This window comes from Hibiscus syriacus, unplaced genomic scaffold, assembly GCF_006381635.1.
Source record: "Hibiscus syriacus cultivar Baekdansim isolate YM2019G1 unplaced genomic scaffold, ASM638163v2 tig00010263_pilon, whole genome shotgun sequence".
Lineage (NCBI taxonomy): Eukaryota > Viridiplantae > Streptophyta > Magnoliopsida > Malvales > Malvaceae > Hibiscus > Hibiscus syriacus.
Genome location: NW_024062210.1, coordinates 644,550 through 716,638, shown reverse-complemented (window position 1 = coordinate 716,638; position 72,089 = coordinate 644,550). Strand labels below are relative to the sequence as shown.

Sequence of the window (72,089 nt, the reverse complement as noted above, 5' to 3'; positions counted from 1 at the left end):
TAATTTATAATTTTAATATTATATATATAACATATAATTTAACCAAATATTAAGGATATTTAGTCTTTAATCTAGTCTTTAATTAGGGAAATATTCGGCTCTTTGATTAAACCCATAATCCCACTAACAACTTCACTTTCCATGTTCTTTAGCCTATGCTGCCCATCCAAACACAAATTAGCCGTACTATATGCATTAACATCAAAAGTAGCAGTTTCCATGTTCTTTAGCCCCTCAAAACCCATATTAGGCGCACTATGAGCATTAACATCGAAAGCAACTCAACAATCCATCTCTACGACTACATGCTCCCTACAATCTGTCTCCATAACATTCGTAGAGTCACTCCTCTGACAAATTGAAGCATGCGTTGCTACCCCATCACGAACTGTCTGGGAACCAACTCCAACATCACATTAGTTTGCTGTCAGGCGGGTCTATATGGGTATGTCGCTAGAAGGTAGTGGGTGTGGGGATGGATTTGAAAATGTACCCGCGTGGGCGGGTGTGGATTTGAAAATTTGTACCCATCATGGGTGGTGGGCGGGTGGTGGATTGAAAAATATTAGGTGGGTATGGGGATGGGGGATGAGGTATCCGCACCCGATTGATGGTAATTATTTGTTTCGACATGATTATATGATTGTTTGAGACTTTGATTAAATTTGTAGATCAAGTATGAACTGAAATTATGTTATGAATTGTATAAACGGGCTCTACGTTACCTAAATGTATAGAAAACTTTACATTTATCCCTAATGTAAATGACATGCATAAATTATCTTTGTAAAATGGTTAGATTACTTAAAACTTCGATTGTGTTTTATGAATGAGAAACTTTCGAAATTGATATACAATTTTAGTTTGAAACTAAACCACACGTGATAAATGAGCAAAGACTTACTCAAATATACCTGAAATATTTATAAATTCATTTTCATATTTAATTAGTAGTTTAGATATGATTAAATGCTTAAGCGTAGTTATCTCATTAAATCAATTTATTGTTCGTATAAAATATTTTTATTAAACTATAATTACATTTTTGACTATTATATATATATATTGTGCCAAAAGCTTGGTTTCCAAGACTCGATCCCACTCCATGATCACCTATAGTAATTACCACTTAATCTTGTCTTACACGTTATAGTTAAGTGTTATATTGTAAATATTAGTTCATGTTAATATTTGCTAATATTTATATATATATTAATTATTTTATGTACTAATGACATAATTAAAAAAAAGATTTACGTGTGAGATTATAATGTTGTTTTATGTCGTTTTTATTTTGAGATTTTATTTTTATATATTTATAAATCATATTTCTATATATTTAAAAGTTTCATGATAATGTTATAATTTTAGGAAAAAATATTTTACAACAAAATAATAATCCGTGTTTATATAGTAGCGATTAAAAATTGAGACAATTGTATTAAACGTGCATGCATACATAAATATTCAAATTTATTTTTGAACCTATCAAGTGACATCAGTAATAAAAGATAATGTTATTCTTTTTAGAGAGTTTGAGTTCAAGTAGCTGCGTCTTCAGGGTGTATGTACATTGTTAATAGATTAAGAACATTCTAAACAAATATTACATGGTAATCATTTCAAATTATTAAAAAATTAAATTATTTTTGCAATGAGTACATTATCAAGAAAAAATATGAATAAGATCTCTAAATCAAAAGAGATAATATCTCAGAAATTACTTAAAAAGGCATTGATTTGTTTTGTTGTTGTGGGTGGGAACTTAGTTTCCCTCTATTCATAAAAGGATTGGCCCATTATTGCGAAAATGGTAAAAAAGTTTAAAGATAATATTGTTGCATATTCAAAAATATTTCTGAGGGTGTATATACATATATTAACAATGTAAAATTCCTTTAATAAAATAAGTAAATAATTGAATAAAATTCGATTGAATAAAAATTGAGTTTTAAAATAAATACGTATCCACTCTAAAAAATACATAGATCCGTCACTGGATAGCATGAAAGTTGCTGGCAGAGGTTCAAAACGTGTAAACTTTCCAACTTTTGTCATCATTGTTCCAAGCCATTTCTTTAATTGAATACTTGCATTATATACCTCTTCTACGCAAGGGAATTAAAATATATTTAAGTTTAATTAGATTACAGATAATGAAAAGAAGTATATTCCTAACTTTAGATTGAATTTACAAGAATAGGTCGTAAAAGTTAAAAATGCATCATCATTGGGTTTGTATCATCAATAGGGTTTGTTCAAGTGGTAAGTAACTTGATATCGCTTAAGTAAGATCATAATTCGAGTCATTGTGTATGCAGAAAATTCATGCTAGGAGACTCACTCGCCAAACCTAAGTATATAACGAGAGTCAGTCCAGATTAGTCAAGAGAAAGTCTTGAAACCGGGAGGGCAACAAAAAATATTAACAATGAATCGTATCTCTTTTGGATTATCTTGTTAGTTTTATGGTTGGAATCACTAAAGTAGAGCAATTAATACTCTTTTCGGTTATCAAAATCAAATCTTTTCTCAAATCACATAGAATAATCTCTCGTGTTGACAATCAACTCAAACTCGATGTTCACCGGAATCAAATCAAATTCACATTAAGGTCATTCCATTAAATTAATTGCGAATTCAATCTGTTAAAATTTCAATGAACATCTCTTGCACACTTGACTTCTAATAATACAATCTCTTAAAAGATTGATAGTTATAATCTCAATTTCAGTTGGTTGCAAGGTAGATAACAATCTTGGACTGATTGAAAACAGAAAAATGAATGTGTGGATCCACTAATGTAAACACATACTTAGTAACTTAAATATTATGCAATCACATCTAGGGCATCTTGCTCCTCTTGGGTACAGACGTGATACATCTGAGCTGGAAAATTAAAGTTTTAATGAATCATGACTATACAGTACTAACGTATAGATGAGCCAGAATTCCAAGATTGAGCCTGACTAGAGCCTCGTGGACGGAGATGTGACAAATATTTTGAGATGGAATTGAAGTAGGTTATTCGGATACTCTTTGATAAAATACCTTTTATTATCATATAAAACAGTAAGGTTTGGCCATCTTTTTACTCTTGACAAGATATTTCTAACAATGCTCATATAGTCGAATTATCGACTCCCTCCCAGAGCCATACTTTCAACAAATTGAGCACGAATCACTTAGTGAGTTACAAGATCTACTTTATCAAAATGACTTGGCTTAAAGGTTTGGCTAGAGAGTTGTTGCGATGGTCCATGAAAATAAATGTGCCCTTTTTAAGGTAAAAATAGACATGAGGAGGATTCCAAACCTCGTTTAATAGATTTTTCAAAGTCACTTTTCTTTTTCCACTAGTTCCTATGTAGATTAGATTGCAATTACTTGATTCAACAACTCTAAAAAATTAGACATTTCTAGAGCCGTGAACAAAGATAAGACGTTGCTCCTTTCGTTCTATTATTTTTGTTTCATATTGATCATATAAATAATTTTAGGAGATAAGTTCATCATGTGTTAAGTTATATGAAATGAGGAAATGAAAAAATTATGCCTAAAAAGTGATTGAATATAGATTTGATAGATTTATTTTAATATGTGTAAAAGAATGAGAAATATAATGATAAAAAAAAGAAATATAAGTATTGTTTTTTGTTGACCTTCCTAATAAAATATTTTAAGTGAGACGTTTTTAAAAATTAAAAGGGATAAATTTAATAGTTCGAAGGGAGTATAATTTAAATCATTATCACACATGATACCCGAATGAGATAATTTGATTTGGATAATGAAGGTCGCATTATTCACTAAAGTGACTTGGTACAAATTTATTATAAGGATTGTATTTAAGCATAAATAAAGTTAAAAATTATCATACATAAGCATATTTTTTTGAAAGGTTTATATTATAAATACGTATCTAAATTTTTTTATTTAAGTAATTAAAGTATTTTTTTGTCTAAATAAATATCTAAAGTATTCTTTTTGGTCAAAATAGGTATCTAAAGTATTCAATTTTTTTATCTAAGTACATAAAGTATTCTTAATTAATATCACAAGTCAACTTTTTTAGAATTGAGATGAAAAGGATCGAATACTTTAGGTATCTTTTTTGACAAAAAATACTTTATGTACCTATTTTGACCAAAATATTTTAAGTATGATACATTTTAAGTAATAATTTTTTATATAAGCCTATTTAAAATATTTACATTTAACAATTTTTTTGTTTGAATTCACAAAAGTAACCTATTAATTATATTTGATTGGCATTTACCTCTTATAAAATTGAAACAAATATAATAATAAGAATTTGTGATTTATTTCCTAAACATCAAACATATTGATGAGTAATATTAATATTGAGTTTTAAATTAATTAGAGCCTTAAATCCTAATTAATTATAATAATTATCATCCTCCCAAATATTATTACAGCCACATCAAATCATAAAAGTAATTACTAATAAGTAGCTTAGCTGTCAATAATTTAAAGAATGAAATCTGTCATTCAAATCAAATGAAATTTTGAGATTTCTATTCAATTGTTAATACGATAGTCTTACTTTGTAGCGGTTTAATTTAAGTTTAATTTAAAATATTTTTTAATTTAAAATATTTTTTATTTAACTTAAAAATTTATACAATTTGTAATAATTTTGATTATAATCGAAAATATTACGAAGAATAAAATATTTTTTGTTTTAACCTAAAATATTACTCTGTCTAACTTAAAAGAATTACACTCTTGATAAGATTTTCGATTACAATTGATTTATATCATTTTTAGTGTTGTATTAACAAATTGTATTTTAGACTCTCCTAATTAATAGTGATAATTTTGAGTTATACTTTTAATTTAATTAAAATATTAATAAATAAATAAATTTAAAAATAAACCTTCCATGGAATATGAATTATGGATGAGATAATTTCTTAACAAATTAGATAACAATTTGTCTTATTCAAGACTTTAAAGTCACCTCTTTCAATTTGTTATATAATCTTTCCTCACCACATTAATTCTCTATCTCATACTTTCAAAATATCTTATGCTTTATTTTTGACAATCTGATTACTGTTTTTATATTTTTTTAAATTTGTCACATTTTTTACGTGAGTGGTTTTTTTTTTAAATTTTTCAAAAATAATGTATTAAAATATACTTTTAAATTAAAAATAATAACTTTTTAAAATTAAAAGTAAAAATTAAAACATGAATTATAAATTATTAGACAAAATGTTAATCCGAGAAATAAAATAATAATAAATAAATATTATTATATATTCGAACAAAACAAATAAATAAAGAATTAAAATAGAGGAACGTGATTTTTTTACTCGTATGTAGACACTGAATCGGATGAGTAAAGTAAGATAACCCGAAGAAGAATTTTTATTGAGGCCAGTATGAATAATTTGCTTAAGACGTATTCTTCATCTCCTACGTGCTTTGAGTAACGTTAGACGTCGGTCTCTCAAGATACAACAACAAACAATCACAATAGTAAACACAACTGTAATGATCAATCGAACACAATCTTGTCTTTCTCTATCACCGGAAAGAACGAATTTAAAATGAATTTTCTAAGTGTTTTCCTAATCCAACATTGTGAATTGTGTCTTAAAGTTATCTCTAAGATATGTGCCTTAACTAGTCTATTTATAAGGGAGAAAATGGAGTGAAGGGTTAAGACCTTTCAATAAAAGGACTTAACCTTTCTATTAAATGACTTATCCTTTTGATTAAAGGGTTTAACCTTTTCACGAAAGCATTTAATCTTTTTATGAAGAGAATTGTTAAATATATATGATTGAATGGATGCGACTTTATACCAAAAATTAAGTTCATTCACCAAGTGATATAACTTATTATTAATTAGTTATAAATAATATCAATTCATTTAATAATTTTTTCAATACAAATAATATAAATATAAATTTACAAAAATTATAAATACTTATCATAAAATACAATTAATAGTCATAATGTATCCGGAATCAAATTTGGAAATTTTATAAATGTCCCATACATAATAAAATTAAATAGAACAAAACTTTGGACAATTCACATATAATTTATGTCAAAGTAAATTGAACATGAATGCTCAAAACTCCAACATCTCAACCTATACGGATTCTATTAAAATTCCATTAACAAATATAAATAATTATTTTTAAAGTTTTACAAAAAAATTAAGTTAAAAGACGCTTTGTTAATTTTTGTAAAATTTCAATGTCACTTAAATCATTTTATTTTATTTATGAGATGTGGGTTGGATTAGGCCTTTCCATTTTTTTCTTAATTTTTTAAAATCTCCCAATTTTTTAATAAAATGATAGAAATACCTTTTTAATTTCTTGATGTGACATCATGGTCCCTATTTTATCAAACAAATTCGGAACCAAAACATGATTTAAGCAGAATCTATGGGAGAGACTGGAAAGTCTAGTTCAACCGTTTATGCTTATAAAAGCAAGAGTTAATTGTTCAAACAGCTCCTGAAATTGCTCATTTTTATCACTTTGACACCATGTTTTTAAATTAAGAATTTCTGATTTTTTTAATTATTTCATATCTACCCACATAGTGTTTTCCATCACACCATGTTATGGATAAATTAACGGTATTAATCAATCCCCTAATGGTGATAAAAGTGGACAATTTCTTGTACCGTTTTGTGATAAAAAAATTATGTACATATCAAAATGATTTAAGTAAATATTTTAAGGGATCACGGATATATTTAACCCTGAAAACAACAGCAACATTATCTCTTCAGTTTCACGAGCTTAGCTTCACCTAGTGATAAAAAATTATTGTTGTTCTTTGAGAACTCAGATTCTAGCATCATAAAATATTATAGATATATATGTTAAATGTCAAATAATTGAGAATTATCTTTAAATAGATACTACCTTATACTTATTATATGAGAACTCAAGTTTAAACATTATAAATATAATTTGGTGAACATAATATAATTCCACAAGAATAATTGAACACACTACAGCAAAAGTGGCTTGTTGCGGAGTTTTTTTTACTTATAGCGGCGTTTATAAGCGCCGCTAAAAATACTTACGGCGTTATGACAAATGCCGCTAAAAACGCCACTGAAAATAGCGCCGCTAAAGTTCGTGGCGTTTTTCAACAAAAAACGCCGCAATATGTCACAACATATAGCAAACGCCGCCAAAGTTGTTGATATTTAGCGACGTTTTTAGCTAAAACGCCGCAATATGTGTTGAGATTTAGCGATGTTTTTAGCTAGAACGCCACAATAGGCGTTGAGGTTTAGCGGCGTTTTTAATACAAACGCCGCTAAAAATTGGTATATAGTGGCATTTTTATGATACAAACGCCGCTAAATGTATGGTATATTACGGCGTTTTTGTTACAAACGCCGCTAAATAACACAGAATTTAACAATTCTAAAAATTATGCTTAATACCCCAAATCTATTTTTTCAACCTGTTCCATTATCCAACAAACAAAACAGTATTAACATCAAACTCTATATCTATAACAAGCAACATCAAATCCAATATAATAAATAAAAGTTTTCATTAACGTAATATAAGTTAAGTTAAACACGGTTCAGTAACATTAACATAATGCTCATAACATAAATGAGGCTACGATGGTGGATTCTAAGGTTGCGTTTTTTGTATCATCAACATCATATCATTGAGTCGTTTTTCAAATTCTTCACATCTCTGCTGATATGTTGATTCTCTCTGTGCTGCCACTGCTTCTCTCTCTACTTCCGCTGCTGCTCTCTCGGCTTCCCTTGCTTCATTTTCCGCTTTCAAGTTAGCCATTTGTTGATCCATCTCAGCCAACTTTTCTTTTAAACGACCAACTTCTAATTGGGAAGATCGAGACTGTGATGACATGTATTGTGATGAACTGGATCCAAAATATTTGGTGGGAGTAATGAATGATCCTTGACAGCGCACCCGACCATATCTTTCAGGACCCAAAACGTCATTAATAGCTTGGTTTTCAATGTCATCATCATTAACAATACCTTGACTCGAAGCAGTAGCATGATACTCCGCCCTTTTCTCCCTCAATTTTTCCTAATAATACAGTAAATAATTAATTAAAATAAAAAATGTCATGGTACAAATATAAATAAAGTCAGGTAAATTTAAAACATCTACCCAATAAACGTACAATAATTTCTGCAGCGTCAGCAGTCATAGGAATGCCATCCTTCTTCGTATGTGTCATGTCGAAGAGTTGGATTCGACCAACTTTAGAACCGGATGTATTTTCCTACAATGTACCATAATGTCATTACTATGAGTTAGTATGTACATGAAATACAAAAAAACTATTTCAATAATCTATAATACCTCCTCATGAGCTATACAAGCAAAGCTCTTCGATCCAGCCGTGTGCGTAAACTTTTATTGTTGCCTGCTAGCAACACCAACATGCTCTCGGTCCTACAATGTCAAACAACCACTTATAATGATGATTTAAATTTCGTTACAAGTATTTATGAAAAATATATCATACCTGGCCTTTTTGAGAACTCCAAAATCTGACTGCATATTCCCATTGGTACCTGAGCATTCCTGGTGGGACTGTTTGCAACTTCTCTTCAAGGCTGAGATCATTCTTGAAGTATTTCTTCTTTAAGGAGCTCTTGCGGTCCCTCCATCTCTTCCCTAACGCTTGCTTCACATAATCGTCAGAGACCTCTAAAACAAATTTCTCCTATACAGCAAATAAGTGTGCACCGTAAGTATAAATTAGTATTGAATTTCTATAGAGTATCTATTATAATGACATTATTACCTTAACAAAATCCAACGCTTGATTTTTGTTACTATTAGGCATTTCGCGCCATGACTCATAATTGATCGGTAACAGATTCGCATTACATCCAACTATGCCTAAGTAACCTGTTAGAAGACGTGATTCTGGGCCAATAGGTTGACCGGCATCGTTTCTTGAAACTTTGACACGATGCCCAGGAGGAAGTTGGTATAATTCCTTCAAAGTTGGTATAATATTAAGATGAATATAGAAATAATCACTCATACATTATGAAATTTTAAATTGCTAAAATTGTATGGGAGCAAGTGTATCTATGTTATTTTATAAAAAATATAAGGGTGAATATATAAAACTGCATAGTATAGAACTAATCATTTTCACAGATGTTTCATCGAAATCAAGCATTTATATCTAAACAAACTCATGTTTCAATGGTAAAAATAGAGGCATGAAGAACTTACAAATGAGTTCATTACCTTTGTTCCATATCAGAAAGGTTCAAGAAAAATAGAAAAATAGTAACCCAAAGAGGCCTGCCAGAAATGTAACTTCAACAAAAAGAAATAGGCCTGCCAGAAATGTAACTTCAAAGAAATAGGCCTGCCAGAAATGTAACTTCAACAAAAAGAAAATAGATTGAAGTGCCATATACTTTTTAAATTTGCTCATGGTGTTATATTGGAGCACAATAAATAATAAACCTAAAGAGGGCCACAATGAAATTCACGAACCATGTTATTTACTACATAAATGAGAAATTGTATGTTCTTTCCCAATAATAACAAAATCTTCACTTAAATGCATTAAATCATTTGTCAACATTTGCAAAACAACATGTATGTTTTAATTATCAGGGAACCAAATAAAACCAAAGTGGTGAGAAACAAAAGTAATTGAGAAAGAAAACACCAAGAGCTATTTACGAGTTTTACGCATCTCATTTTCAACCAAATCAGAGAGAAAAGCTTAACACTTTATGAGTAAACATGTAAATCAATTGCAGTCACTATAGGACTGGTAAATATACATCAAATAAAATTAACTTAGATCAGATCTGGGAGTTCTTATGAAATACAAGAAAATATGGCACTAATAAATAAGATCATATTGGATAACGACCTCAAAGGAAGCTCCCTTCTGAAAAAGAGATTTACATAAGCACCCAACCCTCTCCAGATTGATGCAAACTCAATAACAATGTACCTAGACGAGTATAAGTCATCTTGGGATTTTAGAAAACTAAACATATGAAAGAACGAACACGGAAATAGAAAATCTATCGTACCCTCCTCCAAATACAACAACACGCTTAGGTAAGTCCTCCAAACTCAATGCTTCATCAGAAGTTATACCCAACTCCTAAAACATAAAACAAGGAGAGTTAAGAAACAAAAAAGGAGAATGATAACCATTCTGCTTTAAAAACATAACCAATGTGGTGTAACTATTTGTTATTTGTCCATGAACTAAGTTTGAACATATTTCTAACACAAATTACAAACAAAAAACGATGAAGCGGAAGAAGCCAGCAAGAGAAACTAAAACCCAATATTCTTGTAACAATAGAAAGATTCTAAACAAAAGGCTAAAGTTCATAAATAATGGAGTGAAAATCGCAATATGCACAATGAACAAAATTTGCATACCTGCAACGATATACAAACCATAAACAAATTAAATCGTTGGTTTTGATAAGAGAAAAAAAAAACATAATTAGGACACACACTCCACTAATTTTAATCATACTACCTTTAAAGGTACGCACTCCATAAATTTAAATATTGCCTCTATGGCATATCTTGCTACCAACTTAACCATCAAGTTAATTGGCTTCCAGTAAAAAAACACAACTTAAAAGCAATTAAAATAGATTTTCAATCTGGAATCACAGGTCTATCAGTTACGAAAGGTTTGTTTACACAAGCCTTTGCTGCAATAAATGAAATGCTAATCGTAAGGCTACGTAGAGCTATAGACTACACATTACAAAATTCATCACATTGAATCAACTACTAAGAGAAAGAAAGCCTAACCTGGGTATCGCGAAAATCTTCTCATTTTCGTCGCGTAATTTTTTATCCGAGTCTGAAATCAGAGAGAAATCGAAGGGAAACAAGGGAAGAATGGTTAAGAAATGCTGGGTTAGATTTGGGATTTTACTTATCGACCGAAGAATGGTGTACTACTTGCGACGACGTTGGAGGCGAAGGAAGCTGGGCGCAGTGAAGGAGATGGCTTCTGTAATTGGCGTGAGGGAACGAATAATAGTGATGGAAAAGAGGGCTAGGGCTAGAGGAGAATTAAAACGGACTTTGCGGCATTTAAATATACAAACGCCACTGAAGGGTAACCAATTGCGGCGTTTTTAATTAAAAACACAACTAATGTTTAAAACATTTGCGGCGTTTTTGTCAAAACGCCACTAAAGTACGAATCATTTGCGGCGTTTGTTAGAAAAACGCCGCTATATGTGGAATCTATTGAGGCGTTTTTGTAAAAACGCTGCTAAATTACTAATATTTTGCGGCGTTTCTATGAAAACGCCACTATAGTCCAACTCTTTTGTGGCGTTTCTATGAAAACGTCGCTAATTACCTTTATTTAGATAAAATTAAATGATTTTACATATTTCATTTGTACTCTACATTTTTATACAAACGCTGCAAAAGGTGGGTTATATAGCGTGGTTTTTTATACAAACGCTGCTAAATACATTGATTTATATAAAATCAAATATTTTATAAATATTTAATTTATGCTCTACATAAGTACATAAATTTACTCCTCTTTTTGTTTAACCTAATTACTAACAACCATACATTTCAATTAAGCCATAAGTTACGCATAAATATACTTAACACTAGAGGCAATACAATAAAATTTAGAAACATTAAAGTTATGCATAAACTGTTTTTTCATCATATTGTTCACTAGAATATATTTAGTTGTGCTCCTTCTTGGGGAAAAGACGTAGGAAAGTTATTTTCCTTGTTTGACGATGCATCGTTAAGTTTTTCCTCCCTGTAAACTCTATATGGAGAAACTCTTCATCCATTTCACCAAATAAATCCCCAACCTCCGGTTCACCAAAAAGACTCTTTGCGCGCTTCAGTGCTTCACTTGAAACAGATAACGACCTTCCACCTACACTATGAAACTTGATTGGAGGTTGCTTGGGAACTAAATCAAACATTAAATTAAATTTAAATAGATGATATAAGTGTTTACTTGGAGTAACAGTTGAGGCAACGTCTCTTCATTGAGGCAACGTCGGTTCTAAACATCGGGTATTTATCCACTCCTCTATCATCGTTCTCAATAAGCTTCGAAGATCCTACATGCATACGATCTATGAAATTTTACTGACCTTAGAAAAATAGTATATATAGCATAGCGACTTAAAGATTTATAGATTATTACCTTCAACTAGGAGATCGACCATGGAAGGGTATGGAGCAATAGAAGTTCCTTTCGGCTCATCATCGAGTTTCGACGGCGAGACTGGACCGATAGTCTCCCAATGATAATTTGATCCATTGTCAGAGCAAATACGCCACATAGACATTCCTACGATAATTTCTCTTACTCAACGCAACACCTGCTCCTTTTTTTCTCCAATACATTAGCTTTCTAGGTTTTCCCCATTTTCAGAATACCAACAAAAACAAAAATATCATTACTGATAAGAGGAATCAAACCGTGCAATTGTTTTATAGTTCCTCGGTTAGAGGGCCGATTTGATCGTCGGGAGATTCAAAAGACGACGTCGCTTGGAATCGTACTCAGCATGTTGTTGTACCAGAGAAGAAGATTTAAGGGAAGAAGAGTTGAAATGATTTTAGGGTTCAGGTAGGAGAAAAGGGAGGACCATATATTTAACATTTTGCGGCGTTTAAAAAAAACGCCACTATATCACATATTTTTTGCGGCGTTTATACAAAAAAAGGCCAATATTGAGTAACACTATTGTGGCATTTGTCTAAAAACGATGCTAAAGCATTATTTATTGCGACATTTGAGATATAAATATCGCTAATTTATCATTCTATTACTGCGTTTGTGGTATAAACGTCGCTAAATTACCACTATATTGCGGCGTTTGGCGTAAAACGCTAAAAAATTCTTCTCTATTGTGGCGTTTTTTGGAAAAACGCCACTATATGTATATTATATTGTAGCATTTGTACAAAAAACGCAGCTAAAGTATCACATATTGATGAAGCATATTGCAGCGTTTTTTAAAATCGCCACTATAAACAACCATATTGCGGCGTTAATCAAAAAACGATGCACTATTACTACTATATAGCGGCGTTTTTATAAAAACGTCGCTCAATGACTAATCTTTTACGGCTTTTGTTGATAAAACGCCACTATAAATAACTCTATACCAACGTTTGTGCCATAAACGCCGCTAAATTACCATTCTATTACGGCGTTTTTGCAACAAACACCTCTAAAGTATCATTTGGCGGCGTTCGAAATATAAACGCCGCTATATTCTAAAATATTGTAGCGTTTACTCTCCAAATGCCGCTAAAAACGCCGCTTAAAAACACTTTTGCTGTAGTGACAATTAAATATGTAATTTACATATTCTAATTTTTCATTAATTTTTGTTATAGAAATTAATTTTTTTTTAAACTATATATATATATATATATATATATGGTTCTAACAGTGGAGTGCTGAGTCGGGGGAAAGGGTGATATTAGCAAGTTTGTCTGCAAGTGAGTGTAGGAAAATGCTACGAAAATAGAGAAGAGGACTTCATGCTGCTCTTACGCGCTATACTATGTCGTTTTATAAAGCTAATGGATTGGGTCCACCGACCCTCTCCTTCTTCATCTCTCTCATTTAATTTTGATTTCAAAACAAACTAACCAAAACCAATCAGCTAAAAGTTAAAAGAAGAAAAAAAAATATGGTTGAGATGATGACGATGATATATATGTATGTGTTAGTGTCTCTGCAAGACACCAAATAAGAGAAAATAAAAGAAAAAATATTCACAATTTGGCATTTAAAAGCAGCAAAATGTCCATAGCTTAGATTTTCTCTTATTTTTTTGCTTTTCTTCTTCTCTCATCAAACTTTCTTCTGATTTCAACAAACTTTTATGGCCTTTTCAGATTAGGTTTCAATGTGGGTTTGTTGTTAGATTACTGGGTTTTTCGAGGAGATATTATATCTGAGAAGTTAAATAACTGCAACCGAAGAAGGTGAGGTTTTTGTTTGAAGATGGCGGCTGAACCTTCTTCTTCCTCAGGTCATTTCTTTGGAATTACAGAAGAAAATCAGAACCAGATGAAAATACTTCATTCTTCAACACCGACTTCATCGACTAGACCGCCGGTTGATCCATCCCCGCTGCCTCAAAAGAAAAAGAGAAACCAACCTGGAACTCCAAGCAAGTATCTAATTTCCCAAACCCTAAATTCTGATAGTTTGTTTTTGTGATGACAAGGGATTAATTCTATATATGATGACAGATCCAGATGCGGAGGTGGTAGCACTATCTCCCAAGACTTTAATGGCGACAAACAGGTTCATCTGTGAGGTGTGCAACAAAGGGTTCCAAAGGGAACAAAATTTACAGCTTCACAGAAGGGGACACAATTTGCCATGGAAGCTAAAGCAGAAGACAACGAAAGAAGTGAAGAAGAAGGTTTATGTGTGCCCCGAGCCCACATGCGTCCACCACGACCCCTCGAGGCCACTCGGCGACCTCACGGGCATCAAAAAGCATTACTCGAGAAAACACGGCGAGAAGAAATGGAAGTGCGACAAGTGTTCGAAGCGGTACGCCGTGCAATCCGATTGGAAAGCTCATTCAAAGACCTGTGGCACCAAAGAGTACAGATGTGACTGTGGCACTCTCTTCTCAAGGTATTCAACTTTAATTTCTTTTCTTTTTCCCTTCCAGTTTAAGTTGTCTCGGTTTAGATTCATCAATCGAATTTAAAGCTTAAACCCATCTTCAAGAAACAAGAAGAAAATTGAAACAGTTCAGCTTTTGTTTGTACATGGAAGTTGGAACCACCGTTTCTTTTTTTTTTCTTTCTATTCACGTGATTGTTTGCCATGTATAGTTCTTACCACATTTGTTCTTTTGTGGGTTGGCTAGACATGTTCAGGTCTGTGCTCTTGCAGGTATCCATTCTCATGTATAGGTTCGGTGTCGATTATGGTTATTATCGAACCGCTATTGACAGAGCCGAAACAGTTAAATAGCCATCGTAATTTAGAAAACGAGATTTTCATAACTGGGAAATTTAGATATATTCCTCAGTTTTTTGCATTAATTGAAAGACAAAAAGTCCCGGATTGGGGTTGTTGATTCATCACTTTTCACCTGCTTCAATACATTCTCTTGCTGCATTTATTGAACACCCAGTTCTTGAAATGGTAGTTTAGGGTCAAAATTGATTGAATCATTTTCATAGTTCTCCAGTGATTAGTTCAAAAATTATTTGTTTTTCCCACTGCTTATCTAATGGATTGCTTGTTCACTGTGTTGCAGACGTGACAGCTTTATCACTCACAGGGCATTTTGTGAAGCATTGGCTCAAGAAACTGCAAGGCAGCCTCCTTTAAACTCCATTGGCAGCTATTTATATGGAAGTAGCAATTATATGAGCCTAGGGTTATCTCAAGTTGGAACCCAAATTTCATCGATTCTAGACCACAATAATAATCAAAGCGCTGAGATTTTGAAACTTGGTGGTGGTTCGAGGAGTTCGCAATTCGATCATCTTCTTCAGCCGTCGATGGGTTCTCCATCGTTCTCGTTTAGACCTCAAGAACAGCAACAGTCGATGGTTACTTCACCAGGTTTCGTCATGCAAGAATCGAATAAGATTTTCAACAAAGAGCATCAACCCCAACATGGGTTGTTGGGAAACAACAAATCATTCCAAGGATTAATGCAGTTTCCTGAAACCAATAACAACAACACAAGTAACACTCCATCGGCGGCCGGTTTCTTCAACCTCAGCTTCCAGTCGAACAGCGGCAGCAACAATGGTGGTGCAGATTATTATTTAGCGTATTCGGGTTTGCTGATGTCGGATAATTTCAACAACGACAATGGCAGCAACGGTGGTGGTGGCGTAAACAAAGCATCGAATCTCTTCTCGAACAACTTGATGAGTGATCAAATCACTTCCAACAACATTCCTTCTTTGTTTAGTTCATCGGTTCAAAACAATAACATGGTGCCTCAAATGTCCGCCACCGCATTGCTTCAGAAAGCTGATCAAATGGGCTCCAATTCGAGCAACAATAACAACGACGACGAAGATTCTCTTCTAAGAAGCTTCGGAACATCGTCTTCAGCCGGAACCAAAACCTCAAACTTGGGAAGGATTTTCGGGGTAACTACCGCCAGCAACAATCTACATGAACTAATGAACTCCATAGCCAGTGGTAATTCCCCCATTTTCGGAAGCTCCGGTGTAGTCAATACATTTAACACTTATGCAAACAGAACTAGCTTGGAACATGACAAACTACCGCAGCTTCCGCCGCCTCATCAGCAAAGTTTGAATGTTAGCGGTGGCGGGTCAGACAGATTGACTCGGGACTTTCTCGGAGTCGGACAAATAGTTAGAAGCATGAGCGGAGGAGCTACACAACAACAACAACAACAAGGGATCGGAAACACAAATATTACGGCGCCGACGAGCCACCAATCTTTCGGAGGACGTGGGAATTTCCAGTGACGAAAGAAATCCAAAAACAAGAAAAATGGAGAAAAGATATGAAGAAAGTACAAAGGTATGTAATGTAAAAAAAAAATTAAAAGTTTTACTTTTGGATTTCATCGCTAAATATGACTTTAATTTAACTTTTAAATTACTTTTTCTTGCTTCTATGAATTCTCTGACACACTGTCTTGCCTGAAACAGTCATGAACCGTGTGGTACATATGGGTTTTGTTTCTTTTCTTGTCTGTCTGTTTTTTTTTTAAAAATAAATAAACATTTTTTTGGGCTGACAATGTTGCCCTCATCATATAGATTCCCTAAGCAAACATATCTATCTTTTCTTCTTTGACCATACATCAATCATCTTCATTCCCTCTTCTTTTACCAGTATTAATTATTGGAATAAATTACTAGTTTAATATATAAATTATCAATTTTAGTATTTAAATTTTTAATTTTTTAAAATCATATTTAATGTTTAAAATCATGTTTTTATAGGTAAATTACATCATTCATCCCTCAACTATCTTCACACTCCTATTTTGGTACTAAATTTTTTAAAATTTCAATTTAACTACTCAACTTTCAAATTGCTCCTATTTCAATCACTTTGATTTATTTATTAATATTTTTTGTGACATAACATTTTTTTATTATTATTTTATTAATATATAATTAAAAATAAAAAATAAGTTTTAAAGTTTGAGTGATTAAATTAGGAGAAAATTGAAAGTTGAGTAATTAAATTAAAAAAATAAACTTTAGTGACAAAAAAAGGAGTGAGAAGATAGTTGAGTGATGATTGATGTAATTTACCCATAAAAAGGTACCACATGCAAATGATCCGTTAAGTTTTTAACGACGAGGTGTTAAAACGAAACAAAAACTAAACGTTAGGTATACTTTTGAATTTTTAAAAAAAAATTTAGGTATTAAAACGGACCAAAACTGATCGTTTATATACTAAACGTGTAATTTACCCTAATTTTTACTACTATGATTTTTTCCCATCTTAAACTATATTAATTTCATTGGCATTTGATCCGTGAAAACATTCGAGTTTTTTAATAATTGTACCGTATATGTTATTTTTAGAGTAAACTACTTATTTAATCACTTAATTATTATTATGATTTTATTTTGATTATTTAACTATTTTTTAAATCATATCTAACGTTATATTTTGTTTCATTTTGATCACTCGTTAAAAATTTCACATGTCAACATCACCGTTAATTGTTTAATAACATATGATTAGAACATAATCAAAACATAATTTTAGATAAGATTTTGAAAAAAAATAATTAAGTGACCCAAACGAAATCAAAGTAATAGTCGGGTGACTAAATATGCAGTTCACTCATATTTATAATTATATTTATATATTTTATTCGATAATTGTATAGATTTTATTACATTTATATCTTCATTATTTTTGTATCTAAAACTTTCAATATTTTGTATGAATATGTTGTAAAAAAAAAAACTCACTGTTTCTCGTTAATTTTTAGCTTGAAATCCAAATTGTAAACTGGGTTCATGCCTCCACGGCAATGGTTATACAATAAAATAGCAGTAAATAGTAAATTTTGACAGTAAAACCGTGGCTTGTTCTTTATACTCCTAATAACGGTCCTTTTTGTAAATAAATAAATAAATAAAATATTTATTTATAAGTATCACCCTATGAAGGAGTAATAATTTTTGCTGTTACGTACGAGGTTCTTTACTGTGCAGAAAAAGCTAATGTAGAAAACAAAAATACTTTTCTTTCTTTTTGTTGAGTAAAATACTTTACCCTTTTATCACCTTTCACGTCAACGTGGATAATTCCATCACTGTACACTGAATTTGATTCTCATTTAATATTATATATATCTGATATAAACAAAAATATTGCTTGCATGCTAGATTTTTGGAAGTTGATTGTTTTTCACCACGACTAACTTCTAGACATAATAACAAATAATTAAAATAAGATACAACATACGAATTATTTAATTAAGACTTAAGATATTCTATTAGCATGTCGCATGTACTTGAAGCATCATATCTCTTGCTATGATATTAATTATCAAATTTAGCTTCTTCTTTTTTTAAGGTAGACATTGTTCGAAGGCAAACGACTCGGGAAAAACGAAGGTTGGAGGGGTGAGGTTTTCAAAACAGAAACGGTCATCACTCGACAGAAAAATGCAGGTAATGAAACCTAAAATCCAAGCTATATTTTGTATGAAACCTTTACTTGTTTGTTTTCTTTTCTCTTCAACTGTTAATGTGAGTTTCCAATCTTTTTTTTTTCTTACATTGGAGGGTGAGTTTAGTTCATCCTTTTCAGCTACTTTTTATTGCATTAGTTATATAATTAGGCAGCCGCCATTATAGAATATATAAGGATCCAGTGTCGTTTCTTTTTTGCCTTCGGATGCATGTGCTCTCCAAATGTATATTGTCCTACACTTAACACTTGTTGGCATCTTCAAACCAATATAATTCTCTTATTTTAAACCAATATCTATTTTGTAATTTGACCGTATTTTATCCTGACCTAATAGAGCAACGCATAGGCAAAATATGCAACAAGTGAATGGTAAAAAAATTTCCTGGTAAACTAACATGTGACCTCTATAACTGTATAAGGTGACCAAATCCTCATTTGATGCGATTCTTTCAATTTTTAAAGGGCCCTAGCTTGTACAATTTCCAGGATACCATGTCCCCTTGTAGTTGTAAATATTCCATGGGGGAATGTTATACTTTTCTTGTTTTTTTAATATTATTTGGATTAATGTGCCTGCAATGAATGCATTCTACCAAGTATTATGTCAATTTTTTATAGATACATTTTTAAATTATATATAAATTTTAATTTAATATGTAATGTAAAATATTCTTTTTATTTGATTTAACTATATACATAGAACTTTGATATTCAATTTATATCATCCTAAAATAACTTAGTATACGTTAGAAATAATACTATTGCAAAATAGATCATTTATATTGACTAGTAATTAAATCGAATAAAAATAATAATCCACACGTTAATTATATCGTTACAAATTATTATTTTAGAATTGCCGTCGTCAATTATGAAACTTTCTAATATATATATATATATATATATATATATATATATATATGATCTACTTACATAATGTAAAACTTTTAATTTTATATAGATTTAAAACCATTTGATGAGTGAAAATAAATAGTTAAGATTGACTGCTTGTTTTTTCTTCTTCTAGTGAATATATATATATTAGAAATTTTCATAACTGACTACAACAAATCTAAAATAATAATTTGTAAAACAAAGAGTCAAACTCACCATTTATTTTCACTCATCAAACGATTTTAAATATGTGTAAAACTAAAGAGTTTTACATTGTGCAAGTGGATCCTACCCATATATATATTAAATTAGATTTTGTCTCTATCTCCAAATATTTTAGGCATAATGCATAGAAATGTTTCTAAAGTTTAACTAAAAGTCATTTTTTTAATTCTATTTTTTGAAGTATTTTGACACTTAACGTTTTATTTTAAGATAAAATGCTTTTGACATTTGACTAAATAGTCACTTTATCTCTTTCTTTGTTTTTTTTAGCATTTTGACCTCTAACGCTTCATTTTAAGGTAAATTTGACCATATATTAGAGCATTAACTATTTGTTGACTATTTCTTAAGAAAAAAAAATTGTTGACTAGTGGTTTCCATTCAATGATGTATCTTTTTATCTCAAAATAAAACGTTGAAGGTCTAAATACTTTAAAAAATAAAACTAACATAACTATTTAATCAAATGTTCAAAACTTTTTATCATTATTTTTTTTAATTTAAATACTATTTAAACTATTAAATTATTTACCTCTAACATCCTATCCTATTTGAGTCCCTGCACTTGTCAATAACACCAGTCGTCGGGTTGACAATTGGACAAGCTTGGATTGACTTTTATTGACATGTTCAACTTGAAACCATTAGTGTTGTTTTAGTTTGGGGAACTTTTGGTGCTCTATCTTTATATTACCCCAACTGTGATAAATAAAGTTAACCAATTTTGCTTAGTTTTATGTATTTGGTGCTCTATATTTGTTTGGGATTTTTTTCAATAAAATATCAATTACTAGAAAATATGTTTTTTTTTTAATTATTAAAAAGACGTATCACTTCATCATTAAATATTATTATGCCATGTTATATTAAATATGTATTTTGATTTTAATGATAACATGATTTGTTTATAACTTTTGGAAAAGAATATTTATTATAAATTTATAATTTATGAAATATTATGTATAATTTATCCTTAAAAATTTAAAAGAAAAAAGGTTCAAATATGTTGTAAATAAGTACTGTGAAACAGATTGGCAGTCACGGACTCATTGATTCCATAAAGAGAAAAAGGACATCAATTGCGACAAAAGTGCCACATTATCCGACAGTTTCCCAATAATTACTATAAAGAATAATTCCTGATTCTTTCTTTGCCTCTGTCTGAATTTCAGACCCAACGTTATTATTTATATATACTTTGTATTTCTTCAATCTCATAAATAATTTTTAATAGATTCATCATTAAATTTGTATCACCTTTTTCAATAATACTAAAATAAAAAAAAAATAGGATAATATGTATAATTGTCACACCTATTACATTAAATTTATTTAAAGTTTAAAAATAAAATATGTCCAATACTCACCCCAAATAAAAATCTCTAAATCATAAAATACTTAAGTTTTATTTCACATTTTTAAATGTTATTATAACAATCTTATCAGTGAAATTAGCATTTAATTAATAATTTTTATTTTTAATTTAATAATATTATGAGAAACTAATGGACTCTTTTATGCAAGTACAATTAAACGTTATAAAGAAAGGGAAAGAAAAGGAATGGAGAAAATGTCCAAAGAATGTCAACAATAGACCTGAGGAGCAATAAAATAATTTTCTGTCTGTATTAATTAATCAGTTAATTTCAAATGTATTAATTAATTAGTATTGGGTTAGGTATTAGGTGGCCAAATAAATTCTCCATCGGAATGATATATAAAAAATACATTTAAGAGAATAATCACCTGCATCGAAATAATTAATGGGGTTTATTAAGTGAATAAAAGAAATGATAAAATTTAAAAATAGTTAAAAGAAATTAAAATAATCATTCACTTGTCCACTCCGTTGGAATGTAGTAAGCATCTCAAGATTCTCGATGTCATCACTGATCTGTTGACCCATTCTTCACATTTTAAGCAATCAATTGAATTATAAATAATTTGTATTAATTTTTTAATTAACTTGAATGCCCTGATAATCACGTTAATTTCCACGATTATGGATCTTATGAATCTAAAGGCCTAAACATTGAATCACAGCGGGCATAAACAAATTCTGAGAATCTTTGTTTTATGGCAAAAATCAGCCAAAGTAACCCTTAAAAACACTTTTAGTTTTAAGAAGGAAAACCCTAATTCATAAAGTTCGATTCAAAAGAAGAAGAACAAGAAGAAACCATAAGCTTTTCGTTTTTCCCGCTACTTATTAACCCTACAAAAAGCTTTGCTTGGCTTTTTTAGACAAGTTTTCCACTACCAAATTGCTGAGTCGACGTTGCCTGAGCCGATGACTTCATCTCGGGGTTCAAAGACCCTATGTTGATCCCATGTTGACTACCAGCTCCACCGATGTTTCTCACCATTTCTCCCACACCCAGAAAATCCAATGTTAATTTGTCAGTCCCACCGATGCTTCCCGCCAGATTTTGATGCAACTTATTACCTTCATTAACGTTGGAGAAGTTGTTGTTTCCATGATGTTCGACTTGCGTCCCCCCACTTCCGGCGAATCCTCCGACGAAGTTGCTTTGATCTTGTCCATGGCCGGCCCCGAAAATGGAAGAGTTAGCAGTGGCAAGAGAGTTCATTAGTCCTTGAAGATTGTTGTCATCGTTCTCCATCTGTGATCTCAGCGTTTCTCCTCCTCCACCTCCACCGCCTCTGCTACTTCCGCCACCACCAAAATTGCCGCCGAAGTTAGCGGCTAAAACTTGTCTTTCGGGTTTCATCCCACTCGACGAAGAGCTCCCAAGTCCTCTTAGCAAAGAGGAAGTGTGGTTGCTTGTAGTTGAACCCATTTGAGCAGCTTTCTGAAGCAATGCGGTTGCCGACATGTTTGGAGAAATGCTCTCATGTTGCATTGAGGTAGTAGTGCTGTAAAGAGAGGACAGCCCCGAACCAACCTGATCACCCATGTTGAACTGATTACCACTTAAAAACCCGGAATTCAATAAGTTGACGGCTGATGAACCGCCGCTTTCGCCGGCACTCATGCTGCTCGAACCACCATTGTTGGGGAAGAAGCCTAAATTGAAAAGATTGGTAGAGTTGGCACCGGAATTGTTAGTATTGCCTTGAAGGTACGGAAGTTGCAATAGACCATGTAATGCTTTGTTCATGTATGTGTTGGAAATAAAACACTCACACAAACAACTTTTATTGAAACTCAAACAAATATTACAAGAGTACTCTCACTCAAAAACAAGAACTACAACTCACTCTTATAAGACTTTGCTTCTTCACTCACTTAGAAGCTCTTAATTTTTCTTGATGCTTAAAACTAAAATGGGAAGGGGTATTTATACTACTCAAGAACAATCCTACACCACACAAATAAACTAATTTAAACCATTACAAATTCAACAAATATCTAACTCTCACCTAACTAAATTGATGTAAGCAATGACATCATTAATTAAATGATGTAAGCAATGACATCTTTAATTAAATGATGTAAGTAATGACATCAATTTAGTTTGGGTTTGGGTTTAGGCTCCCATAATGGATCAAGTTTATGATCCAACACCCTCCCTTAAACTTGATCTCGTGACCCCTAGTAGGTTCCTTAATCTTAAGAAGTCTTCGCTGGTCAGTGGCTTGGTAAAAATATCAGCAACTTGATCTTGTGACTTCACATATTCAACTTCCACATCTTTTCTTGCAACACACTCCCTTATATAGTGGTAGCGAATATCAATGTGCTTGCTTCGATCATGGAATACTGGATTCTTCGCTAAGGCAATGGCTGACTTGTTGTCGACACAAACCTTGGTAGGCTCTTCTTGTATCAAACCAATCTCCTTCAATAGATTTCTAAGCCAAATTGCATGACAAACACATGAGGTAGCAGCAACATATTCCGCTTCACAAGTGGATAATGTGACAATCGGTTGTTTCTTTGACATCCATGTGAATGCAATATCTCCCATGAAAAATACGAATCCAGTAGTGCTCCTTCGATTATCTATGTCTCCACCCCAATCACTGTCGCTATATCCAACAAGCTTGTAATCATTAGAAACTGAATAGAACAAGCCAAAGTCAATTGTACCTTTCAGATAGCGAAGAATTCTCTTTGCGGCTTTAAAATGGGTGGTTGTTGGGGATTCCATGTAGCGACTAACCAATCCAACTGCGTGAAGAATATCGGGTCTCGTGCAAGTTAGATAGCGTAGACTTCCTACCAAACTTTTGAAGAATGTTGGATCTACACTTTCTCCTTCTTCATGTTTGGTCATCTTGATCCCGTATTCTGCCGGTGTGCTTATTGGCTTACAGTTCTCCATCTTGAACTTCTTCAGTATCTCCTTTGCATAGCTTTCCTGTGAAATGAAAATTCCATCATTTTGTTGCTTAACTTCAATGCCAAGGTAGTACGCCATGAGCCCCATGTCTGTCATCTCGAATTCTTTCATCATCACATCCTTGAATTCATTAAACATGCTTGGGTTGCTTCCAGTGAAGATCAAATCGTCCACGTAGAGGCACACGATCAAATATCTTCATCTTTGATCTTGATATATAGAGCATGCTCGTAGGGACATTTGTTGAAGCCATTCTCTTGGAAGTACTTGTCGATTCGGCTATTCCATGCCCTTGGTGCTTGTTTTAGCCCGTAAAGAGCCTTCTTCAACTTCAACACCTTGTCTTCATGCCCTTTGACTTCATAGCCTGATGGTTGCTGAATGTAAAGTTCCTCTTCAAGAACTCCATTTAGGAAGGCGGACTTTACATCCATCTGTTGTATCTTCCACTTGTTTTGAGCTGCCAAAGAAATGATTAGTCTGATAGTCTCCAATCGAGCAACAGGAGCAAATACCTCATCATAGTCAATTCCAGCCTTTTGACTATAGCCTTTAGCAACTAGCCTCGCCTTGTGCCTTTCAATCTCTCCTTTGGCGTTTTGCTTTGTTTTGTACACCCATTTGACACCTATCGCCTTATGTCCCTTGGGAAGTGAGGTAAGTTCCCATGTGTCATTCTTCTCGATGGCCTTGATTTCTTCGTCCATCGCATCTCTCCATTTCTTTTCTTGTACCGCTTCTTGAAAGCTCACTGGTTCACAATCGACAAACAAACAAAATAATGTAAGATTATCTTGTCGTTCAGTTACCTCATAGAGATCTCTAAGGCTTCTTGTGCGTTGCACAACTCTTTCACTTTGACTCCCACTTGACGATGATGAAGGTGATGAGTCTCCTTGAGTGGTTGATGTTGGTGAAGTGGGTGGAGTTGCAAGCTCTTGTTGAGATTCATCTAGTTGCTCCCTCATTGTCTGCTCATCTTCTTCAAACTGAGGAAAGAAATTGAAGTCATCTGTATGGGAGTTAAAATCCCATTCTCCTTCTTCGTTGAAGACCACATCTCGACTAATCACAAACTTCTTATTGTCTGGATTGTACAACTTGTAGCCCTTCGAATTAGCATCATAGCCGATGAAGATAAAACTCTCGCTTTTATCATCAAGCTTCGTTCTTCTCTCGTCTGGTACGTGAACATGGGCTATACTTCCAAAGGTTCTCAAGTGGGAAATGCCAGGCTTTCTTCCACTCCATGCCTCTTGCGGTGTCTTTCCCCATACACTTCTTGTTGGAGATCGATTTGACAAGTAGACTGCACACGATACTGCTTCCGCCCAAAATTCTTTGGGTAGTTTCTTGCTTTTGAGCATGCTTCGTGCCATGTCGAGGATTGTTCTATTCTTTCTTTCTGCCACACCATTTTGCTGGGGGGATCTAGGAACTGTCATTGGTCGACGAATTCCATTTGCTTCACAGAACTCTTGAAACTCCCTGGAAGTAAATTCTCCACCTCGATCGGATCTCATGGCTTTGATCTTTCTACCGCTTCTCTCTCCACTGCTGCTTTGAACTTCTTGAATACTTCAAAAACTTCTGACTTCTGTTTCAAGAAATATACCCAGGTTTTTCTTGAAAAATCATCAATGAAGAGAAGAAAATAGTTATTTTACCGAGAGAACTTGGCTTGATCGGTCCACACACATCGGTATGGATGAGCTCAAGTGGCTTCTTAGCTCTTGTCTCTGACTCCTTTGGAAAGCTTTTCCTGAATTGTTTCCCGACTAGACACCCTTCACAGAGTTGGTCAGGATGGTTGATGTGAGGTAGTCCTTTCACCATCTCCTTCTTAGATAATAGCTCTAGACCTCCAAAATTGAGATGCCCAAATCGAAGATGCCAAAGCCATGATGCATCTTTGTAGCAAGCTTTCAGGCACTTTGCAACATCATTTTGTATGTTGATCAAGAACATTCTATTCTTTGACATCGGCACTTTAGCAATGAAGTTATTCTTATCATCTTTTATAGAAAGATTATAATTATTCATATGAATATCATAACCTTTCTCTACCAGTTGCCCTAAACTTAAATGTTACTTTTCATATTGGGCACATAGTAGACATTTGAAATAAATTGATGTCTCCCATCTTTCAAACGGATAAGAATGTTACCTCTCCCTTTCACTGCTATTGTGGAATCATCTCCAAATGAAACATTTCCACTTACTGACTCGTCTAGCTCCACAAACATGTCTTTCCTTCCACACATGTGATTGCTTGCACCACTGTCAAGATACCAGGAATTTGCTTGGCCACCATCAGTTTCCTTTCGTGCTAGAAGAAGAGTTTCTTTGCCATCTGTCTTTTCCTCCACGTAATTGGCCTTCTCCTCAATTTTGTTGTTGGGAGCTCTACATTCTGAGCATAATGCCCAAATTTTTGACAATTATAACATCGAATTTGAGATTTGTCATACTTTGAGTTTGGATTAATTCTTCCACGGCCTCGTGTTGAGCTTTCTCCTTTCTCATAGTTGTTGTTGGAATTGTTATTGTTGTAATTCCAGCCTCGTCCACGACCTCGACTTCCACCTCGTCCATGGCCTCTACCTCTTCCTTGGCCACGTTGGTTTCTATCATTGCGTTGGCTCTCATGCATATCCTTGAGTTGCAGCTTGAGGAGTTGCTCAGTAAACTCATGCTTCTTTTTATGCTTCTCTTCGTATGCTTGCAATGATCCTTGGAGCTGTTCGATCTTCATTTCTTCCAAGTCTTTAGTTTCTTCAATCGTCACGACGATGTGCTCAAATTTGGGATCCAACGAACGGAGTATCTTCTCTATTATCCTCACATCGTCTAACTTTTCACCATTTCTTTTTAATTGATTAGAAACAGCTACTACTCTTGAGAAATAATCTGAAATAGACTCAGATGCTTTCATGTTTAAGGATTCGAATTCACCTCTTAATGTTTGGAGACGAACCTTCTTCACTTGCTCGGATCCTTTGTAAGAGGTTTGCAGCTTCTCCCACGCTTCCTTGCTAGAGCTTGCACTTGAAATCTTTTCAAAACCATCATCATCTAATGCTTGATAGATGAGGTAGAGAGCCTTCTTGTCTCTCTTTCTTGAATCCTTCAAGTTGTCTTTTGATCTGGTGTAAGAGTAGCAAAAACATCATCATCCGCAGGCTCATTATAGCCTTTCTCTATGATATCCCACACATCTTGTGATCCAAGAAGTGCCTTCATTTTGATACTCCAATTGTCGTAGTTGTTGTTGTTGAGTGTCGGAACTTGGAATGGTGCCATACCATTTGCCATATCTCTCAATATAATGAGATTTTGTAAAATCCGATTGCACGGATGAATCCGGAACGATGAAAAAAAAACTTTGGAGGGACTTGGACAACTCGGTCAAGGGCTCCAACTCGGCTGAATCGGCTCAACTCGGTGAGTCAACTCGATTTTCTGGCAGCAGTCTTCCGGCGGTGCGTGGCGGTGCGTCAGAACTCAGATTGAGAAAATTCTGGCGGCGGCGTATTCCTCTTGTCGAGACCTTCGATCTTTCCAACTCGCTCTGATACCACTTTGTTGGAAATAAAACACTCACACAAACAACTTTTATTGAAACTCAAACAAATATTACAAGAGTACTCTCACTCAAAAACAAGAACTACAACTCACTCTTATAAGACTTTGCTTCTTCACTCACTTAGAAGCTCTTAATTTTTCTTGATGCTTAAAACTAAAATGGGAAGGGGTATTTATACTACTCAAGAACAATCCTACACCACACAAATAAACTAATTTAAACCATTACAAATTCAACAAATATCTAACTCTCACCTAACTAAATTGATGTAAGCAATGACATCATTAATTAAATGATGTAAGCAATGACATCTTTAATTAAATGATGTAAGTAATGACATCAATTTAGTTTGGGTTTGGGTTTAGGCTCCCATAATGGATCAAGTTTATGATCCAACAGTATGGTCCATTTCCATGGGGAGATTGATGATCCTGGTGAAAACCTTGGTTGGCCGCATCCGCCATGAAGAACATCGATCCGGGCATGTTATGTAATGACGAAGGATTCGAGGGGGAGCCGATGAGGTGCTCGAACTTGGCGGCTCCGCCACTTCCCAACCGCAACATATTGCTGGATGGTTGATTATGAGCTTGCAATTGGGATAATCCTAAGCTCATTTGATGATGATTACCTCCAAAGAGATGATGGCTCCCCATTGCGGTTAAGTCATTGGTGGGGTGTCTCGCGGTTTCTTGAGCCAACGCATCGCAAAACGCCCGATGAGTGATGAAACTATCACGTCTGCAATGAATAAAGAAAAGAAAATTTGTTAATAGAATTCCATTAATGAAAAGCTCAAACTCAAAGGTGTTGAAAATCAAAATATTTCCATTGTTTGATCACTTTTACCATTTTGAGAAGAAGGTGTTCAATCAATGAAGAGAGGGAATCATTTCCCAGTTTATGAAAAACATAAAAAGGGAAAACTCTGAAAAAGTTGTGTATTATTCATGGAAAGAATATTTTTCCATAACTATGAAAGCCATTAACAAATGACAAAAACAGTTTCAGGCTTAGCCCAATGAGTTTTCACCAATAAGAAACTTTGAGGAGAAAAAAAAATGACTGGTAAAACAGCAGATATATAATTGCTGCATGAAAGAATCAAAGAATTGTCCTCGAATTGCTCAGCAAGGAGAGTGACAGAAAAAAAAAATTGCCCCACACCGGCAAGAACCCTAACGTTAAAACCGTAGCAGTAATAATATATATATATATGTATATATATAAAAATATCATCAGAAGAGAACAAATCCAGTAACAATATACTTCGTGACAGCGTATGAATTAACAACACGTGAATATGAAAAAGATGTAAGGCGACGTTACCAAGGAAGAAAATAAAGAAGGGGAAATTTTAGTAATTTTTTTGTTTGGATGCCGAGAATCCTCATCAGCCATGGCAGTTTCGCAGATTATTGTTCACGTGCAAAACCAGTTTTTTTAAAGAGTTTAAAAGTGAAGGTGAAGAAGAAGAAGAAGAAGAGATCTAATGTAAAAGATAAGTAATCCGAAAAGGTGAAACAAAAGAACAGGCTTTATCACTGCCGAACTCCCAGTCCCCAAATCTTTTATCGAACACCTTTTTTCTTCTTCTTCTTTTCTCATGATAACATGGTTTTGTCAACTTTGATAACAAAAGGGTAAAGAAAAGCTTTGTGTTAATGATTATGGAAATGATTAAAGATTTTACCTGGAGAAAAGGGTTCCACAGTCACATCTGTATTCTCTAGTCCCGCAAGTCTTCGAATGAGCTTTCCAGTCGGATTGCACGGCGTACCGCTTCGAACACTTCTCACACTTCCATTTCTTCTCGCCGTGCTTTCTCGAGTAATGTTTTTTGATGCCGGTGAGGTCGCCGAGTGCCCTCGCCGGCTCGTGGTGGACGCAAGTGGGTTCGGGGCAAAGATACACCTTCTTCTTCACTTCTTTCGTTGTCTTCTGCTTCAGCTTCCATGGCAGATTGTGTCCTCTTCTATGGAGCTGTAAATTTTGCTCCCTTTGAAACCCTTTGTTGCATACTTCACAAATGAATCTGTTTGTTGCCATCAAAGACTTGGGAGATAGTGCTATCACTTCAACATCAGGATCTGCTTAGTAAAACCCAGGAGAAAAAAAATTGGGGGAAAAGACAACAAATTAAGAACAAAAACCAGATGAAAAAAAAAACTGACCAACTTTTAGATTAGGGTTCATTGGATTATCTTAAGTTTTTGAATTAGAAAACAAAAACTTCTCTTTGTTGTATTGAATTTACTCATGCGGATGTATATAAATGTAAAGAGATACTTGCTTGGTGTTCCGGGTTGATTTCTCTTCTTCTTCGTCTGTGGAGCAGTTGACGAAGAGGGTGGGGTGGTGGATGATTGTTGTTGTTTTATCATCTGGTTCTGATTCTCTTCGCTTGTTCCGAAGAAAGCTGCCGATGACGAAGCGGCGGCCATTTTCAATAGACTTAAGCTTCTCAGCAGGCGAAACCAATCTTCTCTTCACAACCAGCAAACCTAGAATCCACAAAAATCATTCAAAAGTAATTCAAAGAGAAAAAGGAAAGGGTTGGTGCTGCCATAGGAGGAGGGGATGATTTTTTTTCACATCCCCTTTAGTTTTCTTTTGAAAATCTTTGAAGGAATCAATAAAATAAGGAAGAAGAAGAAGACAAAAAAAACCAGAGAGAAAGGAGAAAGGAAAGAAGAAGAAGAAAAAAAAGACAAGAGATGAAAAGGCCACAAGATACCAAGAAGGAAGTATATAAGTAGACAGCAACAATCCGGAGTTGAAGAGAAAGAAAACAATCAAAACTATAGACTCCTCATAAATTCTTCTTCAAAATTGTTGTTTCTTTATTATAAAATATATGACTTAAGACTTGCAAACTTTACTCAACCATTTCATATCTCTCTCTCTCTCTCTCTCTCTCTCTCTCTCTCTTTTTATATATATATTACATACATAAACAAATACATACATACATACATGTTTATCCCATATACTCTCTCCCGGTCTCCCCTGCTGTTTTTTTTAATCTTACGTATGATTATAAGATATTATCCGTCCAATTTATTTTTAATTAATTGAAAACGTATATACACTGCAAATGTAATTATTCGAATATAAAATTTAACCAAAAAACAATATTTTTTTTACCACTGAAATCACTTGATAAATTCCCCTATGCTATTTTATTATCGTAATATTTTTTTTATTTTCAACTACTTTTTTTTTCTGGTAGTAGAATATAAATTTTCCATTTGCTTTTTTTTTTAACTTTATACTTCTAAGAAAACAATTCAGAGAAAGGATCTAAGATGATCCAGATTAACCTTTTCCATTAATCAAATTATACTTTTGTTATAGGTACAATTAAAATCAGATTTTTTCCTAAATAAACTAAATGATAAAAAATTATTTAAATTTAATTAATTTTTTTAAAATATTAAATTAAGTATATTAATTTTATATAATAAAAATAAAATTTTGAATTGAATCAGTCGAATCAATATCAACATAAAGTAGAGAGTATCTATCTAACCATACCCATACTTGATTTGGTTTGATCTTAACTCTATAGAAGAGGAAGTTGTTTAATTGGATCGGACTAGTCCTGTCAAAACTAGTCATATATATATCAAACCGATCTAAATCTAATTCGATTTTACCCTACCTTTATTCAAAAGAAGATTGTTTAATTGAATCAAACCAAATCCGTATAGAAACTAAACAAATATATAATAAATGAAATCTTAATTCAAACCCGATCTAAAACTTTATTCTTCTTGACATTACTTCTATCAAAAAGGAAGTTGAATTAAATCAAATCGAATCTAGATTAAAACCGAACAAAGAAAGTAAAGTATTTATGTTTAAACTCAATTCAATCTAATATTTCATCTATCTAAGAAGAGGATTTTAGATAGAATAAAACCGAACACATGCATGTCAAACTAAGTAAAAAAAAAAAGAGTATTTGAGTTAAATTCGAACCGGATTCAGCTCGACCCTACGTCCATGGGAGAAGAGGTTGTTGATGAAGCAAAAGTGTGTCGTTATGCCGAGGGGCCACCAGACAGTAAGACTTACCCTATGCCCATCTCTCCTTCTCTTATTTCGTATCTTTTCACCAACGTAAAGACAAGTTCGTCTTTCGTCACTAAAGATGATTTCAAATTTATTTAAAAATTTTACATTTTTTTTATTGTTTCAAATTTTCGAAATAACAATGAACAAAACCAAGTTTATAAAAACACTACTAAAGCTTCAACTTTTTATAGTGACAAATTGGCTATTCTGTGATCTGTCATCATTTAATAAACCTTGCTTTCTGTACTATTCATAAATAAATATCTATTTAAAGTATACAAAATTATGAATATTAAAAAATAATTATGAATAATTACTTCTCTGAGTTTGCATTAAATTATTTTCTTTTCCAGTCGCGATATTGTACACGCTATAAAGAATTTAACCGTAAATGATCTTTTATTGTTATTCGCAAAATTGCACGCGCTACATATAATTCAACCTCATTCTAAGAAAATGATAAACATAAAAAAAAAATGCACCAATCCTCTTTGAATGAGGCGATTTTGTTTCAGAACATATTTGACAGTGAGGCTACCAGATTCCGATTTAATCCGACTTGGTTAATTTCTCTTTACTCTAAAATTCAAATTTGATTTGATTCGAGTTGAGTTTAGAGAGAAGGGGAGTCAAAATCGGGTTAAGGGTATATCCGCCGGACCCGATCGAGATAATTACAAAAATACCACTATATATTATATACTCTAGGGTTTCTTCATACATTTTATATTTTAGGATGTTCTTTCTTTAATTTTGAAATTTCTTCAAAAACAAATTATTCCAGTTGGTGTTGGTTGTTCTAGAACGCATATTTCAATTAATTGTTGTTGATAGCTAACTTACTGTAAAATTTTATTCTAGATATGACGATTCATGCTTTATTTTCATGTTTTATTATGTAAGAAGAGACTAATTTATCCATTGAAAAATCTTTCAAATATTATAGCACCAAAGATGGTTAAGGATTAAATTCATGTAACCTAGGACCCCATGAAAGGGTAAGACTAGATAGTTGTTACATATTTGACAAAAATAATATTTAGATATTAGTCAACAAAAATGAGACATATTTTTGTAAGAAATATATTTAAACGTGAGACTTATGTAAGAGAGTCTAATGCTTAATCATTACATCCAATTAGGTAGTTGTCATTTAATCAACTAAAATACCATTTAGATTAAACAATAGTTGAAATTAATTATATTTGTTTTATAGTAAACTATTCTAATTGTCATTACAGAAATAATTTTTTTTCCATCAGAGTCAATGATCTTAAGGAATACTTTTATTTAGGTCACAAGAACCATTAGTGAAAGCTGACAGTAACGATCGAAATGAAAGTATTTCTTAAGTTCAATGACTCTAAAGAAATTTTCCAATTTTGATGATAGAAATGCAATAATCCTAAAAATTAAGTGACCATTAGTGTAATTCACCCTTATTATAATAAACAAAGAGCAAAGACAATATTCTCGTACATGTGTATATATGCATGTGATAGAATTGTCACCGGGGTCGGTAAGGGTCTTATGTCCCTTAGTTTGATAAAATTATTCTTTTAATCTCTCTAAAATTATAGTAACTTTTTAATTTAATATCGTACTTTCCTTAATTCCATAAAAGTGTTTTGAATTCTGGATTGTAAATATTTTAATTAATAAAATAATAAAATTAATTTTTTTATTGAGTTAAAGTTTTGGATTTAGGATTTAAGGTTAAAATTTAAAATTATGTGCAGGATAAAAACATCGAACATACAATTTGTATGATTATACAATAAATAATTTATAATGAAATAACTACAATAAATGAGAGCAAGAAGAATTCAATTTATAACCATGAAGGAAATTTTATTATTTTTCAATATTATATTGTATATATTCATATTTTGTTATTTTCTCTCTTTTATAATTTCTTTACCATTTTTTTGTTTTTAAAATTTTATTTTAAATACTTTTAGTTTTAGATTATTTTAATAATTATTTATAATATTATTTATATTATGTTTTTTGACATCTTGAGTCCTAATCAAAGATTTTCATTTATAATGCATTTGTTATTTTCGGCATTTTATCTCTCGATTCAATACGTATTTTCATGTTTAAGTTTCGTTTATAATGCATTTGGTTTTCCCATGTATTGAGAAATTATGGGACGTGTAATTAAAGTTAGATAGCGATCAATAGAGTTTAATTGGTTAACTGATATGGCTCGAAAATCGAGGTCATACATTATTACATTTTGCATGTGTTTATGGAACATATTGGTATTGGTTAATGCATGGATGAATATATTTGGTCACGTGTATGTAGTTAATCATCTCTAAACTCGATCCAAATACAGTAAAAAGTTTGTCAGTTAATAACTCATATGACTCCATCATAAATTAGAAGTCTGGTAATAAATAATTCCAAGTTCAGTGATTAATCAATGCAGCCATTAACCGCGTAAACCTTAAATTCTGATTATTCCCGTTAAAAATTGTAATATCAAAAATATTCGGGTAAGAAATTACGAAATTACCAGATGTCTGATAAAATATGATTCACTATAATTTCATGATTTGTTCGGAGAATCATTTTAAGAGATATTTAAGAGATCTCGGGTTCAAGTACAACGATTGTAGAGATATTTAAACATTCATTGTCAAATAATTGAGAGACTTTTAAACAGATATTACATTATATCTGTAAAACCCCATATTTATATATATAAAAAACACATTCCATCTTGCAAATTTTAATATACTCAATAATTGGAGTAAATTACCCATGAGATGTAAAAAAATGACATGGAATTGCTCTTGTTAGTGGATTTGACATGAAAATTAGTTTTTGTTCGACCTGATAAGATCATTGATTCACCTGTTGATTTCATGATTTGTTCGGAGAATCATTGATAATAAGTCCATAACCTCTGTAAAGGCTCAAAGCCTAGAATTTACGATTTCTGAACAAGTACTTAAAGACTAACACCATGGAAGTACTTTTTATGTCTAAATTATTTGAAATGACTGAATAAATGATAAGTTTGAATTAAATGGAAAGAATGGACGGAAGAAAAGGACTGAAATACCCTTGAACTATAAAATGACCAAAATACCCTTGAAGTGTGAAATAACTGAAAATACCCCAAACCTTAGAATGACTAAATATACTTCGAAGACCAGAATGATCTAAATATCCTCATGAGTTGGATTAAGCAAATGCTTTTGGATAACTTCTGAAGATACCGGTGAAGCTTTAAATGTTGTAGAGCCTTTGAGGTTTATAGAGTATGACCTAAGTAGGTTGATCATTTTTAATATCATTACAATATGGGAAGTAAATAAATACTGCTTAAATACATGTTTGTCTCCTCATGATCCATCCAAATATGGTTCTAAAGGTGATCATTTTGATTCTGCAGTGCAGCCAATTTTAATAAATGAATATTCATAAAGTTTCTCTGCATACATAATTGATAAGTGTCGCCTTTGCTGAAAATTGTACAGTGCGATTGGAATTGAAAACTTGTTAAGATGCTTGAAATCTAGAATTCTGTAAATCGTTGTATACCTTTATTAAATTGATTTATCAAATTTTTAGGAATTAAATGATTATAATGCCCTTATATGCGTGATTGATGGAATCACTTCCTCATTTCAGAAATTCAATCAGTTTACAGAAGTTTTGTGTTTCCCCCGCTTGATAATTGCTAAGTACCTCTAAAAAATAATTGGATCCTCTAGTGTGTTCCTTATGTGCCATATAATTATTTTACCTATTTTAAAATAATATTTTCTGAATTACGGATTTACTGATGTATTGATTTACTGTTTATGAACTATGACTACATGATATGTGTTCTCTGGTTACCTATTTTCACTGGAAAATATAATCGTTATTGATTTATAGATTATGGAATCTATTGTTTATTGCATGAATCGATTATTGGGATACTGTCTGGGTAGAATATTAAGTACCCTTAAGCATTAAAACAACGTCACTCTTTAGTCTCTTCATCAAACCACTAATAGCATTAAAAACCCTCAGCAGAGTATATATGGGGGTGTAGATGTAATTTTGCATGTATTTAACCTCCACCTTATCTTCCGAATAATTTAAGACACCTCCTTTGCCTTTCACGTTAGATATTATTTTCTACAAGAAGCATCACTCTATACAAGAGCTTCGATCTTCCTAATAAAATTATCTCTCCTGAGATATCTATCGGGGGATAAGTACTATCGTGTTCCACTCCCGCGAACAATGAGTTACTCTTACTCCTTTTATTGGTTTAAAAAGACATCTATAACATTGAACAAAATAGAAGGATGTTCATTATATTTTCTATCAAAGTCAATAAACCCTTATGAGATGCCTCATCATGGACATCTTTGAGCACACGTCTCGATTCAAGTTATTTTATGATATTTTCTCAAGTACTATTGGAAAATAATTTGTTATATTTTCGGAGGTCCCTTCAAAAACAGTCAGCTCTCCATCAATTGAGACCTCCAAATAAACCCCTTCACTCATCGGAACATATGAGGAACCATATTTCCTGAGCTAAAGAGTGTCATAGCCTCCGAATCAACTACATGTGAAATCCAAGAGTTTAACCTTCAGATCTATTTAGTCTACAGACCTACGAGTAGCCTTAATAAACATATGCTTGGCACCATCAACAAGAGTCATTATAAATACTTCTCAATCACGACTAAGAAGAGGGACCTAAGATCATCTCCTTCATAGAGACCATTATCTTATCTCTCTGCCTTCATTGCTCTCACAGAAAGATACTGGCCAATGATCGCTCACTCACCAGTAGTGACTCTTTGTCAAAATCAAAAGGTATTGATCATTAACAATCGATGAAACAAACTTATTAATGACTGAACCGCAAACCGCAGACAAAAAAAATTTATTTTTATTAGCATATGAATATTAATGATATTAATAACTGCATATGAATACTGCTCAACTATGTATTTTTGTATTTATTTATACATGCATTGCATTTTATCTATATTTTTAATTTTCTGACTGCCGGAGGTCTTCCACGGAAGCTACTCTCAACCTGGCGTTGGGAGCAGCCTACTACCCTACCTCCCCTTACCCCATTGCATATGGGAATTGGGTTTTGTTGTTGTTGTTGTTGTTGTATAATTAAAATATATTTTTTATCATAAGAAATATCAAAGTATATTCTTTTATTATAATACATTTAATTTAGTTTCAATATATTATATAATATCAAGTTTTAATAGTATTACTATTTTACCATATAATCATTCAACATGCATCATACTCTTTCGCCATGTCCCTGTCAATCCCAAGCCCAACAAACATATACGATATCACTTCAAATTAAATGTCTCGATTAAAAAAAACATTTTCACTTTAAATGAAAATTGGAGTAAAACCTTCAACCCTGCATAAATATAAATATAAAAAAAAGTAAAAAGCAATTGTATTTAAACTAACAGTAGCCCTTTTATCTTTAAATTAAAACTTAAATATTTTTAAATATTACAATAAAATTAATATCATTTGAATTAGTATTTAATTAATAAAAATATATTAAAATTTATAAAAAATAGACATGAAAAATATAAATATAGAAATGTTGGAATCGAGAAAATTTACAGACAAAATGCGGGTGAAAATGATAGAAACTTGATAGAGATTCGAAGTGAAATATAATTTGAATATAAATATGAACATATGATTTTATGTTACGGATAAATTTATAAATTTTAAAAAATATAAAAATTTAAATTATATAAAAATTTAAAATTTTCAATAATACAATCACCTCCGTTAATCTCTTTATCTGAGTAGGAAAATAAATAATAAAAATTTAAAATTTTCAATAATACAATCACCTCCGTTAATCTCTTTATCTGAGTAGGAAAATTCATAATTGAAGGGTGGTCAGTTGTCAGCCCGAAGATGTAAAAGGAATGAGAAAGGTGAGGTTGGACCAACAATTTTATAAATGAGAAAAGGAAGCAATGACCAACATGCGACGATGGCTGTTTGGTTAGTATCTAAAACAATTATTCTCTGTGAGCTGCCAAAAGACACGCCACTACCCATTAATGCTATGCTGTCTCCCTTTCACCACCTCTCTCTCTATCATTCATACTAGCACCTATTTAATTATCTTTATATCTTTTATTTTGTAAATTTAAATGTTATGAATTTAAACACGAATTGAGTTATCTCAGTAGTTAAAAGAATGATTATTATTCTTAGAGATATCAAGTTTGAGCATTAGAGTCTGCAAGGTATTTAAACACTTATTGTTAAATGATTAAGAGTATTTAAAATATATACTATCACTTATAAGAACTCTAATTTAATAAAAAAATATGAATTTAAATATTATAACAATTGCAATTGTTGTTGTAAAAAGTACATGTAATAAGTATAATAAGGATTAATGCAGAAATAAACGTCCAAATTATACTTAAAGTTAATTTTAGGTGTCTAATATTTTCAACGTTATATTTTGAGGTGCTTGTCATTAAATGATACATGTTAGGCTTATAAAAATTTAAAATTTTATTTAATTTATTTAAAATTTTATATGTCTAACACATGTCACTTAACAGCTGAATTTAACGGTGTTAATGGTTAAGATACCTAAAAGTGTAACGTTGAAAACGTTAGACATCTATTTTTAACGAAATATTCTTTAGACACCTGAAGGTAACTTTAAGTATAGTTTAGACACTTATTTTTACATAAAAACTAACAATAAACACGTTTGATACAAGTAAAACCCATGTTTATTTTGGAATTACTTCAATAATGAATCTGATATTAAATTGCATTGTAAACTCGTCCATTGGTTTCAGTGGTAACAAGTAATGTTATTCTTCTAAAAGGTTTTGGGTTCGAACAATTGCGTCTTCAGGGTATATGCTCATTACCGATTCATTAAAAAAGTTATGAACAAGTATTATATTTTAATCACCTCATATTATTAAGTATAATAAAGACTATTAAAAAATCACTTAATCACTCGTATATTTAATTGAAACTTACACTAATAAGTAATAACGTTACTAAAGGCGTTAAACTCTACTATAAATTTATGGTGACTTTTAAGAAGAAGAAAAAAACATAATTCTAATATTATCATGTCTCTTATTTAAGGTTTGAGGATTATTAATTTAGGATTTCGTGTTTACGTTTTATGTTTTAAGGTTTAAAGTTTAAATATGTAATTATTTAGAATTTATGGATTGAAATTTAGGATTAAAATTCTTTTGATTAATATGGTTTTTATTAATCTGGGGCAAGTACAAGAATGTATCTATTCAAAGATAACTAACTCCCAACCATTTGACATTAAACGCTCGTACCCTTTCTATTCCTGATGCTCAAACTCAATACCTCAAAGAATTATAACAATTCATTTACTACCAAAGTCACTGGAATTCGTACAGAATTTAAAATCTCTATATATGTTACTTCACAACATTAAAATTTCGCTTACAGAAAATTTGATCGCTAATGCAATAAATACTATCCTATATTATGCCCTCTTTAACACAATGATTTTCGTGAAAAAAAAGCTTCAATATATACATAGCCATTATGATGCATCCTCAATCTGTCGACCAAATCAACTCCTTAAAGTGGGATAAGGTTATTGTTGATTTATGCATTACCAAATCAATCTCTGAATTTTTATATTATGTTTTAAATCATGATGAAATCTTATATTATTTATTTTTATATCCTAAAGAAAACATTTTGTGGGATTTACATTTAAATTTATTCTCGTAAACATATATTTTAATTTACACAAATCAATTGACTTTAGTAGTTAAGAAGATGATTATTATTTTTAAAGATCTCAGGTTCAAGTACAACGATTGTAGAAATATTTGAACATTCATTGTCAAATAATTGAGAGATTTTTGAGCAGATACTACATTATCTGTAAAACCCCGTATTTATATATATATATATATATAATACATTCCAACTTGCAAATTTTAATATACTCATTTTATCATTCTATTACTAAGAATTTATAATATTAAACCATGATTAAGATATTCTACTTGTACTTCAAGTTATTTATAATAATAAATTATCATGTCAAACAAAATTCTTTCTTACTTAAAAGTTTTGGATTATATAAGTACCAAAAGGTGATTATAATGGGGTCTTGAAATCTTCTTTCAAGTATTACACTTCACGCTAATGATATTTGCCCTTTTGATTAAAATATAAGAAACATTGCAATCTCAAATGCAACTCAATTTTTAATTTAACCCAATGATAACAAATAAGAAATGTTAATTATTGTTCAATGATACAACCTAAATTAATCATATAAAAAAAGTTTAATGCAAAAATAAATGTTCTAAATATACTTTTTATTATTTTTTGATGTTTTAAATTTTTTGTTTAAATTAGGTATTTATATTTCTAACGTTATTATGTTAAATATTTATGTCGTAATAGTTGTTAAAAATATTTATATATTTTTTAAAAAATTTATTTGAAAAAGATAAAAATATTATTTTTAAATTAATTTACTTTTATAGAGAACTCTAATTCTCAAATTTCCTTCATTCACCGGCAGTGTTAGCCCTCACCCCATCCCCACCTGACCCCGCTATTTGAACAGGGCTAAATCCCCCAACCACCATTAGTTTGATATTGAGATTAAAATTAAGGTTAGAGATTTAAGAGTTTAAGTATTTAGAGATTTAGGATAACGGTAAGGAAGATGATCATTTAGTGGGCGGGTATTCAACGACGGAGGTGATAGTCGGATATGGTCAACCACGGTTATAACTATGATTTGAAATTAAGGATTTTATGTTTTTTTACGATTTTAAAGAAATTTGAGTTTTTTTTAAAATAATAATAATTTTTAAAAAAAATTTAAAAAATATAAACGTAACACATGTCTGATAACAATCTTTTTAACTATTGTTACGATGTAGTCACTTAATAGGATAATTTTAAAAACACTATACTTCTATTTTGAGCAAAAATTTTAAACACTTAAAATTAACTTTAAATATAATTTAAAAACTTGTTTTTATATTAAGTAATAAAAAAATCATAACTAACACATTATTTTTTTATAAAAAATCAATACATTAAATATAAAAGATTAAAGTAAAATAATTTTAACAGTTATTTATAAATATTAATTAATCAAAATTTTAAAATATTGGTATTAATGGCAAATGATCATGGAATCTTCGAGCATCTATATTCAAATTTTCATGTAAGTTGTAGATAAATATATTTGTTACCTAATGTTATTTTAAGTATAATTTGATTAATATATGTTAGGATTCGAATATAATATATTGGTATTTGTATAAATCTATAGAACTTAGTTAAGTAATTTATACTCATAGAAATACTAATAGTAGAGGGAGGATTTGAGGGAGAAATAAGTGGGTCATAATTAGTATATGTTATAATAAAGAAAGCATTGGCGGTTTGTAGGACCCAATGTCTTACGGTGGAGTGACAATGAAAGCGAGGAGCCCCCAAGGCCAAAAGGAAAGTGACATAACTTTTCATCTTCCTGTAAAGGAGGGAGAGGTGAAGAAAGAAAGTGGGGTCCTAAATCCTAATCCTGCCATGAAGAATCCTTGCCGGTATCCCCTTGTAAAGGACAAACCCTTATTTCCTCCCCTTTTCCCTTTGTCCCCTTTCTTCCCATATTCCTTTTCCTGTATAAAATACATAGGAAACAAATTCATGTAAAATACATATACATATTGTATCAAACATTTTCAACAATATTATTGAAAAATATTTATTTATATTTGATTCATTAGTAGTGTAGTATACTAAATAATGATTCTAAATTCTTTTAAGTAATTAATAAAAAAATATTTATATATTTTAAATTATATATATATATATCATGTTTACAATTTCCTAATATAAATGAAAGATAAAATAATATTTCGCAGTCGATTTAGTCTTTATCGTTCGCCGGTGATGAAAGATGATACCAACGGCGGCGGCAGCTTCAAAGTTAGGAAAATAAATTAAGGTTTATAAATTTCTCAAATTAATATATGATCTAATTATAATTAAAATAAGATTATAAAAACTAATATTATATAAATATTATATTTTAATTAAATTACATTTAAATTTTTAATTAATTTATAATTATATATTTAGTATTTTATAATTTAACATTTTATAAATTAATTTAATAACACTCATCATTAATGATATTTATCTGTGCTCGTCGAGCGTGGTGACATCATCATAAAAAATAATGCTAAGTAATGGTCAGAAGTATTTATTTACATTTTACACGAATTATGTTCGTTTTACAATTCATGTTTGGAGTTTAGAGTTCGGCTACATTATGACCTTGTAGTCAAAGATTCAAACAACCTATTTTTAAGACGTTGTATAATCCTAAGTATTAAAGTCCATTTTGTTAGATGAAACTCAAAACGAGAGTAAGTTGATTGGTCTACACTTGATTTGATAAATTGAAGAGAATGTTAGATTGATTTAAGACAACCTCGTATAGAAAGAAGAGTCGCATGTTGACTTGAAGCGTCAAGATATGGAGTTTGCTATAGCCGATAAATTGTTTTTCAAAGTTTCAGTGTAAAAAATACTTTTGACTTTGGTATATTTGGAATGAGGTATTAGGTCTCTTAAGTAATGTTAGGGGTTTGAATCTTGGTGTTTGCGAATAGAGCAAATTGGGTTGGGAGGGTCGTTCTAGTCTCTACAGTTACCCAATTTGAATTAGTCGGTCAATAAATCAGATACTAATAATTAATTAAAAAGAATGGTATTTTGTTTTGAGTGTAAGGGGAAGTTAAATTGTGTTTTATTAGGCCTTACGATGTTGCGGAAGACGGTTATCGGATAGAGCAAAATCGCAACTAATAATTTGAGAAAATAAAAATGAAGATAAAAGAGACACAAAATTTACGTGGAAAACCCCTGAATAATATAAGGTAAAAACCACGGGCAACGGTAGAAGAATTTCACTATGAGAAAATAAGAATTACAACTTCTCTCAATCGACCAAGGAGAAAACAATGATAATTATCTCTTGATAAAAAGGAGAAAACAACTCTCAATAAACTCTCTAAATTCTCTCTAGTATTGGAAGAAAGCTAGAATGCTTTGGGATGGTTTTGAAGCTAAATGAGCTAGGGTATTTATAGTTGAAGCTTTAAGGACTAATTTGTAAATACCCTAAATTACAATGACTAAATGTGAATTATCTCATGCCAAATAATTCAATAATTTACAGCTGATTTTGTCTGCCCCATTCGGTGCATTTATTGCACATAAAAATCTGATTTTTTAAGCCTCCAAAACTGACTTTTGACAATCTCCCACTTGAAGATTTGATTGGAACAATACGTCTCTGACAGGCCACAGGAGGATTGACACCGAGTAAATTTATCAGTGTTGATCGCTTTCGTCATGAAATCTGCTATGTTGTCTTTGGTATGGATATTCTGCATATCTACCATCCCTTCTTCCACCTTTTCACAAATGAAATGGTACTGAACTCATATGTGCTTTGTCCTTGAATGAAATGATGGATTCCTTGCTAGATGCAAGGCGCTTTAACTGTCACAAAACAGAGAGACATACTCTTGATTGTGCCCAAGCTCCTCCAATAACATCTTCAACCAAATTGCTTTTTTACTGGCTTGTGTAGCTGCTACATATTCTGCTTCTGTTGTGGATGTAGCCATAACTGACTGCAACTTAGAAACCCAGCTTACAGCTCCATCAGCAACTTTGAACACATATCCTGTTGTAGATTTGCTTTTATCCAAATCCCCTGCATAGTCAGAATCAACATACCCATTGATAAGTAAATTTGATCCTCCGTAACATAATGCAACATTTGAGGTACCTTTGATATATCTCAAAACCCTCTTTACTGTATTCCAATGCTCTTTGCCTGGATTCGCCATGTACCGACTAACCACTCCCACTGCTTGTGCAATGTCTGGTCTTGTGCATATCATAGTGAACATTAAACTTCCACTGCTGATGCATACGGTACTCGAGACATCTCCATCATCTCTTTTTCACTGCTAGGACTCATACTGGAGGATAATTTGAAGTTAATAGGAAGAGGGGTAGAAAATTGGCTTACAATATTACATGCTGAATCGTGACAAGATCTTCTTCAAGTAATTCTTTTATGAAAGCCAAATCTTCCTATTACTTCTGTCTCGGTGAATTTGCATCCCTAGAATCTTGTTTGCTGATCCCAAGTCCTTCATTTCAAATTCCCTAGCCAGTTGTGCCTTCAATTCTTCAATATGATCTTTGTTTGGTCCTGCAACCAACATGTCATCCACATACAACAGCAAAATAACAAAATCGTTATCACCAGACCTCTTGAAATAAGCACAAGGGTCTGCATTAAGTCTGTTGTATCCAAGGCACATAATGAAAGAATCAAATCTCTTACACCAACACCTCGGCGCCTGCTTTAGACCGTACAGAGATTTGTTCAACTTGCAAACCAAGTTCTTCTTTTCTTTTTCTTCAAAACCTTCAGGCTGGAGTATATAAATTTCTTCTTCAAGATTTCCATGAAGAAAAGTTGTTTTAACATCTAGTTGTTCTAGATGTAAGTCCAATGTTGCACAAATTGCCAAAACTACTCGAACTGTTGTTAGTCGAACCACAAGAGAAAAGATTTCATTAAAATCAATACCTTCTTTTTGAGCATATCCTTTGACCACCAGTCTTGCACGATACCTCTCCACTTGATCGTCACCATTTCGCTTGATTTTGAAGACCCATTTGTTACCAATTGGTTTCCTTCCTTGTGGCAGTGGCACAAGGTCCCATGTATTATTTTTATGAAGAGCTTCAATTTCTTCTTGCATCGCCATCATCCACAGTGAAGCATTTGAGCTGTGTTTATTGCCTCTTGGTATGTTGATGGCTCACCGTCATCGGTTAAAAGGCAGTATGCAATATTACCTTCTATAACATAATATGAGTGCCAATTGGGACGTCTTCTCACACGATCTGATTGACGAGTTGTTGGAGCTTCAGAACTCTCTCTGGTTCTTGTTCATCATGTGCTGGTTCTGCTTCAGAAGAATCTCCTTGTTCAACCTCATTTTCCACTTGTATCTGTGTAATCTCTGACTTTTCAGCGCTGTCATCGTCTTCTTTTCTTTGTAGCTTATATTCTACAAAGATAACATCCCTGCTAATGATCACTTTGTGGGCAGTGGGATCCCACAAGCGATACCCCTTTACTCCATCAGTATATCCCAAGAATTTGCATTTCCTGGATTTTGGATCCAGCTTTGAAATTTCTTGGGCGTTGTACATCACGTACACAATACTTCCAAATACATGGAGGTTTGAATAATCAGCTAGTTTACCAGTCCACATCTCCATTGGCATCTTCAGCTCTATTGTAGTTGATGGAGCTCGATTCACCAAATAACAGGCGGTATTGACTGCTTCTGCCCAGAATGATTTTTCTAGGTCTGCGTCCCTCAACATTGCTCTTGTTCTTTCTAACAAGGTTATGTTCATTCGCTCTGCTACTCCATTTTGTTGAGGAGTGTTCGCCACTGTGAACTGTCTTTTGATACCTTCTTTCCTGCAAAAGTCATCAAATTCTTCACTTGTGTATTCCCCTCCATTATCTATTCTGAAACACTTGATCTTATTTCCAGAATCAAGTTCCACCCGCGCCTTGAAGTTTTTGAAAGTTGAAAATACGTCTGACTTCTTCTTGATAGGGTGCACCCAACATCTCCTGGAGTAGTCATCAATAAATGAGACAAAGTATTTTGCTCCACCTAGGGATGTAACTGGTGCTTGCCATACGTCAGAGTGAACCAATTCTAGAACACTTTTGCCTCTAGAATTTGATTTGTTGAATTTCAACCGGTGCTGCTTACTTGTTATGCAATGGTCACACAAAGGAAGTGTTACCTTTGTTAAGCCTGGAAGTAGGTTTTGTTCCACAAGAACTTTCATTCCTTGTTCTGACATGTGTCCAAGTTTCTGATGCCATAACATTGCAGAATCTGAACTACATGAGGCAACAGAGGCTTCTACTTCTAGCAAAGTCTCTCCCTTCAGCATGTACAAGTTTGCTGCTATCTTTTCGCCTTTCAGCACTACAAGCACTCCACGGAACACCTTCATGATTCCTTTCTGTGTTTCAATCTTGCTTGCATTATTATCCAACAATCCGTAGGATAATAAATTTTTCTTCAGGACTTTCACGTGCCGCACATCTCGAACAACTTTAATTATTCCATCATACATCTTCAATTTGATGGTTCCCACGCCAACGATCTCTAAGGCATGATCATTGCAACTATACACAGATCCTCCTGAGACAGGTTCATAATGATGGAACCATTCTTTTCTTGAGGTCATGTGATATGTTGCTCCCGAATCAATGAGCCATATATCTGCAAATCGTTTTCTTCCTTCCACGGTGGTTGACGCTTCAAAGCATAGAGCATCTCCATCATCTGAAGTGTTTACAGTATTGCCTTGTGGATTGGAGTTTTTATTTAGACTCCAACAATCCTTCTTCAAGTGACCCTTCTTTCCACAGTTGTAACACTTTAAATTCTTCTTGCTTATCGACTTCGATCTACCATGTTTATGATTGCTGTTTTGGCCACGTTCTGTTGATCTCCCTCTCATCGTTGTCATCATTGTCAACGCTTCTGCTTGTTGCAGATTTACTTGTCTGTCTTTCTTCTTCTTGCGCCGATTTTCTTCTTGTAGAACATCAGCTGCAACGTCATCGAAGACTAGACTGATGACATTACTGTTTGTCAAGTTGATGATGAGTTGATCATACGAATCCGATAAACTTTGAAGTAGAAGTTCAGCACATTCTTGTTCTCCTATTTTACAGCTTAAGGATGTAAGCTGAGAAAATAAAGTGTTCAGTGTATTTAAGTGATCTGTCACTGAAGTAGATTCTGGCATACGGAGAGTGTATAATTTTCTCTTAAGGAAAATTTTATTGTGCAGTGATGTGGCCTCGTACAGTTTGGTGAGATGATCTCATATCTCCTTAGTTGTCTTCTTCTCCACGATACTTGACAATATTTCATCTACTAATGCTAGATGAAAGTTTGCCATAGCATTTTCGTCCATTTCGATCCATTTGTTGTCGTCTGTGAAATCTACTGGCCTTTCGCTGATAGCTGCTAGACAACCATCTTTCCTCATGATGACCTTCATCTTCAATTTCCACAATGAGAAATTTCTCCCATTGAACTTTTCAATATCAAATTTCGTTGCCATTGCTTCGTTTACGGATAGCTCTCACTATTTCACTATCGTGAATAGTTCTCTGGAACCTTCAAAGAATGGGTAATAACTTCTTACTTTCTTATGTTGGAGGATCCACCTTTTGGTAGCAACCACAAAGACAATAAGCAGATATTACACACTCTAATTTGGCTATGATACCAATTTTTGCGGAAGACGGCTATCGGATAGAGCAAAATCGCAATTAATAATTTGAGAAAATAAAAATGAAGATAAAAGAGACACAAATTTACGTGGAAAACCCCTGAATAATATAGGGTAAAAACCACGGGCAACGGTAGAAGAATTTCACTATGAGAAAATAGGAATTACAACTTCTCTCAATCGACCAAGGAGAAAACAATGATAATTCTCTCTTGATAAAAAGGAGAAAACAACTCTCAAGAAACTCTCTAAATTCTCTCTAGTATTGGAAGAAAGCTAGAATGTTTTGGGATGATTTTGTAGCTAAATGAGCTAGAGTATTTATAATTGAAGCTTTAAGGATTAATTTGTAAATACCCTAAATTACAATGACTAAATGTGAATTATCCCATGCCAAATAATTCAATAATTTACAGTTGATTTTGTCTGCCCCATTTGGTGCATTTATTGCACAGAAAAATCTGATTTTTTAAGCCTCCAAAACTGACTTTTGACATACGAGATATTGGAGAGAGCTGGGTCAATGCTGTATATATTGATCTCATCCCAACCATCTCTCTTATTTGGTACTTTTTTTTCGTTTATAATATTCAAAAAATCTTAAAGGATTAATATTAAATTATTAAATTATGATTACAGAATGTATAAATATACTATTCTAAAAATATTATATTTTTGAGAAACAAAATGTCTGTTGCAGTAATTACATGTTATGTAACGTCCATAACATCTACAAAAGTGACATCAAATTTATTACTATGCCCCCTTCTTTCAGGCGACTCCTCCTCCAGACTTGATTGCTGACATGGCTGCTGAGCTGCCCTTGTGGCAGTCATTCTCGCTGTCCATTTTATAATAACGTCATGACAAATATTAGAGTCGTAGATTACTACTTGGATTAAGGGCCAGATTATCGCCAAAGTTAATTGGAGAGAGAGACGTAAGCCTTAAAATGTAATAAGAAGGCAACAGTGTGGAGTTTTGTGTGGTAAAGTGGTGGAAGTACATGAAATCTATAAGTTGAAGAAGGGCAGCACAGAATATGATATTTGAAACCCCCAAATTTGAACTTTGGGATACCATTCACTGACACCCACAGCAGTGAATGCAAATTGGCGAGTTTCAAACAATCCAAAACACACAAAATTAAAAGCAATTAATATGCAGATGGTGGAAGTGAAAGTGGACACCCAGAATACGAACAAGAATGAAAGTCGAGAAAGAAAGAGATGCATGTGAAGTTGATTCCATGCATGTGAACCGATGGTGACATGTGGATTTTGAACGACACTTGGCGATGCCTCATCCATTGCCTTCTTTTCATTTACTCTGCTTAATTTGCACCTTCTTTGGATTCAAACATTTAAGTATTAGAGACGAGCACTGTGAGCACGACCCTCCGCCCGCCTCTATGTCACCCCTTTAATCCACCACTTCAACTTCGTTTACATTTTATTCCCATACTCGTTATAATTATCCACATTTTTTATTGTAAATGTAAAATATCCTACATTGTTGGTAAAATAAAGGAAGCGATTTTTTTCGTGTTTATGTAAAGAATTTTAGTTCTTGGTTTCTAATTACAATTCGATAAATATTCATTTTTTATTAAAATTTTAAGAGATGTATTAATGTACTTGAGTCCCTTCTAAAAATCCTAATTTTCTCTTTTCCCTTGGTGACTGTTAGTTTTCTTCTTCATATTTGTGATTAGCGGCAACACTAATTTTAGTGCTAGTCATCAACTATCGGTATTCATTTTTTTATTATATCTTATCTTTACTTTTATCTTGTTTTCTAATTTTTAATAAATCCACCTTTATGATATGTTTTATTCTACATTTATAGCATGTTTTTCTATATCTTTAGCGTTTATTTATTATCATGTTGGTTTTTCATGCTTTGGACTCTCAAATTGAATTTAAATATACAATTTACAATTACGGATACTCAAAATTACACGAGAATAAAATTCTTTTAGAAGGTGCAACTACCGTTGCACTCCTCAATCCATCCATGAGCATAATCAATTTACTTAGTTAATTCAAAAATCAAACTATTTTGTTTGACCTTATTTGTAAATATCTTATATAATATAAGTTTATATATTAGTTTTAAACTATATATAATGATAAATGTACATTTTGAATTAGATTCATATTTGAATCTGTTATAAATCTGCATCGGATAATAACTAATATATGAATTTTGAATTCGTAATTGTTGATTATTTTTTTTGGTACAACAAAAGTTTAGGTAAGGGTGACTCACCCAGTCCAGGGCTGAAATTACATAAAACCAAATTAAATAGTTAATATTCTATTATAAATTCTATGTGAAAAAATAAAATTACTTTATTCTGTAATTGATATTATTTAGTTTGACCATATATGTAAATATTTAAAATGGTAACCTATTTCGTAAGTTTTCGGAATATACAAAAAGAGGTGGGGAAAAAAGTATAGCACAAGCCTAAAATATTATTAGCGTGTTGGGGGGATTTTAAGTATTTTGAATATGCATTGTATTCGAAACTCTTAACTTCGCATCAATATTCTGAATGCATTAAATAGAAACGAGTAAATTTCTAAAAGACTATCTCATGAATAAAGAAAAGGAGACATGAAATACCTTGGTATAGAAATGGTGTTACGGTCCACGGTGATGGGGCAGTAATAGTCAAATGTAGGGGTGCCCCCACCCTGGGGTGGCCCATCGTCTATGGACCTGCCTCTCTACTCAGCCTCCAGCCCACCACACGGGCCATTAAATATTCCCTCCCTCGTGCTTTGAATAGGGAACTTATGCGTACTATATACTATATGCCAATTACATGATTTAAAAAAGCATAAAATGCAAATTGAACTATAAATAGCTTAGGGAAAGAAAAATAAATCACGTGGGATGTCCGACTCAATCAATAGAGAAGACCTTTTGATTCTTGTACAACTTTGTATGTGTTTCTATTGTTGAACACATACCCCATGATATCAAACAATTACCCTCCAAATCAAGATAATTGATACTTCCTATTTTAAAGGCGTCGAAAAGTCACCATCTCTCTTCCTGGTCATTTTCCCGTTGAAATTATTCTAAGTTGGTGTTTTGGGAAACTTAATACTGATTTAGAGGCATGGCCTGAAATTTATGAAGGTTGATTTTCCCCTCAAATGGCCCCAAACCTAAACTAATGATTTAAGTTCATTTTCTTTTCAAATACCAACTGATATAACAAAGGTGCCACATATACAAAGAATTAGCAAATGTAAAAAAAAAAACAAAAATCTATCACATACTTGTGTAGTTCTAGCTCATCAGTAGCGATGCCAGTATCTGTCCCATCGTTTTCTCGGATGTGTCACCTTCATTCTCTACATTCACACCGGACTCTAGCACTGCAGCATCCAGGGTCAACTTCCTTTTTGCAATCTCATAAACATTCTAATCAACAGTACCTTTAGTAACCAGCCTGCAAATGATCCAAGTGTTCACGGTAAAGTATGTAGAATTTGCATCTGGAACTTCATAATGTGTTGAGCCGAAAAGGAGAACAGAAAGAGAAGGAAAAAGAAGAGCATTTTCGAGCACCTGTATATAGTAACTGGCCTAGTTTGGCCAATTCGGTGGGAACGATCTTCAAACTAACGGTCAATCTGTGGATTAAAATCCATGTCATGAATAATTACAGTGTCAGCTCCTGTCAAATTCAAACCCTGCCCTCCAGCTCTCGTGGACAACAAGCACGCAAACATAGAAGTATCGTTATTGAAATCATCTACTATAGTCTGCCTATCAGTCACCGGAGCACTGCATAAAGAAAGATATGTCTAATGCTCAGCTGATGTAATAGATATTTACAGAAAAAGGAACTGGAAGCCTCATAGTAAAAAACTGGGACCAGCAATTTAAGAGAAAACAAAACATTTATCCCATAAAGAAGGAAAGAGAAAGGTCCGTTATTTAAATTTGAATAATTATATTTACAGAATATGAGTACATTATCCATGATTAAAAAGATGCGCCAAATGGAGAAATGAATATGCTTATTAAGAAATAGTATTGTATGTTAAAGAAAGTGATTTGTTAAGAAGACACATGTTGGAACCCAAACGCCTCCGAAACAATGAAAAGCTTACAAACTCTAAACTAGTCCTTACACTTCACATAAATGCCTATGAAACAGAAGGAAAATTCACAAGATTTACAAACTATTCACTCTCATGAAATCAAGTTAGCTGGTGAGAATGTTTAGTCTTCTCATTGGATCGTTGCAGAAGGCACCAGAATTCCGACGCCGGGCATCGGCCATTTTCTGTCCAGCTTCAATATCTGTGTTGTCTTTGACGCACCAGTCATTGTTATGCCCAGCATTTACCCAGAGCTTTTACATGCCAGCCATCTGTCATCTCCAAAAACAAGGTATATTTGTTTTATACTCGCCGAGCCTACAACTGCCCATCAATCAGACATAAAAGAGTAGGTATACATAGATAGATCCTCTGAACCTTCATTGACTCATCCAGGAATTCAAACACCAACGGCCATTAGATTATCTGCTATGTTTGCGGATCAAACACTGCCTGCCTCGTCAGTTCAACGCTCTCCTAGTTGGCTCAATGTCTATGGGCCCAGAAATCCAACAAGGGGGTCTACCGCAGTCTATGCAGTTTTCTGCTTCACTGTCAATGTTGTCTCCGATGCAGACAATCCCTGTTATGAATGACATTACCCGGAGCTCTACATGCCAGGCATTTACCGCCACCAACGTAATATACGTCTTATATCAGTAGAACAAGGTATAAGAGAGTGGGTAAAACACTATCCCAAAAAAAGCTTTCCCAGAACTCTTACATTCTCCTTCGTGGACTTCGACATCAAAGCATGTCTTGGAATTCAAACTCCAATGTCCATTTGATCTCCTGTGTTTGCAGGTCAAACACAGCCTTTGTCGTCAGTTTACACATGTTCACTAACTCCATTACGAGAAACACATCAACAATCCTATAGCTCTAAACCATCAGTTAAACAATTAGTGATAATGTCAACTATGGGGTGTCCTCTTAAAGAAGTAATCAAACTCATCCGTCAAAACATGGATACTTGTGACTATAACTGTCCCCTACAAACTTGAAGAAAAAAGAAACTCCAATCAACAAAGTACCTATAAATCCAATATAGACATCATTAGTATTTAAGAATTTTGGCATGTAAGAAATAATTACTCGTTGATAAACATGGAAACAAAAAAACGGAAACGAGAAATCAATTAAAGTTTGTGGCGCTTGTTCCCCATATAAAATACGTATGTATGGATGTACATACACACGCATCACACATGCACATGCACATTATATATAATACTAAAATTTACCTGATAAAGAGAATAGTATCATCTGCTCTAAACCTCTTAATCTGCACCGACAATTAGAGTAGATGGCTGTATGCGGGCAGCGGATGCAGCTCTGCTTTACCTAAATGATAAAAGTTGACAAAAAAATTAAAAAATGAAACCCATCGTATTACGCATCATACTGGTCAACTTAAAAGCAACCCTGACACGAAAGCTAGCGAAGAAAAAGATGACTGAATTGACAAAAGGGGTAGTCATATTCTTGAACAACAAAGCTTACAGCTCTACATAAGATCAAAGGATTTTCAGAAAAAAGTTCATGTGGCATAAATGTAACCTCAGACTATGAGCTCTCCACAGGAGTGTTCATATTGTTATCGTGGCAGTTAGTGGGCACAAAACAACTTCTGGAAGCAACCACAATTTGCCACAGCAATTTTTTATTTTACTCCAACACATTTTCCTCAAAGTACACATGCCAAACGATCATGTCCAATGCATATGCAACCTCAGACTATGAGCTCTCCACAGGAGTGTTCATATTGTTATCGTGGCAGTTAGTGGGCACAAAACAACTTCTGGAAGCAACCACAATTTGCCACAGCAATTTTTTATTTTACTCCAACACATTTTCCTCAAAGTACACATGCCAAACGATCATGTCCAATGCATATGCGGACACGGGTATGGGGTATGACCTTACAAAGACCCTCCAAATGCATGGAAAACTTTGAAAAACATTGAACAAAGCTGTGTCAGAGACATACCCATATCTAAAACTTACACTTGAGTCTAAGTAACATAGGTTGGTTTTAATTCTTTGAAATGTTTAGTTCCTCTAACACTTTTAGCATTGCGAACACAACCTTCTAAACAGTCCAAGTAAGGATGAACCCAGTCACTTTCAATATTATATGATAATATTAGAAATAAAAGAAAATATGGAAGAGTATAGGAAAACAATCTAGTTTTTTATTGTTTTTCTAGTTCTTAAACTGTAATTTCATCCTAAAAAATTATGTATCAATATGATACGCATTTCCCACTGTTTCTATGCATTGAAGAAACCAAAGTTTCCAGTTGTGATTATAACTAACCAGTAAGCATCAAGGGATGGAAGATACGATCTAGGCACGGTGCATCAAAAGCTCATTCGACTCCAAATGAAATGTGGTCACGGTTTAGCATCACTTATGTTTGCATTCTCAAGACAATGACTACCTTCAGTTTCTTATTCTTTATTATGGTACACCCCAATCCTCCAATTCATGTTATCTGCACAGCTTGAACAAGATAACCAGACAATTAGTCCTTAGGTTTGCACACTCGGAAAAACATGATGGACGGGACTAGTAATTAAACCCCTTTTAGCCATTTCATTTTGCAACTCAATGGCTTCAACAACATGTCCAAGCTCATAGTACTTCCTTAATATACCAATGCAAAGAATTTCATCAGGAAGGATATGCTTGCTTATCATCTCATCCAGAAATTCTCTTGCTTGCTGTAACTGACCACACCGGCAAAACCCCGAAACCAGGGAAGTGTAAGCCGGCAAATCAAGCTCCACGGCCATTTCAATCATTCTGTTCCGCAGATTCAATGCTTCCTTAAAATTTCCGTGCTTTAGATTTCCGTCTATTAAAGCAGTGTAAGCAGTTTTATCCGGAACCAAATTTTTACTTAGCATTTCATCGAACATACTTTTGGCTGCTTCAATGAAATTATTTTTACAGAGGCCATCAATCAATATTGTATAAACTGTGACATTAGGTTGCAAATTGAACTCCGGCATTCTGTTGAAATAATTAATTGCCTCTAGAACCAATCCTGTTTTGCACAAACCATCAATCAAAACACAAAAAGTAACAACCGTAACTTCTATACCGAGATCCCACATTTCCTCTAGCAGATTCAGTGCCTCAGTGGTTTTTCCCGTCTTAAAATAAGAATCCATGATTGTAGTATATATGACCGGATTTAAACTCAATCCAGATTCCTTCATTTCACTAATGACAAATTTAGTTTCTTCGACCTTGTCCCAATTGCATAGTCCCCAAATGACAGTTCCATGAAACAAAAGGTCCGGACTAATGCTTTTCTCCTTCATTTCTTGCAAAAGATTCAAGGCACACTCCATCTTCTTAACTTTCATATAGCCATGAGCGAGGGTGGTATAGATTTGCACATTAGGTGTTAATCCAGCTTTCAGAATTGCCCTAAAAATGTCATCTGCTTCCGCTATACGCCCTGCTTCACAAAGACCATCAATTATAGCTGTATACGTAATAATGTTCAAGTCAATATTTGCCTGCAACATCTCATTAGCCAGCTTCAATGCTTCAGTTAGGTTGCCAGCTTTACAATTTGCATCAATTAAAGAAGTATAAGTATACTCATTAGGTAAAAGCCCAAGCCGCTTCATATCAACTAAGAATTTAATCCCTTGCTGCATCATCCCTTCCTTGCAAAAAGCATCAATAAGCGTGCTATAAGTAACAACATTTGGTTTCAACCCCTTCTTCCTCATTTGGTGAAAAAACTCAAAAGCTCGAGGCATCGTCTGAAATTTACAAAAGCAGTTTATCAAGGCATTGTAAGTAATTACATCAGGCTGGCATGCTACATCCTTCATCTCTTCAAAAAAGAAAAGGGCTTCATCCAATAATCCTACCTTTCCATATCCATCAATTAGGGAGTTGTAAGTAACAACATCTGGAGTTAGATCGATCTCTTTCATTTGTCCGAATAATATTCTTGCAGTCTCCAATTCCCCTTCTTTGCACATACAATCTATCACTACTACTCCACGCCTTGACAAAATGAATTCCTTAAGAACAGCAGTAGCATCAAAATACATTCTGCCATAAAACAAAATGTGCACTAATCTACAATATGATTCACTTGTAGGGCTAAACCCTTTCTGGGTTTTCGCCCGTTTGAAGAACTTCAATGCCAAATGAGGTTCCTGTTTCAAACCAACCAAAATATTGGACACCCAAATGGGCGCCAAGCTTGAACCAAACAAATTCACGATATTTGGATCATTCCATTGGTCTTGTCGAATGATTTTACACAACGAGTCCTTATAGAGATCATCTAAAAAGTTACTGGTATTGCAATCAGACTTGGTACCAAATGGGAGCTTGATCACGAAACAAAAACTAGTGAATAAAACAAAAGGGCAGACAACAAGAGAGTTATTGGATTGTGGGTTTTGAAAGAGAAGAAAAGGGTGGCTTACTCTGATAGGGATTCTGCGGTTGAAGTGAAAGAGATTGCGGAGAGATACGAGCATTTTGATGAGGGAACTTAGAGTTGCAAATACTAGCTTCATTTTTGAAGCTGAGATGGCATTTTTTCTTCTTTTTTTCAACAAATTTGAGTGTGGTTTGAGTGAGAACTGAGAACTGGGAAATGAGTTTTAGTTGGTTTTGGTTAGGGTTTAACGATGTAGCAGAAGGTCTCTACTGTGATAGACTGTGGCGCGTAGAATCATGGGTTGATTATGAAGATATGTTGGGCTTCTAGTTCTTAGCATTTCAGCCCGCTCCAACCCAAAGTGTTGAAGCGCGGTCTTCTATACTTATATAATAGGCCCGTGTAGCATTGTTTTTCAAAAATAAGGTGGAAAAGTGCTTTTGAAAAGTAGTTTTAAATTGTTACGGGAGAGAATCACTGTCTAAAGTAGCTGTTGAAGTTACATATCAGAAAGATTGTTGCTTTGATCAGAAAGATCGTCGCTTCTGCAAAACAGAATACTAAATGGATTGACAGGAATCATGCTAAGGACGAAAGGTTGCAGACGCTTGCAACTTTTGAGAGAGTGATCGATACCCAATAATTGATTCATAGGGAAGCCTGAGTTAGTGATTGAGAACTCCATAGCAGAGCCAGCTAGTCATGATTTATTTTGTGTTGAAGAGTATTCTAAGTTACATTTACCCTCAAATGCTTTTTTTATTGAATACTTTGCTATTTACTTTCTTGATTATAAATGTATGGATTTGCTATGCACTAAGAAAATCAATTGTTGATTTCGTTACAGTTAATCTTAGCCAGCATGATTCACTGATGTCGATACTTAGTGCAACTACACTTCTTCCGACTTCTTCGCCTGCTAGATCAGTATCCATGAGATATATGGGCACAGGAACTCCTGTTCAGTCAACAAAACAAACCCGTAGCCCAAATTCATCGAGGACATCGTTATGATCACGATATCATTGCACAATATTTGGTGACTTGTACACAAATAGGCTCCGAGAGCTGGTGGAAGGGTCACATACCATTACAAATCCCATCCCAAAATGTGCCTATTGCGATATCGCAACCGAGTTTCTGCAACAAATCAACAAAGCTTTTGCCGTTCTAGAAAATTCAAGTAGAAAGCTATCTAGATTAGTTTGCACACAAAATATGTCCTCACAAAAGATGATGGTTGAAATCAAAGTTGCCAATCTATAGGGTCAGTCCCCATTTGCTCCAAAAGTTGGTTTGTGGGAGAGAAATGCCTGTTTGAAATGTTCCAAGAAATTAGGGATAATTAGATAAGATAGATGGGGACTTGACCATAGCCATCAGTAAGTGATACTTTTATATAGCCTGCAAAGTAAGACCTCGAAACTATAAGAGATTTTGAATAACAATCACGAAAACAAATATAAAAGGGCAAATGGTAATCAGTACTCAGTTATTTGTTTTTGCTACTATTTAACTATGTTGCTCCAACAGTTCATTTTTCTTCAAGTACCCGCATTTTATTTATCCATGTTCGATGCATATCTAAATATAGATAATGAGATGTATGTTCTTACAATGACCTCCAAAAAAGCATGTAAATCTTGAAAAAGAAATATGCTTATCTGAACATACTATGTCACACTCTTATCCAAGTCCTACTGATATAACTATTTAATGCGTAAGTTCTATTAGTCCATTGTTGGTTCCATAAAATACAATCAAATTAAACCAACCACCATCATGGAATCCAAAAACCAAAAATTACACACACACACACACACACACATATATATATATCAAAGACAGAAGACTCAGAGTGCAAATCACGAAGTAGAGAACTTGTGCCTATCCATACTAACCTGCAACCAAAGCAGCCTCTATTTGCAGACAAACCAGAAGGATGAGCTGCCTTGAGAATGTGATGCTTTGTCTGATCAATCAACCTGTGCCAGATTAAGAGAAGTCTCAACCAAGTTTGTCAATATCATAAAGGTAAATATTTTAGTTCGCCCATTGGAACAGTGCATATCTTGCACCAACGTTGCAGTGCACTCTTTAATTTACCAACATAGTATGATGCATGGAGCAAGAATATATACAGTAGCAAATATTTCAGATTTAAACTACTTTTCAATCCTATGTTGGTCTGATTCATTTTTCTAGAAATATCCATGTACGAAATCCGTATTCAATACTCATACTCAAGTCTGAATAACATAACTCATATCCATGTTGAGTTGGCCGACATTAATATAGGGCTCAATTTAACTTGTGCAAGAAAAAAATTCCTAGAATTACAAATACAAAAAGTGGGAATAGGAATGGAATATGATCGAAAAAAGACTCACTTTAATTTCTCTTGAGCTGAGTTCTCCCATAGAAGAAACACAACTCCTTCCTTCTTTTGTGAGATAGTCTTAATAACAGCATCAGTAAATACCTCCCACCCTTTCTTTGCATGAGAATTAGCTTGATGCTTCCTAACTGAATATCAGGAATGAAAGAGAAAAAAAGGAACAGGAATGCTATAGATTAGAAGAGAAGTGGATAACAGAAACAAAAAGGTAAAACGTCATCTTTGTTAAGAATCCAGTTGGAGATCATAGGAAACCCAATATATAACATATGTCAGATAACATCACTTGCACTACTCACTTGTAGCTCAATGAACCTACGTGTGGACAACCTTACCAGAAGTCATCAAACACACATGGGGTTAAACAAGATCAACAATTTAAGCTTTGATACCATGTTAAGTATCTAATCTAAAACCATTTGACAATAAGTGGAAAGTCCAAGTTTAATATAAGACTACAAAAATCTAATATTTAACAGATACGAGATTAAACCACTTAACAATCTCCAAAGGAGATGAAATCAAGAGGGAGCAAAATAATCCTTAGGTTAAAATTGCACAGGATGACTAACTTTGTTATATAAACAAGGAAGGCAACTATCTTAGTCTCCACAACCCCTTTAAATTACTCAAGAGGAAACAGCTTTGAGAAACTGGTATCTGCATATCAGCATCTAATTTCAGGGGTTGAATGTTGCAGACTCCTAATGGCTTTATCTTACTTCTTTCATGAATTCACTACAACTCATGCGTGCTAAATGGTTCTCTTTTAACTCTTATGAGTTTTACTATTAAACAAGGATCCACCATCCCATTGCCATAATAATCTTTTCATGAATGTAATGGACATATTGCCGTCAACAAAGTCATAACAATTCAATCATAAGCTCACATAAAAATAATATCAAAAACTCAAGGATGGGCTAGAAAATTACCAGGGAGAACAGTGTTCAGCAAAAGAACACCCTACAAGATATTTAAAATAGTTAGGGAAGAAGCTAATATAAGAAGAAATCAATATTTTCTTTATTTATAGGTTTAATCATCAGTTCCGGCACACAATTTTCACCTGAACAGCCCATTTCTCCGGATTCCCATGAGATGGAATTGAACATCCAAGATCCTGCTTAAGTTCCTTAAATATATTCACCAGGCTCGAAGGAATCTTCACTCCCTCTGGCACTGAAAATGAAAGCCCCATTGCTTGACCAGGTCCATGATATGGATCCTGAAATAAGTAAAAATCTATGTTACTTCAATTCCTTTAAATATCCATGTGACAGCAGTGTCCAATACATTTCCAGATATGAATTCTAATAAAAAAAAATCTAATACAGACATGAAAAAAGAACAGAGTGGTGTTAGTCATGCAGTCAATTATGGTGCAGATTTGATGGCAAAGTTGGCGTGGACTGCACCATTTGAGTATAGAAGGTACCTCGATTCCCCTAGAACTGTGGAGGAAGTTTTGCATAAGGAACATGAAGTTGTGCAGTATCTCTAGGCTGTTAGTTTAATCTGTTTTTTTCTCATTACTAGTAAAGAAAAAGATATTTGACATCTTTATTGTTGTCCTCCTTTTAACTTTTATAGATTTTCAATCAATTTCTCAACTTCTAATTGTTCTTTTCCTTTTTGTATTTTTAAATATTTTTATTTTTTTGAATGAGAAGAAACAGCAAACTAATGAGCAGGATAATCCTATAGCCTATCCAGCAGCACTATCCTCAAGAAGACCTGGTTTACTTCAGGAGGTGGATCATGGAAGACATGAGCTCCAAGAGGACGATATCAAGCCAACCTTGTCATGTTCTCGGCCACCCGATTGCACTCGTGTGGAACAAACACAAAACGCATCCTCCAATCTCGCCTAACAAGCTCCACAATATGTGGTGCCATTGGTGATCCAAATCTCCCATTCGCGTCGCTCTTCAAAGCTGAAAGAGCCTCTTTGCAGTCTGTTTCCACTATAAGTTGGCGTAAACTAAGATCTCAAGCTAAAGAAAGCCCTTCCAAAATACCCTACAGATCAGCATCAAACGCCGAGCAAACACCAACAGCTTTAGAAAAAACCCGAGAACCAAGCACCATCATGGTCACGAATGATACCTCAGCAAGTAGCCATTCCCGTTGCTGGTCTTTGTGAGCCATCAATGTTGAGTTTCATCCAGTTAAGAGGAGGAGCAGTCCACTTAACCATACGAGACACCTCGTTGATATGATTTCCCCCCAACGTATCCCGCATGTGTGTGTGTGTGTGTGAGAAAATGGGTTAAGTTTATTAAGAATGTCAAATTAACATGTTTGAAAGCATTTATGTACATTATTATTGCATAAATATCACATTTAGAATTTGATATGCTAAATCTTTGGTCATATATGTTTTTGATGTATTAAATATAATTTTATATCACATTTAGAGTATATTAGATGTATATGAAGGTTGTATTTAGGTTGAACCAAGGGTGTTATAAGCCCCCAATGTTTATTAAAATTGCCAAAAATGTCCATTTTTACTGTTGGGATTCCATAACCAACATACGTACTGATACATGGGCTTTTGAATCTTAAATTGGTTTTGATTCCTTGTAAAAGGCATTCATACTAGGTTAATTATCGATACCATGAGCCATGACATCAATACCATAATTTTAAATCTTTACAATTTAGTCCTAAAGTCATAATTTTGTCTATTTATATCTGATTTGGTTCTTGTTTTTCCTAATTAAAATTTTTGAGAGATAAGGTGTTTAAGAATATATTTAATTAATAAAATAAATGTTTTAAGTGATCTTAAAAATTTTAATTTTTTTATTAGGTTCCTTTTATGGTTTATTGATTAATTCTAATCGTTATACATATTTTGATTTATGTTATATGTGATTTGATTTGTGACTAATACAATCAAATTCTTTTTGTATAGCTTTCTAAGATGTTTGAGGATTTAACTGATTTTATAAACTTGAAATCATTCATCGACTTCTCAAATAATGAAGAAGATAAACATCTAAACCCTTCAAATTCTTCGAATCAATTGAATCCCCTGCATCGAATCTTTGTTATAACTCTCATCCTTAAGAAAAATTCATCCTCAAACTTGCCTGAGATGAAAAGTTGGGGATATTGCTCTTTCATTTGATCGTCTAGTTCCTAAGTGGCCTACTTAGACTTGCGATTCCTATACTCTTCCTAAGTGGTTCTTTAACAACGAGTACATTAATTAAAATTTTCATTTAATATATTATTTTTAATAGATATAAATAATATAAAATATTTTTCAACATTTATTAATTTAAGGAAACAATTGATAGTTCATTACAGATAAGAGTATTTATATTGTTTTTCCCTCCCACAAATTTTGTGAAGCAATCACGCCTAAACTCCCTCTGAGACAAACACAAGCATCCTCCACATTTATATCGTATGTTCTTTCAAATAGAAAAAAAAAATCCTAAAATTAATTCCACAATCATAAATTAAGATTTCCCATTCGACAATTATATATAGATGACCATCAACCCTTATTCTTTTTAAATTTCTCTTCAATCTCGTTCAAAGAGATACAAAAAAAAAAATCCAATGGGATTCCGGTCGATTTTCAATCGGAAAAAGAAGCAACCATCCCCTACTTCATCAGCATCTCCGGCCGTTCCGCCCAACGGGTCACCCTTCTTTCAATATCCAATGCGATCCCCAACCCAAATCCAGCTCCAAGAACTCGAAGAAGTCTTCAAGAAGTTCGACGCCAATGGCGACGGCAAGATCTCGTCGTCGGAGCTCGGTTCCATCATGGGTTCCCTCGGCCAAAAACTCTCCGACGAAGAACTCCACAAGATGATCAAAGAGGTCGACGCCGACGGCGATGGGTTCATAGGTTTCGAGGAATTCGTGGAGCTGAACACCAAGGGGGTGGATTCCAATGAGGTTTTGGAGAATCTGAAAGACGCGTTCTCCGTGTATGATCTAGACGGGAACGGTTCGATTTCGGCGGAGGAACTTCATAAGGTTCTTCAAAGCCTGGGGGATGATTGCTCCATTGCTGAATGTAGAAAGATGATTAGTGGCGTCGATAACGATGGAAATGGGTTGATTGATTTCGAAGAGTTTAAGGTTATGATGATGGCTGGTACAAGGCACGGTATGGTTCCATGAATTCTTAGATACTTCTTATTGTCCAAAAACACGATTGATCTAATTTTTTCTTTCCTGGGATCTCTGCTTTTGATTATGTGGAACTTTTGTATATATTTTCTCTTATAATCATCTTATTTTATTTAATATATATTTATACGAACATCGAGATGAATAACTTTGTTTTTTATATCTAAAATCAATAGATTATTTTGAACTGTATATAACTTCTTTTTTTACATACGATATGATATATGATATATATTATATGAATTTAAAATTTATGATAAATATGATAGGATATAAAAGCATGCATCAGCACGATATAAGGCGGTGGTTGTAAATACGGTAAACTATGTGAATAGTCCTCTTTGTTTATGATCTGATCGATTTTGGTCATCAATTTAAAAATTAAGCGTAAATAGTCCCTTACATTATCAGTTCGTCCGGTTTAAGTCTCTCTGCAATTAATTTCCGTTAATCCCCTTTTGTTTAAGTCCCTAACATGGTTGAAGAACTAAAATTGAACTGGAGTTAATGGCTGAGAGACTAAAATTGAATGGATCTGTAACCCCTAGATTCAGCCTATACGTTATGATTAGATCTAGTGGATTATGTTAACGATCTTAAAATAACTTAAATCATAGTAATATTAGAGGATTATGTTAACGATCTTAAAATAACTTAAATCATAGTAATATTAAATAAGTTAAAACAAATAATATAAGACATAAAATATTAAGTGTATAATAAATTATAAAATGTCGAAAGTAATCCAAATACCGAGTATCTTGATAACTCGTACATCAATAGTAAATCAAAATACGACATAAAACATGTAACACCAAATAATATAGACACATGTCACCAAATAAGGGTAGTTTGAAAGACAAACATTACAACAAAAATATTGTAGATGATGTATCGATCCTCCAAGTGTCAAGTAAGGGGTGCCTATCCAAAAGTATCTCAAAGAGGAAAAGTTTGGGGTATGAGATAGGAAGCTCAGTGTGTCCCAAAAGTGCAAATAAGCATTGTATTTAAATATTCAAAAAATGATTCAGTAACGTAACATAAGGTAATCAATGAGATTTTATAGTTTAAAATTCATTTATACCTCCTCTTGTACACCGAAATGCAGTCCCCCAAAACTATATCCATAAGGACTTACCCTATACTCATTGGGTATAGGAGACAACCTAAGGGAACACCTTGAACCATAAGGTCTTACCCTAGCCGAAGCATAGGAGCCCACCTTAGGGTAGTACCCTCAGGCCGTAAGGTCTTACCCAATGCAGAAAGCAGAAGAACCACCCTAAGGAAGTAACTTAGGGTCCATAAGGTTTTACCCGAGGCCCAGTGGGCCTAGGTGCCCACCTAAGGGTTGCATTAGGTCCATAAGGATTTACCAGCTTAATTATAATTAGTAAAACATGAATCATAAATCAGGATTTAAAATTAGATAATTCATTCACCATTCAAAACATGTAGAACATACATATAAAAATAATCATATTGTTAGGGGGCCTACTGAGCACCTGCTTCGCCACGCTCTACAGCAGTGCTTGAATGAGTAATCACTAGCTCGTGAGGTTAAATGGATCGAGAAGAGTTGGGTCGAGCTGTCGAATACTCGGGAGAGTCTCGTGTACCCACGCTGACGATAAAGAAAACATCGACAACATTATGACCCAAGGGTTAGGTTTCGAGCGGATGAGGATAAGGAGTTCAACCACGCCGGCGGTGAAGCAAACAGACGACGATGGATGTTAGAAATAGTGATTAACTGAGGAGATGGGGGAAGGGGGTTTCGGCAGTTCCTTGGCGAGCTTCCACGGCAATCAGTGACAAATTCCGGTGAGGGACTAGAGAGGTTTTGGTCACCGGTCGATGACGAGTCGGATGAGGGTGGTGGTGTAAGCTACGGCGGTCGAATTGATATTCGACAATGGTATAGACGGCAGGTAACTAAGGATTTGTGGAGGGATTAATTTGGGGATTTGGGTGTTATAACCCGAACTTAACCAATTAAATAATATATTTACTTAAAAATATCACAAATAGTGACATAGCTTAAACGGTAGGGTGATGGCTGGCGTTAAGTCCCTGAACTTCCTACAGGTTCAAAATTAAGCTACAAGCTTTTGAAACTTGCAATTTAGTCCCTAAATCAACAAAGTTAATTTATAATTTATTTTATTTTTATTTTTTTAAAACAGGGTTGTGACAATTCTCCCCCTAAAAGAAATTTCATCCTCAAAGTTTACCTGAAGCAAACAGATGCAAAAATTGAGTCTTTATTGATTCCTCTGTCTCCCAGGTGGCTTCTGCAAGACCACAGTTAGTCCACTGAACCTTTACCATCGGGATATGCTTGCTCTTCAGCACCCTCTCATCTGGATCCAAAATCTGAACATGCTCCTCATCATAGGATAAATTTGGCCTCAACTCAACATCATATATCTGAATAATGTGGCTAGGGTCTGGACGATAGAGCCTCAACATGGACATGTAAAAGACATCATGAATACGACAGAGCTGGGGAAGCAACTAGAGCTTATATGCAACAAGTCCTACTCTTTTAAGGATACAGTATGACCCAATAAATCTCGGACTCAATTTACTCTTGCGTCCAAATCTCAACACTTTTTTCAATGGGGATACCTTCAATGGAGGCAACACTTTTTTAATTTTCTAGCCAACCAAACAGACCTATTAGTTTCAACATTGTCACCTGTAGAAATTATTGGTGGAGACTTAGAAAGAAAATAAAGTATGAAATGTGTGTATCTAGATTGACTTCAATGCCTAGAAATATAATGGTTTGAATTGAGCTTAATCTTTCTATTTTAGTTTGTCGTATTTGTTCAACTATAAGAAAATTTTGATTTGATTTTTGAAAATGATACATTTTAAAAAGATAAATTAACGTTTAATCTCAAATTTAATAATATTTTATAATTTTGTCTCTAATTTTTTTTTAATTAGTCTTCAAATTTAATATTTTTTTATTTTTTTACTTTTTAATAATATAATATTCTAAAGTTATAATATTTGATGCAATATTAAGTTTATGTCATTAAAATTAAAACTTTAATAAATTCAACCAATAATACGGATAAAAAACGGTAATACTAAATTAACATAAATTGTCAAATTAAAGAGTTAAATGCTACTTCATCTCTATTCTAAAATCGAACAAAAAAATCTTAAAAAATTAAATTAAATTTTCGAACTAAAACCAAATTATCAAAACACGGTCATTTTTATTTTTAAATTCTGGAAAGGAATCAAAAACCTAATCTTTTGAATAAAGAGAAACCCGATTTCCAATTTAACGTTATAAATGGTTCCATTTCCTCTAGTTTTGTCTTTCCGTGACTGAAAGAGTCTAAAATAGTGTCATAAATTATTATTTTCATATATAGTTCATTATTAATATAATTTTAAAAATTAATTTAATATTTTATTCAATCTATTAATCTTTAAATCTAGATCAACTACCGCATAAGTTCAATATAAGGATGATCATTTCATTCTAATTTATTTTATTTATTTAAATTTAAACTATTTATTTTATTTAAGAGATCTATTGTTTTATCGTATTATAACAATTTAATCCTAGTGTACACGTAATTCATATGTTTTTTCGAATGAAAAATAAAAGCGAACTAATTCATTTTTTTTTCTTATTAGACCAATTACGTAATTCATGTTTTTAATAATAATGATAATGGCGACGATGATGCTGAGAAAGTGAACGTGAAAACCGAGTTGGAGAGAGGATGTGCAGCCAAAGGCATAAAAGATGCGCGTGGCTTTTCCAGATAAGGTGTTTGCTTTTTATTGCTGTAAAGCAAAGGGCAACTATCGGCTCCTTCAATTTGTGTTCACATTTGGTCACCTACTCCTTATATATATATATATATATATGTATCAAAAGCCTCATTGTTCTTCCCGTCTTCTTTGTTTGTACGTAAGGATTCCTCAGTCATGGCTTCTTCGCTGCCATCTAAAGATTTTCAGGAGGGTATGTTTATACATAAACTGCAATCTTTCCTGCTTATGGAATCCACGATTTAAAGAGAAATGCGGAAATGCAGGAGTAGGTAATGATGATGAAGGGAGAGGATTGGTTTCTGGTGAAAACGTTCTGCAAAAACACGTTGCATTCTTCGACAGAAATCACGATGGCTTTATTTATCCATGGGAGACTTTTGCAGGTCTTTCTTTTCTTTTATTTCGATCAACATGGAATTTATTTTACTTAAAAGTTTGAGATTTTTCTAAAGGTTTTCGAGCAATTGGGGCTGGTTATTTACTGTCTTTGCTCAGTTCCTTCCTTATCAACGTTGCCCTCAGTCGCAAAACTCGCTCAGTAAGCTGTCATTTTCTATATATAATGTGTTTCCTTTTCCATACATTTCTTGGTCTCAAATTATTTTAGTGTATTTATCTTTCTTATTTTCATGTTATTGGCAATCGCAAAATCTTGAATAGAACCCATAATATAAAATAGGAAAGTGACTTAAACATTAAAAAATAATAAATAATGGCTTATATTGGTTTTGTCCTATTCTTGGGTGCTAGTTAAAGGAGAAAACCATTGAATAAAATTGAAGTATTGGTTTTTAATTTGCATGTAGGGAAAACCATTTTCTCTTCATTCTCTTATGCTTCCCATTGAGGTTAAGAATATCCATTTTGCAAAGCATGGGAGCGACTCTGGTGTATATGATACTCAAGGAAGGTACGTAAATCTAAACAAATATATTTGACAGGTTCTTTCCATGATTATTTTATGCAAACCTAATTCTGAAATTGTATATATATATGTATCTCAAATTTGAATGTATGTTAGGTTTGTGCCCTCCAAGTTCGAACGAATATTTATCAAATTCGCTCGTACTCATCCTGATGCTTTAACATCCGATGAACTTTCGGCAATGCTCAAGGCTAACAGGGAGCCCCAGGATTACAGAGGATGGTAAGAGGGGTTAAGATGTTTAATTTTAAAATTAATAGGGGTCCAATAAGTATTTGAATATACAACTTTTGGACTCTAAAGGTATAATTTGACAAATATTCAAACTGTTAGAACCTGAAATGTCAATACACAAAAATAGTTAAATTAAAATTGATACTTACGTTTCTTTTAACTAATTTCTAAGAAGTTAAGTTCAGGTATCAATTTGAGCCACATAATCATGTTTGAGTACCTAATTGGAGAATAACAAGAGGTAGCAAATTGAATCTTAAAACCAAATTCAAGTACCAAAATATAGATTTGTCCTTATTTATATGTATGTATTAGCAATAGTCTACTAATTAATGGGGGAAAATTGAAATGGCAGGGTTGCTAGCTTGACGGAGTGGAAGACTTTATACATTTTATGCAAAGATGATCAAGGATTGCTGAGGAAGGAGACAATTAGAGCTGTGTACGATGGAAGCTTGTTTGAACAAATGGAGAGGGAAAGATCAGGAGCTGCCAAAAAGAAAGAGTAATTAATTAACCCATTTATCAGTAATTTATTCCAAATGGGTTTAGTTAATTTGTGATTTTATTATGGTTTCTTGGCTGGATTTTGGTTCGATGTAAATTAATGAATGGTTGATTGAGAATAATTGACGAGGAAATGTGAGAAATAATATTCTCTTCGGGGCTTGCATTTATGGTAATATAAGTAATTGAGTGTATAATCATATCTAAATCTTAGGGTTTTTTTTAGATATTTATATATCCGCATAATATTTTTATAACTTATATTATTTTTAATTAACTTTATTATTTTAATTTTTATATTTTTTAAGATCAAGGGTTCAAACCCTGGAGTTTGCATAAGGAGTAAATTGGATTGGGAGTCTCGCCTCTACAGTACCTGATTTAAATTAGTCGGTTAATAGACCAAATATTAGTGATTAATTAAAAAATAACTTAAATTAAAATTAAATTTGAAATTCGATAATTGGACAACTCCTCATTCTTCCACTTATGTGGGCGTATGTATATTTCCCATGCACCATTTCATATGTGGTCAGACAGCTATTCCTTCTTCTGTTGGTAATCGATTGTTGCAGCATTTTACCGACCAAATTATCCAAATATTATTTAGTTCTATTAATGATTTTAAAAATTATATATATTTTAATTCAAATTTAAACAAAAAATTAAATTGATTTAATTTTAGGAAATTTGGTTTGATAAGTGACAGATTCGACCGTATAAACATCTATAATCCATGATTATTAACAATGATCTATTTTGAGTAACATTGATGGTAAAATGAAATATTGTTCTCATTATATATTCTATGTCCAAATAGTTACATATATATAGTATATGTTCGTTGTACGAGACTAAGAAAATTTTGATTCAAACTTTTAAAATTACCAACCCTATCAGACATATTACATGAATTATTATTTAATTAATTATATTTTTAAAGTTTAATATTACAATTTTTTACAATGAGTACATCAACTTTATTAACAACAAATCATGAGCCATACAAACTCTAATCTACAAATTACAATTTTCGAAGCACAAAAAATTCTCAATAATATTGCAAACTATAAAACACCTAAATCGTTTGAAATTTTGAATGTTCCACACAAACATCAAACACCTTGAACAAAACCAAACTTAAGCAAAAATATTAAAAGAAAATCCTTCATTCAATCCATGACTTTCCAAAATGTCGATGTAAGAAAATATTATATCAAAATATATATGATAATGATACCGTAGCTTACTCTACTTCCTATTCCCTATCACATAGTTTTGGTTTATAGAATTTGAGATGGATTACCTAATCAGAGGGGGTAAGCCATCTTAGCTTAACCTACCTTCATTTATTACTTCAAGTTAATCAAAAGGCACATTGATTACCCCTGTTAAAAGTTTCAAAGTTTGGCAACCAACTTTGGAAAATGTTTCTTTGAAAAATGTTTTTCAAAGTTTGGTAAAATTTTGGTAGATGTTTGTTGAAAATAGGAATGGGTAAATTCACTTTAGTCATTGCACTTTAGGGTATTTTCAAAGATTAGTCCCTAAGTTTCTACTATAAATACCCTTACCCATTTAGCTTCAAAATCATCCCAAAACATTTCTTTCTTCCTATACTAGAGAGCTTTCTTGTGAGTAGTGAGTGTTTTGTAAACACCTGTAAATTTTCTCTCTTAGTAAAAGATATGCAGCAGCCCGGAGACGTAAGCACAATTGGCTGAACTCCGTTATCAATTTTCGGGTATTATTTTTCCGCTTTTATTTCGCATTCTCACTAATCTGGTTATAGGGAAATTACTTGTACTCGGTTTATTTTCCTAACAACTGGTAATCAGAGCTTTTGGTTGTGAATTTTGTCAATTTTTCTCTGAGGTTACTATTCATTACTATTCACGTGAATAGTGAATTTTGTGAATAGTGAAATTTCGATCGGCGATACGAGTTTGTCGACGGTGGTGTTCTAATACACGGTGGTTCGCAAGAATTGTCAGAAACGATCCAAAAGAAGCCAGATTCGAGTGGAAGCGATGGCTGCAGACGAAGGGAAGGTGAAAATTGAAAAGTTCGATGGTGCGGACTTTGGCTTTTGGAAGATGCAGATTGAAGATTTTCTGTACCAGAAAAATCTTTATCAACCTCTCTCAGGAAAGCAACCAGAGGGCATGAAGAATGAAGACTGGGCTCTTCTCGACCGACAAGCCCTCGGAGTCATCCGACTGACGTTGTCCCGAAATGTTGCTTTCAACATAGCAAAGGAAAAGACCACGGCGGGTCTTATGGCGGCTTTCTCCAGTATGTATGAGAAACCATCGGCCTCAAACAAAGTTCATTTGATGAGGCGATTATTCAATTTGCGGATGACGGAAGGGGCATCGGTGGCACAACACCTAAATGAACTCAACACAATCACAACCCAGTTGAGTTCAGTGGAAATTGAGTTCGATGATGAAGTTCGAGCTTTAATTCTCTTATCATCTCTACCAGACAGTTGGAATGCTACTGTTACAGCAGTCAGCAGTTCGTCGGGAAACAGCAAATTAAAATTCGACGATGTTCGGGATCTGGTACTGAGTGAAGAAATTCGACGGAGAGAATCGGGTGAAGCATCAACCTCCTCAGCCTTGCACACGGAGTCTAGAGGAAGAACTTCAGAAAGATATTCAAATCGTGGCAGATCAAAATCCAGACGGGAAAAATCTAGAACGGGAAAGAAAGATTTTACCTGTTATAATTGTGGCAAGAAAGGTCACTTTAAAAGAGATTGCCGAGCACTGAAGAAAGATACCGGTGCACAGGAATCTGCCAACGTGACAGAGGAGACAGGTGATGCCATGATTCTAAGCGTCAACAGTCCGATTGAATCATGGATCTTGGATTCAGGGGCATCTTTCCACTCCACCCCATGCCAAGAAATCATGGAGAACTATGTCAGTGGTGATTTTGGGAAGGTTCATCTTGCTGATGATGAAACCTTAAAGATCGTCGGAAAAGGAGACATCCGACTAAAGTTGCCAAACCAGACCACCTGGAAGCTGACAGGAGTGAGACATATTCCTGGCCTCAAAAGAAATCTGATTTCTGTTGGACAGCTTGATGGAGAAGGATATAGCACAACCTTTTCAGGCTGTGAATGGAAGATTACCAAAGGAGCACTCGTCATTGCTCGTGGTAAGAAGACTGGTACTCTCTATGTAACCTCAAATTTAGAGAATATCATTGCAGTAGCAGATGCTGATGGAAAATCAAACCTATGGCACCAAAGGCTTGGCCATATGAGCGAGAAAGGGATGAAGACACTTTTGTCAAAAGGGAAGCTGCCGGATCTAAAAAATGTAGATGTCGGACTATGTGAGGATTGCATCTTTGGCAAACAAAAGAAAGTCAGTTTTGCAAAGATTGGCAAGACACCCAAGGCAGAAAGGTTAGAATTGGTTCATACTGATGTATGGGGACCATCCCCAGTTCCATCTCTTGCAGGCTCACTATATTATGTCACCTTCATCGATGATTCAACAAGGAAGGTGTGGGTTTATTTTCTGAAGAAGAAATCAGAAGTCTTCGATATCTTCAGAAATGGAAGGCCATGGTGGAAAATGAGACTGGTTTGAAAGTCAAGCGGTTGAGGTCTGACAATGGAGGAGAGTACAAAGACAGTAGATTCAGAGATTTCTGTGCAAACAATGGGATCAAGATGGAGACAACAGTTCCCAAGACACCGCAACATAATGGTGTAGCAGAGCGCATGAACAGAACTCTGAATGAACGTGCCAGAAGTATGAGGATACATGCCGGCTTGCCCAAATTTCTATGGGCTGAAGCAATCAACACTGCAGCTTACTTGATCAACCGTGGGCCCTCAGTTCCTTTGGATGGCAGAATACCAGAGGAAGTTTGGAGCAAGAAAGAAATAAACCTTTCACACTTAAGAGTGTTTGGTTGTATTTCTTATGTACACATAGACTCTGCTGAAAGAAGTAAGCTTGATGCTAAGTCCAACAAATGTGCCTTTGTTGGTTATGGCGGTGATGAGTTCGGTTACCGGTTTTGGGACTATGAAAATCGGAAGATCATCAGAAGCAGAGACGTCATTTTCAATGAAAATGTGATGTACAAAGATAGATCAACCGCAGAATCAAGTAATACCGAAGCTGAAACAAAGGAATTTGCTGAGTTCGAGGAGATTTCTGGAAATGATGTTCAGATCAATCCTGAAGCAG

The 72,089-nt window shown here is 33.4% G+C and overlaps 6 protein-coding genes across 8 annotated transcripts; 3 read left to right on the top strand and 3 right to left on the bottom strand.

Moving 5' to 3' along the window:
- The first annotated feature begins 13,719 nt into the window (after positions 1-13,719).
- LOC120203729 (protein indeterminate-domain 5, chloroplastic-like) lies at positions 13,720-18,701 on the top strand. Of its 2 annotated transcripts, XR_005523893.1 has the most exons (4): positions 13,720-14,203; positions 14,286-14,682; positions 15,317-16,572; positions 18,604-18,701. XR_005523893.1 is itself a non-coding variant. In XM_039203921.1 (3 exons), the coding sequence occupies exons 1-3, from the start codon at positions 14,035-14,037 to the stop codon at positions 16,515-16,517; spliced, it is 1,767 nt and encodes a 588-aa protein (XP_039059852.1). In that variant the 5' UTR covers positions 13,720-14,034; the 3' UTR covers positions 16,518-16,626. The 2 variants fall into 2 exon arrangements, 1 of the variants encoding a protein (XP_039059852.1); XM_039203921.1 differs by lacking the exon at positions 18,604-18,701 and having other exon boundaries at positions 15,317-16,626.
- A 3,334-nt stretch (positions 18,702-22,035) lies between these two features.
- Positions 22,036-30,391, bottom strand: LOC120203728 (protein indeterminate-domain 4, chloroplastic-like). Of its 2 annotated transcripts, none has more exons than XM_039203920.1 (4): positions 30,029-30,391; positions 29,429-29,825; positions 28,160-28,476; positions 22,036-22,969 (listed from the first exon to the last, which is right to left on the bottom strand). In XM_039203920.1, the coding sequence occupies exons 1-4, from the start codon at positions 30,177-30,179 to the stop codon at positions 22,083-22,085; spliced, it is 1,752 nt and encodes a 583-aa protein (XP_039059851.1). In that variant the 5' UTR covers positions 30,180-30,391; the 3' UTR covers positions 22,036-22,082. The 2 variants fall into 2 exon arrangements, with proteins under 2 accessions (XP_039059851.1, XP_039059850.1); XM_039203919.1 differs by having other exon boundaries at positions 22,036-22,968; positions 28,138-28,476; positions 30,029-30,390.
- Positions 30,392-52,667: 22,276 nt separating this feature from the next.
- LOC120203673 (putative pentatricopeptide repeat-containing protein At2g02150) lies at positions 52,668-56,064 on the bottom strand. The gene is made up of 2 exons (XM_039203864.1): positions 53,731-56,064; positions 52,668-52,754 (listed from the first exon to the last, which is right to left on the bottom strand). The coding sequence occupies exon 1, from the start codon at positions 55,968-55,970 to the stop codon at positions 53,946-53,948; it is 2,025 nt and encodes a 674-aa protein (XP_039059795.1). The 5' UTR covers positions 55,971-56,064; the 3' UTR covers positions 52,668-52,754; positions 53,731-53,945.
- A 1,016-nt stretch (positions 56,065-57,080) lies between these two features.
- On the bottom strand, positions 57,081-60,383 carry LOC120203817 (uracil-DNA glycosylase, mitochondrial-like). Its single transcript, XM_039203989.1, has 7 exons — positions 60,287-60,383; positions 60,054-60,199; positions 59,302-59,460; positions 59,168-59,198; positions 58,225-58,360; positions 57,736-57,819; positions 57,081-57,147 (listed from the first exon to the last, which is right to left on the bottom strand). Exons 1-7 carry the CDS (start codon positions 60,381-60,383, stop codon positions 57,081-57,083), a joined length of 720 nt encoding a protein of 239 aa, XP_039059920.1.
- A 1,402-nt stretch (positions 60,384-61,785) lies between these two features.
- LOC120203727 (probable calcium-binding protein CML25) lies at positions 61,786-62,444 on the top strand. Its single transcript, XM_039203918.1, has one exon. It carries the CDS (start codon positions 61,812-61,814, stop codon positions 62,382-62,384), a length of 573 nt encoding a protein of 190 aa, XP_039059849.1. The 5' UTR covers positions 61,786-61,811; the 3' UTR covers positions 62,385-62,444.
- A 1,681-nt stretch (positions 62,445-64,125) lies between these two features.
- On the top strand, positions 64,126-67,949 carry LOC120203816 (probable peroxygenase 4). The gene is made up of 8 exons (XM_039203988.1): positions 64,126-64,131; positions 64,181-64,327; positions 64,684-64,703; positions 66,345-66,586; positions 66,656-66,741; positions 67,010-67,113; positions 67,225-67,350; positions 67,718-67,949. The coding sequence occupies exons 1-8, from the start codon at positions 64,126-64,128 to the stop codon at positions 67,869-67,871; spliced, it is 885 nt and encodes a 294-aa protein (XP_039059919.1). The 3' UTR covers positions 67,872-67,949.
- Positions 67,950-72,089: the final 4,140 nt, after the last annotated feature.

Excerpts from the sequence above, each read along its gene's own strand:
- LOC120203817 (XM_039203989.1), bottom strand. The coding sequence starts at position 60,383 with ATGGCTCACAAAGACCAGCAACGGGAATGGCTACTTGCTGAGGTATCA. Across the intron at positions 59,461-60,053 it reads TTCCACACGAGTGCAATCGG|GATCCATATCATGGACCTGG; the intron begins GTGGCCGAGAAC and ends TACTTATTTCAG. Across the intron at positions 59,199-59,301 it reads CGGAGAAATGGGCTGTTCAG|GGTGTTCTTTTGCTGAACAC; the intron begins GTGAAAATTGTG and ends AATATCTTGTAG.
- LOC120203727 (XM_039203918.1), top strand. The coding sequence starts at position 61,812 with ATGGGATTCCGGTCGATTTTCAATCGGAAAAAGAAGCAACCATCCCCT.
- LOC120203673 (XM_039203864.1), bottom strand. The coding sequence starts at position 55,970 with ATGAAGCTAGTATTTGCAACTCTAAGTTCCCTCATCAAAATGCTCGTA.
- LOC120203729 (XM_039203921.1), top strand. The coding sequence starts at position 14,035 with ATGGCGGCTGAACCTTCTTCTTCCTCAGGTCATTTCTTTGGAATTACA. Across the intron at positions 14,204-14,285 it reads AAACCAACCTGGAACTCCAA|ATCCAGATGCGGAGGTGGTA; the intron begins GCAAGTATCTAA and ends ATATGATGACAG. Across the intron at positions 14,683-15,316 it reads TGTGGCACTCTCTTCTCAAG|ACGTGACAGCTTTATCACTC; the intron begins GTATTCAACTTT and ends ACTGTGTTGCAG.
- LOC120203728 (XM_039203919.1), bottom strand. The coding sequence starts at position 30,179 with ATGGCCGCCGCTTCGTCATCGGCAGCTTTCTTCGGAACAAGCGAAGAG. Across the intron at positions 29,826-30,028 it reads AAATCAACCCGGAACACCAA|ATCCTGATGTTGAAGTGATA; the intron begins GCAAGTATCTCT and ends TTTACTAAGCAG. Across the intron at positions 28,477-29,428 it reads TGTGGAACCCTTTTCTCCAG|ACGTGATAGTTTCATCACTC; the intron begins GTAAAATCTTTA and ends TATTCATTGCAG.
- LOC120203816 (XM_039203988.1), top strand. Across the intron at positions 64,704-66,344 it reads GTGGCTTCTGCAAGACCACA|GATTCCTCAGTCATGGCTTC; the intron begins GTTAGTCCACTG and ends TTTGTACGTAAG. Across the intron at positions 66,742-67,009 it reads TCAGTCGCAAAACTCGCTCA|GGAAAACCATTTTCTCTTCA; the intron begins GTAAGCTGTCAT and ends ATTTGCATGTAG.